Source organism: Hylobates moloch, unplaced genomic scaffold (assembly GCF_009828535.3).
Source record: "Hylobates moloch isolate HMO894 unplaced genomic scaffold, HMol_V3 SCAFFOLD_6, whole genome shotgun sequence".
Taxonomy (NCBI): Eukaryota; Metazoa; Chordata; class Mammalia; order Primates; family Hylobatidae; genus Hylobates; species Hylobates moloch.
In genome coordinates this window covers 156982261-157051090 of record NW_026652281.1, presented here as the reverse complement: position 1 = coordinate 157051090, position 68830 = coordinate 156982261, and the positions used below count along the sequence as shown (strand labels likewise).

At 57.6% G+C, this 68830-nt stretch overlaps 2 protein-coding genes across 3 annotated transcripts; both read left to right on the top strand.

Annotated features, from left to right (window-relative positions):
• Positions 1 to 8166: 8166 nt before the first annotated feature.
• On the top strand, positions 8167 to 53437 carry FLT4 (fms related receptor tyrosine kinase 4). Of its 2 annotated transcripts, none has more exons than XM_032158903.2 (30): positions 8167 to 8287; positions 25028 to 25124; positions 26289 to 26533; positions 26751 to 26863; positions 26984 to 27146; positions 27254 to 27393; positions 27695 to 27863; positions 28146 to 28263; positions 30892 to 31046; positions 31127 to 31289; positions 33099 to 33225; positions 34333 to 34441; positions 35241 to 35603; positions 35868 to 36014; positions 36113 to 36244; positions 36419 to 36525; positions 36783 to 36918; positions 37339 to 37443; positions 37743 to 37856; positions 38032 to 38120; positions 38204 to 38354; positions 38778 to 38872; positions 39281 to 39403; positions 40710 to 40821; positions 41912 to 42011; positions 42406 to 42511; positions 43489 to 43637; positions 44938 to 45058; positions 45911 to 45996; positions 51524 to 53437. In XM_032158903.2, the coding sequence occupies exons 1-30, from the start codon at positions 8230 to 8232 to the stop codon at positions 51720 to 51722; spliced, it is 4092 nt and encodes a 1363-aa protein (XP_032014794.1). In that variant the 5' UTR covers positions 8167 to 8229; the 3' UTR covers positions 51723 to 53437. The 2 variants fall into 2 exon arrangements, with proteins under 2 accessions (XP_032014794.1, XP_058296222.1); XM_058440239.1 differs by lacking the exon at positions 51524 to 53437 and adding an exon at positions 46790 to 47147.
• Positions 53438 to 64060: 10623 nt separating this feature from the next.
• SCGB3A1 (secretoglobin family 3A member 1) lies at positions 64061 to 65477 on the top strand. Its single transcript, XM_032158954.2, has 3 exons — positions 64061 to 64152; positions 64740 to 64978; positions 65328 to 65477. Exons 1-3 carry the CDS (start codon positions 64098 to 64100, stop codon positions 65349 to 65351), a joined length of 318 nt encoding a protein of 105 aa, XP_032014845.2. The 5' UTR covers positions 64061 to 64097; the 3' UTR covers positions 65352 to 65477.
• The last annotated feature ends 3353 nt before the right edge of the window (positions 65478 to 68830 follow it).

The window sequence follows — 68830 nt, the reverse complement described above, 5'->3', positions numbered from 1 at the left end:
ACGGTGAAACCCCGTCTCTACTAAAAAAAATACAAAAAAATTAGCCGGGCGTGGTGGCGGGCGCCTGTAGTCCCAGCTACTCGGAGAGGCTGAGGCAGGAGAATGGCGTGAACCCCGGAGGCGGAGCTTGCAGTGAGCCGAGATCGCGCCACTGCACTCCAGCCTGGGCGACAGAGCAAGACTCCATCTCAAAAAAAAAAAGATGTTTTATGTAAGCCTCAGGGTAATCACAAAGCAAAAGCCTGTAATAGATACACAAAAGATAAAAAGAAAAGAACCAAACCAGAGTAGAAAGCCGTCAAACCACAGAGGAGGAAAACAGAAGCTCTACAAAACAACTAGAAAACAATTTAACAAAACGGCAGGAGTAAGTACAGGCCTATCAATAACAACCTAAAATATAAATGGATTAAATTATCTCAAAGATGTAGAGGGGCTGAATAAATAAAAAGGCAAGACTCAATTCTATGCTGCCTCAGCTCAGCTGTAAGGACACACGTAGACCAAAAGTGAAGGGGTAGAAAAAGATATTCTATGCAAATGGGAACTAAAACAGAAGAAGAGTAGCTATACTTAGATAAAATAGACTTGAAGTCAGAAAATGTAAAAAGATACAAACAAGGTCATTATATTATGACAAAGGAGTCCATTCAGAAAAAGGATATCACAATTATACACATAAATGTACCCAATACCAGAGCACTCAAATGTAGAAAGCAAATACTAATAGATCTAAAGGGAGAAACAGACTGCAATCCGATGATAATAAATAGGGGACTTCAACACCCCACTTCCAGCAGTGGGCAGATGATCCCAAGAGCAAATCAATAAAGAACACTGGAGTTAAACCTATACTCTAGACCAAATGGACATAACTGATACTTACAGAACGTTTCATCCAACAGCCGCAGAATACTTTTTTTTTTTTTTTGAGACGGAATCTCGCTCTGTCACCCAGGCTGGAGTGCAGTGGCCTCCCAGGTTCAAGCAATTCTCTTGCCTCAGCCTCCCGAGTAGCTGGGATTACAGGCACACGCCATCACACCCAGCTAATTTTTTGTATCTTTAGTAGAAACGGGGTTTCATCATGTTGGCCAGGCTGGTCTCGAACTCCTGACCTCATGATCCTCCCGCCTCCGCCTCCCAAAGTGCTGGGATTACAGACATGAGCCACCACCTCTGGCCAGAATACATATTCTTTTTTTTTTTGAGACAGAGTCTCGCTTTGTCACCCAGACTGGAGTGCAGTGGTGCGATCTCGGCTCAGTGCAAGCTCTGCCTCCCGGGTTCAAGCAATTCTCCTGCCTCAGCCTCCTGAGTATCTGGGACTACAGGCGCCCGCCACCACAACCTATTTTTTTTTTTTTTTTTTGTATTTTTAGTAGAGACGGGGTTTCACCGAATACACGTTCTTCTTATCAGCACATAGAATATTCTCCAGGATACACCATATCTTAGGCCACAAAACAGGTGTCAACAAATTCTAGCAAATTGAAATCAGATCAAGTATCTTTGCTGACCACACTGGAATAAAACTAGAAAATCAATAAGAAGATAATTTTGGAAACTCTACAAATATGTGGAAATTAAATATGTTCCTGAATGGTCAAAGGAGAAATTAAGAGGGTAATTTAAAATTTTACTGAAACACACCAAAACCTAAGGGTTGCAGCAAAAGCAGTACTAAGAGGGAAGTTTGTAACAATAAGCTCCTACGTCAAAAAAATAGAAAAATTTCAAATAAACAACCTAACAGTACACCTCAAAAAAAACAAGAACAAACCAGACCCAAAATTAGTAAAAAGGAAAGACATAATAAAGATCAGTGCAGAAATAAACAAAATAGAGACAATTTTTTAAAAGTTCAACGAAACAAAAAGTTTCCTTTTGACAGGATAAATGAAACTGACACACCATTAGCTAGACTAATTTAAGAAATACAGACGAGGCCGGGCACAGTGGCTCATGCCTGTAATCCCAGCAATTTGGGAGGCCAACGTGGGCGAATCACCTGAGGTCGGGAGTTCGAGACCAGCCTGACCAACATGGAGAAACCCCATCTTTACGAAAAATACAAAATTAGCCGGGTGTGGTGGTGCATGCCTGTAATCCCAGCTACTCTTGAGGCTGAGGCAGGAGAATCACTTGAACTCGGGAGGCAGAAGTTGCTGTGAGCCAAGATTGGACCACTGCACTTCAGCCTGGGCAACAAGAGCGAAACTCCGTCTCAAAAAAAAAAAAAAAAAAAAAATGTACATTCTTTCAGTCCCTCCACGTTCTTTTGCCTGCTTTGTTCTAGCTGCGCTGGCAGTTGATTAGATGGTGCTCACACAGACTGAGGGTGGGTCTGCCTTTCCCAGCCCACTGACTCAAATGTTCATCTCCTTTGGTGACACCCTCACAGACACACCCAGGAACAATACTTTGCATCCTTCAATCCAACCAAGTTGACCCTCAGTGTTAACCATCACATATATTAAAAATAAAAATGAAGAGAGATTCCATGTTTATGGATTAAAAGAAAGTTGGTTTGCCCCAAATTGGTCATAGGTTAATTGTAACTCTCATCAAAATCCCAGCATATCATGTATGTGTGGAAGCTGATTAAAAATAAGTCTAAAATTTAAATGAAAATTCAACTTGTGAAAAATTGCAAAGTCACTTTTGAGGAACAGGTTGGAAGAACTTACGCTTCCAGATATGTAGATTTTTATACAACTAAGGTAATGAAGATAAGGTGCTATTGAAACCGGCTCGATTGTCCCACAGATAGTTTTTTTGGATAAACGTAGAAATGGATGTTTCTGGTCTTAAAGCTTGAACCTTAAGTTTGTTTTAGCTGAGTTCCTTCCTCAGGAAACAACCTTCAGTCCTCTAAAAAAATAAAAAAATAAAAAATAAAGTATCAAAGAACTGAAAATCGCCAGATCTCCACATCCAGACAATGAGATGCTGGACCCCTTCATTCATCATGATTGCTTCCTTGCTCCTCCTTAGTTTCTGTTTTGTTACACATTGTTTCATTTCTTCCTTGCTATATAAAGCCCTCCTTTTAGTTGCTCAGGGAGATGGATTTGTCAGCCACAGCACCTGATTAAAACGTTCCTCCTTGGCAATATTTGTCTCCTCTGTCATTGGCTTTCTGTGTGGTGGGCGGCCGGACCAAGACTGAACCTGTGATGTTTTGGTGACAGTATCAGTACAAAAATAGACAAAGCCGAGAAAATGAGCCATTCCGTGTAGATGGTTAATGTATGACTGAGGGGGAGCTAGAGAAAAGTGTAGAAAGAATGAATGACCTCATCATGGTCATGAGATAGCAAGATACTTTTTTTTTTTTTTTTGAGATGGAGTCTCGCTCTGTCGCCCAGGCTGGAGTGCAGTGGCGTGATTTCGGCTCACTGCAAGCTCCGCCTCCCGGGTTCAGGCCATTCTCCTGCCTCAGCCTCCTGAGTAGCTGGGACTACAGGCGCCCGCCACCACACCTGGCTAATTTTTTTGTATTTTTGGTAGAGACGGGGTTTCACCGTGTTAGCCAGGATGGTCTCGATCTCCTGACCTCGTGATCCACCCGCCTCGGCCTCCCAGAGTGCTGGGATTACAGGTGTGAGCCACCGCACCCGGCCAGTAGCAAGATATCTTTATGGGGTGAAAGACAGAAACTCAACACACACGCCTACTTCACGCTACACAGAAAAGGCAATTACAGGGCCCGTAGGTCTAAATATGAAAGAGAAAATAAAACATTAACATTTATAAGTGATAAAAAATAGTAAATATCTTCATGACATCAAGATAAAGTTTTCTTTAAAATAACACAAGGCCGGGCGCGGTGGCTCATGCCTGTAATCCCAGCACTTGGGGAGGCTGAGGTGGACAGATCACCTGAGGTCAGGAGTTCGAGACCAGCCTGGCCAACATGACGAAACCCCATCTCTACTAAAAATACAAAATTTAGCCAGGCATGGTGGCACACGCCTGTAGTCCCAGCTACTCAGGAGGCTGAGGCAGGAGAATCACTTGAGCCCAGGAGGCGGAGGTTGCAGTGAACCGAGATCTTGCCACTGCACTCCAGCCTGGGCAACAGAGCAAGGCTCCATCACAAACAAAAAAAAAAATAAAATAACACAAATAACACCAACCATAAGGAAACTAATTCATAAGGGTGCTGTGTTAAAATTAAAATCTTCTATCTTAATCCTGCCTCCCAAAAAGAGACCAGTAAGGAAGTGAATGAGAGAGGAGATTTGTAGCACAACACACTCAAGTACCTTTTCCACAGATGGCCTTGGCGGTACCCGCCATCCCACGTGCCCTTCTGCACGTGAGCTTGCCTCTCTCTAACAATTGTGGGGAACACGTCCCCTGGGCAGGCTGTGACTTCTTCGAGACTATCTAGTTTCCACCTAGTTCTCTTGGATAGTCACTCTGGGGAAGCCACCTGCTACACAAGAACTTCAAGTGGTGTGGGATGGTCATGCTGGAAAGACACTGAATGGACGCACTGGTTGGCAGCCCCAGCTGAGCTTCCGGACAACAGCCAGCACCAACCACCAGGCATCCAACCCAGCTAAGTAAGCCCCTGTCAAATTCCTGACTCTCAAAAGCATGAGCAAAACGAAATAGCTGCTGCTTTGCCCCACAACATCTTGGAGTACTTCATTATACAGCAATAATAAAGGAACTGACAAAAGACTCATATCCAGAATATATAAAGAACTCCTACAAATCAATAAGAAAAAGACAGATGGGGAGTAGTAAAGAGCAAAAGGCTTGAAATCTAAATGGCCAATTATAAAAATGTGCCCAACCGCAATGGTAATTAAAGAAAAGCTAATAGATCAGGCATGGTGGCTCACCTCTGTTAATCCCAGCACTTCAGGTGACTGAGGCGGGTGGATTACCTGAGGTCAGGAGTTTGAGACCAGCCTGGCTAACATGGTGAAATCCCACCTCTACTAAAAATACAAAAATTAGCTGGGCGTGGTGGCATATGCCTGTAATCCCAGCTTCTCCAGGGGCTGAGGCAAGAGAATTGCTTGAACCTGGGAGGCGGAAGTTGCAGCCAGCCAGGACCGCACCATTGCACTCCAACCTGGGAACAGAGCAAGGCTCTGTCTCAAAAAAAAAAAAAAAAAAACAAAAAAGCTAATGAAACCACAATGAGATGCCAGTGCAAACCAACTAGAATGGCCACATTTTAAAAACCAAAACTGACAACACTGTGGGTAAAGGTGTGGTGCAATGGTAACTGCTTACACTGCTACGAACATGCAAAATGGTACAAATAACTTGAAAAAATACTTGGCACTGGCTACCAAAGTTGAAGACAGCATGTGTACACCAGCAAACATATACAAGAGTGTTGTGGCAAAAGCTGGAAACTGGTAACCACTCAAACTTCCATTAACAGTAGCTGGACAAATTGTGGTGTATCATACTGTAGAAAACTATGAAGTTACGAAAATGAGCCAAGTATAGATTATCATAGCAATATAGATTAATCTCATTAACGGTGTTGAGCAAAAGAATATAAATGGTATGAAGGCACTGAGAAAAAAAAAAAAAAAAAGCAAAATGTGAGCTAAACAGTAGGGACACATAAACACACAGAGGAGTAATAGACACTGGAGACTCCAAAAGCACGGAGGGAGGGAAAGGGGCAAGGGCTGAAAAATCACCTTTTGGGTAGAGTGTCCACTATACAGGTGACGGGTACACTAAAAGCCCAGACTTCACCTGTACACAATATATGAATTAAGAAATCTGCACTTGGCCGGGCGCGGTGGCTCACGCTTGTAATCCTAGCACTTTGAGAGGCCGAGGCGGGCGGATCATGAGGTCAGGAGATCGAGACCACCGTGAAACCCCGTCTCTACTAAAAATACAAAAAATTAGCCGGGCGTGGTGGCGGGCGCCTGTAGCCCCAGCTACTCGGAGAGGCTGAGGCAGGAGAATGGCGTGAACCCGGGAGGCGGAGCTTGCAGTGAGCCGAGATTGCGCCACTGCACTCCAGCCTGGGCGACAGAGCGAGACTCCATCTCTAAAAAAAAAAAAAAGAAAAGAAATCTGCACTTATGTCCTCTAAGTATACTTTAACATTTTAAAAGCATATTCTGGCTGGATGCGGCGGCTCATCCCTGTCATCCCAGCATTCTGGGAGGCTGAGGCAGGTGGATCACTTGAGCCCAGGAGTTCAAGAACAGCTTGGACAAAAACGTGGCGAAAATCCATCTATGCAAAAAATTCACTGGGTGTGGTGGCGCACACCTGTGGTCCCAGCTACTTGGGAGGCTGAGGTGGGAGGATCATTTGAGTCTGGGAGGGTGTCGAGGCTGCAGTGAGCAGAGATCATGTGACTGCACTCCAGCCTGGGTGACAAAGTGAGACCCTGTCTAAAAAAACAACAAAAAAAAACAAGTATATTCTAGGCCGGGCACAGTGGCTCATGCCTATAATCCCAGCACTTTGGGAGGCTGAGGTGGGCAGATCACAAGATCAGGAGTTTGAGACCAGCCTGGCCAACATGGTTAAACCCTCATCTCTACTAAAAATACAAAAATTAGCTGGGCGTGGTGCCAGGCGCCTGGAATCCCAGGTACTCAGGAGGCTGAGGTGGGAGAATCGCTTGACCCCGGGAGGCAGAGGGTGCAGTGCAGTGAGATCGTCCCACTGCACTCCAGCCTGGACAACAAGAGAGAGACTTTGTTTGAGGCAAAAAAAAAAAAGTATATCCTGAAAAAAAAAAGCAAAACATATATTTTGATGATAAAATGATAAAGAAAAGCAGGGAAATGATAATGCCAGGATAGTGGACATCTTCCGGGGTTATGAGGGATTTGTGATGGGAAGTGAGGGGATGTGGGGATGTCATTCTACGTCCCTTGGCCTGGGGAATGGAAACACAGGTGTTTGTTGCTTTAAAATTCAGGTTTATAATATGCTGATATATTATGTACTTTCCATAAGTGTGTTACATCTCATAATAAATCTCTCAAAGCTAAAAAAAATCAATATATGATTGATAAATTCTTAACCTCATGTATCACTTGGTTACCTAGTTTCCCCAATCTTATTTGTTAAATTGTCTACACTATCCGCACTGATTTGTGATTCCGGCTTAATAATATAGCCAATTCTTACCTGGATTTGAGAGAGCTGGTAGTGGTTACTGAAAATCTACTCTTGCTTTTTGGCGAGGATGAACGGGCTTTGGGGGCCGGGGGTGGGGGGATGGAAAATGTGAATGAAACGAAAAGCCGGGAGGGAGGCTGAGACAGTCATGGTCATGGGCTTTATTATTAAACAGGAAAATTCTAGAGACAAACTGAAAAGAGAACGGAAGTCTGTAAGAGGATTGCCAAGTCAGAAAGCAAAAGCAAAGTGTCGCTTTATTAAAAATGTGGGGGCGGGTCCTGATTGAGCTGAGAACAAGACATTTGGGGGAGTTCTAAAGCTAGGAGGCCAGGCCTGCAGGGAGGGGGTCGGTTATCCCGGGTGTCCCGCTCCCGGGTGCAGCTTCCATCGACACTGTGCAGGTAGTTAAACACTGCTGAACGGGTTTTGTTTTTGCTTTTGTTTTTTTTTTTTTTTTGGCTCCCAGACTGGAGTGCAGTGGCGCGATCTCAGCCCACTGCAACCTCCTTCTCCCGGGTTCAAGCGATTCTCCTGCCTCAGCCCTCCCAGAAGCTGGGATTACGAGCGCGCACAACCAAGCTCGGCTTATTATATTTATTTATTTGCTTATTTTTGAGACTGGGTCTCCCTATGTTGCCCCGGCTGGTGCCAATGTTTTCAAAGATGTAACATACTGCTATTTTTACAAGTATTGCTTTTTTGCTTACTCTGGATTTTATTGATGGAAAGGACGGACAGAAAAGGGCGCGTGCCGCATTTTGTTCCCCTTTGCCCACCAGGCTCCATTACCTCCGGAGCGCACACCGAGGCCGTCTGCGTTACCCGCGTCCCCGCGCCCGGAGCCGCCCAGGAGGGGGCCCAGACCCCGTGGTGCAGAGCGCGCACTGCTCGGGTGGACCGGACGCCCCGCGGCGGGCTGGGCGGGACGGGGGGGAGGGGGGCGCGGGGAGCGGCCTGAATCCCTGGCCCGCCTCCGGCCCCCGCCCCGCCCCGCCCCGCCCCGCCCCAGGCCAGCCGGCGCCCGCTCCCGCGCGGACACTTTCAGCCCCGAGCAGCGGCCGCTCAGGTCCGACCCACGCGCAGCGGCCGGAGATGCAGCGGGGCGCCGCGCTGTGCCTGCGACTGTGGCTGTGCCTGGGACTCCTGGACGGTGAGCGCGGGGCTGGCCGGGGCGGGGGTACCGCGCACCTGGGGCGGGCGCTGAGACCGCTCCGACGGGTACGGGCGGGGGACACGGTGGCCCTGGTGCGCGGACGCCGGAGGGAGCACGGCGCTTGGGGCCCGGGACCTCGGGATGAGGAAAGGGCGGGCGGGGACTGCAGCCGGGTCAGGGCCAGGGCCGCCGGGCCGCGCCTCGGCGCAGGGATAGCCCTCCCGGCCCCTGAATCGGCCTCTCCGTCGGTGGCTCGGCGTCCTCGGAGCCGGGCCCTGTCGGGCTGCGCGCCGAGCCCGGATCCTTCGTGGCCTTACTCGCTTCCCCGCGGGGTCCCCGCGCCGCGCCGCTGGGTCCCGACCCACGCGCACCGGAGATCCCGGCCATCCCGGCCGGGCCCCAGACTCGGGTGCGCACTTCCCGGCGTCTCCGCTCGCGGTCGGTCCCCCAGAGGGCGCTCGAGACGGGCGTCCACCTCCCCGTGGCCGGCGACTGCGGGGGCAGGGGCTGGGGGCTGCCGCGCGCCCCAGGCGGACGGGTGCAGGTGCACGCGGGAACTTAAGGCCAATCTTGAGGAGGCGAATTGCGGGCTATCGGCGCCGCAGAAGGGGCGGAAGGCCAGGGGTCCCCGGATTTGAGGGGACAGGGGCCTTGAAGGCCAGCTGAGGAGCAGAGGTCCCCACGGGAGAGTCCCCTGCACAGGAGAGGCAGGGTTCGGCTTGTGTTGGGAATTTGGCCCTGGCGAGGAGAGACGCAGACCTGAAGCGGAGGCGGAGGGGTTGGAAAGAGGGACTGGGGGGGATGCGGGAAGGGCAGAGGGAGTGGATGGAGATGTCAGGGAGGAAGCTGAGAAGATGAGCTGAGAGTCCGCAGGGCGCTGGTGTCCCTGGAAATCAAAGGGTGGAAGGGCGGAGTCAGGGGTTCCAGTGTCTGAAGGGGAGTGCCGGGAGCCCTGAAGTCAGCGATGGGGACCTCAACATTTCTGCACGCCATAGAAATTAAATACTGGCTTGTAATTCTCACAGCGAGTGTCAGACCCATTTTACACATGGAGAAGCTTAGGCCAAGGACATGTGTCCCCAAGGTTCCCAGGAGGCCCACAGTAAGCCTGACAAAGCCTGCCTTCTGCTCACCACCTGTATGTCCACTGGCTGAAGGACAGAGGACAGGAGAGGGGGCAGGTCTGGCTCAACCAGGGCAGGAGGGAGGAGAGCATCTATCTGAGCCTCTGAGTCGGGCAGGTCAGATCAGGGCGCTGCCCTTGGCCCTCCGGGACCCAGCCCAGGACCAGGCTCTCACAGGTGCTCAGCATGTATTTGTTGAGCGGCTGGTAGACCTTGGTTGGACTGCAGGGCTGTAGAATGGGAGACGCTTAACCTGGAGGAGACATGGGACAAGGTGCCTGGGCGCAGTGTCTGAGGCTGAGCTGAGTAGCTGGAGAGGAAGCAGAGAGACCCAGGAGGGGAACCCTGGAGGAGGAGCCCAGAGGGCAGGGGGGCTTCCCGGGATCCAGGGAACATTTTGCAGGTATAAGGAGAACCAGTAGAGGCCAGTGTCCTGGTGCTCCCAGGTGGAGCACAGAGGGACGTGGGGTGAAGGATGAGGAAGCCATTCCCTGCAGTAAGGGGTGACTCTTAGTGACCCAGTTATGATGAGGAGAGAGGGCATTAGCTGGGTGCCCCATGGAGAGGGGTGTCCTGGGCTGGACCTGGGTTTGGCTGGTGGGGAGATGGCAATGGAGACAGAAGTCATCCCTCCCTGAGCCCTGCACCTTGCTCTACCCCCTGCTAGGCTAAAGACCCCGGGAGCCCCCAGCTTGATGGGGGATGCCATGGCGGGAGCACAAGCCCTCAGCTGCAGTCGGGTGTCAGGGCAGCTGGTCCAGTGGGAGCAGGCCAGAAGCCTGAGTATCCTGAAGCTGACCCCAAAGCGTGCTGTTGGTCATAGAACCAGACTCTTGTCCTGCCTCTGCTGTAAATTCCTTTCTGTGTGATCTGGGCCCCCTCCTTTCCCCTCCCTGCACCTCAGTTTCCCCAAGCATAGCCATGGCACAAGCCGGCAAGCCCTGAGATTGTGTGGGTTGTGTGTGCTTGGGCTGGACTCCAAGACACAGTTTCCTGCTGCAGTTCCACAGTCTTGCCCCGGTGGAGAGGGTAGTTCACAGATGTCTCTTGGGGCTTAGTCTAGAGAGAGGCCATTGGCACCTCTGCACTGTGGCTACCAGGGACATGCAGGAACAGAGTCTGCAGGGCATCTGGAGTGGCCTGGTCTCAAGACGTTTGCTTTTGCTGTGAGCTGGGTCACAAAGGCCCAGGTGTGGACAGATGTGTGGCCCAGGGATGCAAGTCACTGCAGGCAGGATGTGGGGATCAGGCCCACTTTACTTGGGCCTGGGGACCTTCTGCTCCAGCTCAAGGCTCTGGGGACTCGAATGCAGGTGTCGTTCCCTCATCCACCAGGCCTATGGCACAGAGCCAGTGTGGCCGAAGGAGTCCTGAGCCCTCCCGGAGCATGGGGCCCACATGGCTGGGCCCAGACAGGGTGTGAGGTGTGATGCGTGGTCTGTCTGGCGAATTCTCCACCGTGACCCCCGGCAGTGGCACCCTGACCCAGGGAAGGAGCCTGCAGTTCTATGCAAGACCCCAGCATAGTGCCTGTTCGGGCTGGCCCAGGGAGGACTTGGAGCTGGCCCCATCCCACAGGGGTTTCCTGTGCCTTGCAGGGACACAGACATGCCATCAGACATCTATCGCCCAGGGATGAAAGTGTTCAGGGGCCCTGGTGAGGCCCAGCTGGTGGCTGTAGCTGCACAGGAAGGCAGTGTCACTTCCAGCTAAGGGCTTCCTGGTGGGGTCTGCGGAACTCCAGGACAGGGAATTCCAAGCAGGGCAAAGAACCCCGTGAAGCCGCAGAGACAGGCAAGTCCAGATGGTGAATGTGGCCAAGTGTGTGGTCCGGTGAGGCTAGAGTCTGGGAGGAGTGGATGGGAGGTAGGGGAAATGAGGCTGGAGACGGGGCAGCACCAGCAGCAAGGAGGCTGGTGTCCAGGGGAGACAGGAACTGCAAGTGGATAACCCAGGGGGTAAACTGGGGTGGAGGCAGGTAGCAGCTGGGGATGGTGGGGACGGAGGAAGTCCCAGGTCTCTGGCTTCAAGGATAGTTTATCAAAGGGAGACCCTGGGAGAGGAGCAGGGCCTCGGGGTGGAGGCAGGCAATGGGATTTCCTGGGAGACCTCAGCTGATGCAACCAGCCAAATGAGGAGGGAGGAAACTTGGCAGCACGAGTGTGATGGGGCAGAGGGGAATGGGGGAACCCGGGGAAGTGAAATGAAGTCAGCTGCAAGGGGGGGTTCTTCTCTGTGTCTGGCTTACTGCCCTCCCGCTGCCGTATTTTACCCCACAGGGCAGTTTTCTCTCCACCAAGGCCTAGCCTGTGCCCCATGTCCCTCTGAGATGCCATCGGAGTTGGGGGTGGGCAGGGAGAGGGGTCTGGAGAGCCTCTCACACCCCCTAGACTCTGAGCAAGGTTCAGTCAGTGTGTCCAGCTGGAGCCAGGGATTCCTGAGTTTCGGTCCTTTTCAGACACTGGCTTCCTCTGGAATCTGGGTTTTCCGGTCACACTGAGGAGACAGGTCTGGGAGCAGGAAGATGCGGGCATTCATTCCTGGAGGAGGAGCAGGGTGCCAGCCCCGGCCAGGCTGGACGGGGCTAACAGCAGGCACACCCCCGGCCCCGTCTGAGGCCCGCACCACCCTAGCCCGCGGCCAGGCCTGGGCAGATCCAGGTGGTGAGGAGGGGAGGCCTGCCACGTGGCCGGCGAGGTCAGCAGGGGTTCATGGGAAAGGACTCGTCGGCCACAGGAGAGGACATCCTGCCTGCATTTCCCTCTTCCTGCGGCAGGAGCCGGTGGCCCCGATTTAGCAGCACTGGGGGGCCACCGCCGCGCCAGCTGGGTTGTCTGATAACGGCACTCGTCCTGCCGGCCAGCAAGCAGAGCCTTGACCCCACGGAAGCCAGGGAAACTGCCTGGCATAGCTGGCTGCCCCACGGCGGTCCTGTGCTGGGAGCTTAGCATCTGCTCAGGCCCCCTCCTGGTCTCCACCCCCACGGGGTACTCAGGCAGCCCACGCTCCCCGCAGGTCCAGCCCTTCTCAACCTCATCACCACTCCCTGCTTCCCACATCTTCCAGAAATTTGTCTCCATTCTGTCCCAAAGGGACTGCTGTAAAATACAAATCTGAGCCTTCAGGGCCCCCCCCGCCGACTCACCCACAAGATAAGCACCAGCTTCTTGGGCTTGTGGCACTGGCCCTTCCCGCTGGAGTCCCAGGCCGTCCCTAGCCCCGCGTCCACCCAGCCTACACCCACTGCACACAGCAGCCCCAGCACCATGGCCTTTCGCCCCCTCTGGACATGCCCTTTGCCAGACTGCTGGGAACTCCAGGCAGAGGGTGCTGCTCCAAGTGGAAGGGGCCTTCCAGGGCAGGTGAGGGCTTCGTTCCCGCTCACAGTGTGCCTCTGGGAGCACAAAATTCAGACTTTCAGGTGGGTTTAGGGGAAGCCCTTATCATCACCCAACTCTACACACTGGCCTCAAAGCTACTCTAAATTCTACCAAATGGAGACTGATTTGTTTTCAGCAGCAAGCGTGCACTGGCACATGCGTGCACACGCACACAGATGTGGAATGTCCGGCAGTGAGCCACACCTCTGTGTGAAATGGTTTCTCAGATTGCTTCACAGCAGGGCATGTACAGGTTTTAACCTTGTCACGCAGACCTTATTATGCTTATTTTGGAGATAGGAAATTAAGGCCACAAGGGTGAAACGGCTCTCTAGATAATAGATGGCTCATTTCAGGGAGGTAATAGGTGTCTGATGTCTGGTTCCAAATAGCTGGGTGCCAAGCGGGAAAGAAGAGGCAGGCACGCAGGCCGCTGTCCACCTTCCCCAGGGAGTGCCCGAGAGGGCTGGCCAGGTCGACTCTTCAATTTCCAACCACCTCATGTCCATTTTTACTTTGCTGTCCCAGAGACCTTTACAAAGCAGCATGTTGCAGACAGGTCCTCAGGTCCACCACGTGCCCGGCGTGCCCCTCCGTGCACAGCCTCTCCACCCTCCTGGTACCCTGTGCCCTCTTCCCCCTCATGCCTACACCTGCCCACACATTCTATAGTGTCTTTTTGTCCCTCGGATCCTCAGAACCAGCCACGGGTAAATTGCTGGCCAAGTCCAATGCTGGGAATGCAGCTACGAAAAGTCCAGTGCCGGGAATGCCGCTGCGAAAAGACAAACAGAAGCCCTTGTCTTGAACTAAAGAACCGTTAAGGGCCTGGCACGGTGGCTCACGCCTGTAATCCCAGCACTTCCGGAGGCCAAGGCGGGTGGATCACAAGGTTAAGAGTTTGAGAGCCTGGCCAACATGGTGAAACCCCATCTCCACTAAAAATACAAAAATTAGCTGGGTGTGGTGGCCGGCGCCTGTAATCCCAACTACTCGGGAGGCTGAGGCAGGAGAACTGTTTGAAACTGGGAGGCGGAGGTTGCAGTGAGCCGAGATCGTGCCACTGCACTACAGCCTGGGCAACAGGGCGAGACTCCGCCTCAAAAAAAAAAAGAACTGTTAAACGTGATAATGAGCCAGCCGCTCCACAGAGCTATGGAAAAGTGCAGGAGTCCTGCGGGGGAGCCTCAGTGTGAGATGCTGGGGAAGTGGCACAGGAGCTCAGACGTCAGAGGTGGGGACGGTTGCAGATCTACGGCACATGGAGGTCTGGAGCCGCACCGGGTGGGTGGCAAGGAGGCCAAGGAGGCGCCGGATTCTGCCCATAAGCAGCAAAGAGGCAGGGGATGGTTTTAGGCAGGAGAGGGACTTGTGTTCTAGAAAGATCGTCTGACCCCTGAGCAAGGACTGGGCCAGTGGGGAGACACTGAGATTGCGATCCGGGGGAGAGCCACTGAGGCTGGCCAGCAGTGGGGCGGGGAGGAGGGAAAGTGGAGGGACAGCAGCCCTGGAAAGCCCGGGAGGGCCTCTGCGGCCAGAAAGCATCCACGCCAAGCTGCGGTCAGGGTGGTGAGGAGAGGTGAGGGCAGGGGCCTGGCACTCAGCCACCCCACCCACGGTGCCCTCCTCCTGGGCCAGCTCCTACTCAGTCTGCAAAGCCCATTTCAGCTCAGAATGGAGGCAACTTGGTGACCACTTGGCTGTGGGGGATGAGCGGGGTCAGGAATGTCTGGTGGGTGAGCATCACTTGGACAGTGGGAAGGAGAGCAGTGTTTCCAGCGCTAATGGAAGGGATGATTACATTTTGTAAAATGCAGAAATGCAAATTATACAGACATCTGTAGAATAAATAGTAGCTTCCCAAAATCCTGTCTTCCCAAGACAATCTCTTAACGGTCATGTGTTTTGGAATGCGTTAACCTCTGTGTGCTAGCTTTCTGTCTGTACAGTGGCAATATGGAAGCAATCGCAGGGGTGTGAAGGTGTGTGGAATGCACACGTGCGTAGGGCTGTGCTGCACATGGACAGTGCTCAGTGCATCTTGCTGCTGTTGTAGCAGGAGGTCTTGGGAAAGGAGAATTTGGAGAATTTGCCATCGGTGTATGGATGCTGTTTATCATTACTGCGTGGGTGTCTCCTTCTCCACATTCTCACCAGCGCTGTGAATTCTCATTCTTTGTGGTACTTGCTCCTCTGGCGGATGCACAGTTGTGAGCTCCGTGCCTCAGTCATCCTCCCCAGTGCTGGATGTGGGCTGGGCTCGAGGGCTGGGGTCCTCTAGGACTGGAGCCCAGGAGAGCTGTCAGGGAGGGTGGGAGCACAGAGTGGGGTTGAAGCCCCCCGGTGTGCCACCATCGAGAGAGAGAGTCCATCCAGCGAGCAGGACAGGGCCCGAGGCCGGCTTCCACGGCCTCATCACCTTCACCGTGCTCCATCTGCTTCATCTACTTGAGGGCCCAGGGTCACCGGCACTCTGGCCTGTGTGCCCTCCTCCTGGGCCAGCAAGCTCCTCATCAGTCTACAATGCCCCTTTCAGCTCACATTAATCCCTTCCCACCAGCGAGGGTTGCCCCCCATGCTCTGACGACAACACAGGGGTCACGGTGATACAGCAGCTGTAGCAAATCAAGCATTCAGGAGGAAGTGAGAGCAGAGGGATCCGCGTGCCTGAGCCAGAGACAGCTTATTCTTTTTTTTTTTTTTTCACACAGAGTCTCATTCTGTCGCCCAAGCTGGAGTGCAGTGGCGCGATCTCGGCTCACTGCAACCTCTGCTTCTTGGGTTCAAGTGATTCTCCTACCTCAGCCTCTCGAGTAGCTGGGACTGCAGGCTCACGCCACCACGCTGGGCTAATTTTTGTATTTTTAGTAGAGATGGGGTTTCACCATGTTGGCCAGGACGGTCTCAATCTCTTGACCTCGTGACCCACCCACCTTGGCCTCCCAAAGTGCTGGGATTACAGGCGTGAGCCACTGCGCCCAGCCGACAGTTTATTCTTAACCATGTTGTTTGTGGTCTAGTTCCCAGTCATCCTAGGGCCAGTCCACATCTCACCAGTGGGAAGACTGGGACTTGGAGAGAGGAAGTGATTTGCCCAAGACCATACAGCAGAGAGCGGCAGTGCAGGGTGCCCAGCCGGGCGTGTGGGCTCAGCTCTCTCAGGCCTGCAGGATGTGCAGTGAGGACCAACAGCCCCTTAAGCTCTGGAGGCACAGGGGCTGCTGGCCAGGTTAGCAGGGGCCACCAGACAGGACGCTCCTGCTGCCTCCCCCGAGGTCCCTGCAGAGGCCTGGCCCCAGGAGTGAAGAGAGAGGGTGCAGGTGACCCCCTCTGCCGAACCCCAGCTCAGCCAGCAGCTCCGTTGCTCCCCGCCAGCTCCCTCCAGTCTGCAGCCTGGCTCCTGGCTGCCTTTGTCCTCCTGGGCTCAGCTGCCCAGAGAGTGTGTGTCCAGCTGGCAGGCCTGCCACACAGTTCCCGTCTTCCCAGGCACCCCAGGGAGAGGGAGAAGTGGGGCCGGGCCCAGGGTGGCCACAGCAGAGCCATGCTCTCTGCCAACGTGGAGGGCCCCAAGCTGATGGATAATCCCAGTGCCATCCCTGTGCCGGCTGTGCTGGGCCTGGGGACAGAGCGGTGGGCTGATGACACCCCAGCCCAGGAGCCGCTTGGTGACACAGACCCTCCACGTGCTGTGGGTCAGGGCCAGAGTGGGGATGACATGGTCAGCTGGGGGCAGCAGTTTGCTGGGCACAGAGGGTGAGGGAGGACAGAGGACACAGCCCAGCCAGGCAGGGAGGAGCCTGGCACTCAGGGTGGTGGTTGAGAGAGATGGCAAGGCGAGGGCGGGGCAGGGCTGCAAGGGTGTGGCTAGTTCTACCCTCACTCTCTCATGCACCAGGACCTCACCTCACCTCTGCACCAGGACCTGGGCCCAGCCATGCCCTGTGGACTCAGCCATCATTCGGAGGGCAGCTCCCAGAAACCAGCTAAGGCCAGCCCTCACCCACGCTGCCTTGTAGAGAGGGCCGGGACCCTGTCCCACCAGGGTGTGGCACAGCCGGCCCATCTCAGTCCCATCCTGGTGGGCCCGGAGAGGATTTGATGAGAAAACGTGGGTTCTGTACAGAGCAAGGGACGCAGGACACGCAGGTGTGGAGCCGAGGGAGGGGCCGACTCCCACCCACATCATGGGAGGAAAGCAAGCCTGGCTCTCCCAGCAGCTCTCACTGGGCTGGGCTGGGTTTTCCCTCCGTTTTCAGGAAAGAAGCTTCTGAAAAAAACGGCATCGTTAGCTTAAAGGGCTTTGCCCTCAGCCAACTAGGGCATGAAGCCAGATGGAGGCCAGGCCCTGAGGAGGGGTGAGGTGGAGGCCACTGGGGCGCAGGGCCCAGGCAGCCGTGTCCTCCTCCGTGGGCCCTCCTGCCTGCGGGGGGTCTCTGAGGCTTCAGGCTAGGGGCTAGGAGGAAGGCTGGGCTGGGGTCTGGCCTGAGCCTCTGTCCCCTGCCTTTGGAGGGGAGCCTGGTCCTGGGGCAAGGACCATCCTGGACTCAGCCGGACTGGGCTCCCACATGGCCACCTGCTGCTGTGAGGCCTGGCGCCTCAGTTTCCTCACTCGCTGACCTGGCTGGTGGGCCCTCCCTCCCAGGCTGCTGTGAGGATCAAATGAGGCAGTCGCAGCTGGCTGGCTGCCTGCCACCTCGCTCACTGCCAGCGCCTAATCCATGGGACGTTCCCCCACCCTGCCTGGCCCTCACGGAGGGGTGCCAGCACTGCCCAGGGGAGGTGCAGGACCCTCCTGTGCTGCTCCCACGCCCGCCACGCCTGTGGCTGACGCCAAGGCCCCATAGCCCAAGGCCAGAGGGTGTCCTGGGGCTGCTGACAGTACAGAGAAGAGGAGGTATGCACTCTGGCCTTGCTGACCTCCACCCGGTGCCTGCCCCAACCACGCTGCTGCAGGCTTGGGGGCCAGGGCTTTGCGGGGCCTCGGGGAAGGAAGAAGCCAGTTCCCGGGCCAGGAACAGGAAGGCAGGGGGAGCGCAGCAGAGGCCAGGATGACAGTGCTTCCTGCTGCGGGAAGGGAAGGACAGCAGAGACAGACAACAGCCAGGCAGGAAGGATGCGCCTTCTTCAGGGCTGCAGGTGGGGGCTGGGCCGTCACAGAGCCTCTGGACGTGGCAGCCTGCAGGCCTGAATCTGCCCAGGGCAGCCCATCCTGTAAAATGGGAAGCATCTTTTCCAGTGGAACAACAGGGTCTGACAAGAGTCTCTTGAGGTGTCAGAGGTCTGTTGAGCCATCCATCCATCTGCTTTCCATCCATCCAACCACCTAACCATCCACCCATCCACCTTCACCCATGTGCCCACCTTTCCACCATCCAGTCATCCTTCCATCCAGCCATTCATTCATCCTTCCATCTGCCCATCCGTCCATCCTTCTATCATCTACCCATCCATCCATCCTTCCATCTGTTGATCCATCTTTCTATCCACTCATCCATCCATGCATCCATCCATCCACCCATCCACTCATCTCATCTACCTGTCCATCCATCCATTCATTTGTCTGTCCATCCATCCACCCATCCATCCTTCTACTCACCCATCCATCCACCCACCCATCCACTCCTCCATCCACCCATCCACTCCTCCACCCACCCATCCATCCATCCATCCATCCACCCACCCACCCATCCACTCATCTACCTGTCCATCCATCCATTCATCTGTCTGTTCATCCATCCACCCATCCATCCTCCTACTCACCCGTCCATCCACCCACCCATCCACTCCTCCATCCACCCATCCACTCCTCCACCCACCCACCCATCCATCCATCCATCCATCACCCTTCCACCTATCCACCCTTCCACCTATCCACCTATCTACCCATCTATCCATCTACCCTTCCACCCATCTACCCACCTACCCACCCATCTGTACTTCTTCCATCCCTCCATTTTTTTCATTCAACAAGTGTTCACTGAGACTTTACTCTGTGCCAGGTGCTGTAGGAAGCATAGCGTGGGGTAAAAAAGAGCTGTCTTGGTCCTTATCCCATTGAAACTTACTGCCTATTGGAGGACATGGACAGATATAACTTAAACAAACAAACACATAAATAAATAATTCCAAGTTGGGACAGGAAAGATGCCGTAAGCAGCCAGGAGGCTAGGATGGAGCCATTTTGTAGGGGTGAGGAGGCCGTGTCTAAGCTGAGTCCTGAGCCTGAGAAGTCAGCCTGGGGGCACAGAACAATCTGGAGGCAATGGTGGCTGGAGGACGTGAACGTGAAGGGAATGAACCACGAGGGTGTGGAGAGAGGGACAGGGACCAGGAGTTTGGATTTTCTAGGGAGTGCGGGGGAATGTAGTGCACCGGTGAGATTGAAGCACAAGTGTGATCAGGCCTGTGCTTTTTAAAGTGTCACTCACTGCAGGGAGCGGGCCCCAGAGGCAGGCCTGGAGGACGACAAGAGCGGGCCCCGGAAGCCACTTTGGGGTGCGTGCAGCTGTGCTGGCCCCAGTGAGAGAGCAGGGGCAGGCCCTAAGGTGCATCCAGCCTGACAGGCTTCAGTGGTCTGGTCAGCGGATGGGCTGGGAGAGGATCTGGGGAGAGGGAGCAATCAAGGGAGGAGCCTTTGGTGGGGCTGGAGGGGGTGCACGTCTGCAGTTTAGCATTGGAAACGTAGACTGCGGGTTGTCTGTGGGGTTTCCCAAGTCCAGTGGGCAGCTGGATGCTTAAAACTGAAGTTGCAAACAGTAGTCCTGGCTGGAGCTAGAGACCTGGGAGGTGTCTGGGCTCCAGAGAGACGGTGGTGGCCAGCACTGTGTGTTGGGCAGAGGGGAGGTGGGGAGAGATAGGTCACAGATGCTGCACAGGGGAGAGCATGTGCGGCTCCCTGTCCTATGTGCCCACTAGGTCTGCAGCCTGGAGGTCGTGAGAGGCCCCGCCCATTGGCTCCATGAAGTGAAGGAGCTGCACCCCATTGGTGGATGAGGGGAAACCAGCAGAGGGGACAGTGAACAGCTGTGGCCATGAAGGGGGATAGAAAAAGGGCTGTGGCTGGAAGAGAGTGTGGAACCAAGGAATTATTCTGTTTTGTTGTTAAGGTGGGAGATGGGCCAGGCATGGTGGCCCACACCTGTAATCCCAGCACTTTGGGAGGCTGAGGCAGGTGGATCACCTGAGGTCAGGAGTTCGAGACTAGCCTGACCAACATGGAGAAGCCCCGTCTACTAAAAATACAAAATTAGCCAGGCATGATGGCGCATGCCTGTAATCCTAGCTACTCGGGAGGTTGAGGCAGGAGAATCGCTTGAACCCGGGAGGTGGAGGTTGCAGTGAGCCAAGATCACGCCATTGCACTCCAGCCTGGGCAACAAGAGCGAAACTCCATCTGAAAACAAACAAACAAACAAACAAAAAAACGATGGGAGATGATTGCGTAGAGAAAGACTGGTGATCAGAAGAGAAATCTGTGGTGGGGGGACCCTGGGCATGATGGAGGGCCTGGTTTGGAGGCAGGAGGCATGTCAGACGATTTCTGGGGCCCTGGCTGGCAGTGTGGGTTTTGGGATGTGGGAAGATGGGGTGTTTCGTTTTTCTTTCTTTTTTTCTTTTTTTTTAAGACGGAGTCTCGCTCTGTCCCAGGCTGGAGTGCAGTGGCGCAATCTCAGCTCACTGCAACCTCTGCCTTCCGGGTTCAAGCGATTCTCCTGCCTCAGCCTCCTGAGTAGCTGGGACTACAGGCGCCTGCCACCATGCCCAGCTAACTTTTGTATTTTTAGTAGAGATGGGGTTCACCATGTTGGCCAGGATGGTCTGCCCGCCTCAGCCTCCCAAAGTGCTGGGACTGCAGGCATGATCCACTGTGCCCAGGCATGATCCACTGTGCCCAGCCAGTGGGGTGCTTCTGTCTCATGATTTTGCCTTGTCGATGCTGAGAGTGAGGGAGGAGGAGCACCCTGAACCGTGTGCACCCAGGAAAATGAGAGGGAGGAGCTCGTGTGGGGGGCCTTGTGCTGCCAGTGTTGTGCTGTTCGGGATACATGCTGTCTCAGGGTTGGGATGCAGGACAGGAGGTGAAGGAGCACGCAGAGAGGCGGCTGCGGACCCCAGGCACCAGGACCGGGCAGCACTGGGAGGGCACCGAGGAGTGGAGAGGAAGCAGTGAGGGCTTTGATGAGGCTGAAGGATGTGGCTGCTGTGGAGTGAGAACAGGGGAAGCAGGGAGAGAGACGTAGAAGACAGGTGTTCTGGGATGGCGCAGTCTCTGGTGATGACCAGGTCCAGGATGCGCCCACAGAACTGAGTGATTCAGGAGGAGAAGAGGGGAGGACCGTGCAGGGGGGATCTCAGAGGGCAGGGTGCTGGTGAGTCAGCCCTGTGGATGGTGAAGTCATGGAGAAGGGCAGGAGCTGGGGTGCGGGGGGATGGTGAGCCAGGAGCTACGGTCAGCAGAGAATGAGGGGAAGTGACGGGGGGTGCAGCTGATGACAGCTTTAATGGGGAAGAGGGTGGTGCCGCCAAAGAGCGGGACCCTCAGAGGGACTGCTGTAGGGAGGGCAGATGGCTGCGAGGAGTTCAGGCATGTGGGGTGGAGAGCAGTAACCGCCTGGGGCAGTGGCGTGGCCAGAAAGCCAGGCTTCACATAAGGCAGGAAGGGACATTCGGAGTGGACAGTGAGGTCTACGGCAAAGTTTGCAGATCATACAGGACACAGTGGAAGGTTGGTAAAGGCAGAGGGGTCACTGGAATAAGTTATGGTATGTCATGAAAAAGCTGACATGTCATGAAAAAGCTTGCGTGGATGGGCAAAAGGGTTGGCAAGTGCGATGGATGGTCCTCAGCAGTGATGCAGGTGCTTCCTTTGGTGGTGCGGTGCCTCCAGGAGGAAGCTCCTACAGACTCCTCTCCCCATCCACCCTTCACCCATCCACTTACCTTTCACCCATCCACTCACTCTTCCACCCATCCACCCACTCTTCCACCCATCCATCCATTCATGCTTCCACCCACCCATCCATCTGTCCATCAGTTTACCCACCCATCCACCCAACTTCCATCCATCCATCCATCCGTCCGTCCATTCGTCCACCCACCCACTCACCCATCCATCCATCCATCCATCCATCCATCCATCCATCCATCCGTCCACCCACCCACCCTCCCATCCACCCATACTTCCATCCATCCATGCATCCATCCATCCATCCATCCATCCACCCACCCATCTGTCTGTCCACCCATCCGTCCATTTATTCATCTGGTGATTCATCATTCATATCATTCATCCATCCCGTTTCCATCCATCATCTATCCAACCATTCTTTTTTTTTTTTTTTTTTTTGAGACAGAGTTTCTCTCTGTTGCCCAGGCTGGAGTGCAGGGGCGAGATCTCCGCTCACTGCCAGCTCCGTCTCCTGGGTTCACGCCATTCTCCTGCCTCAGCCTCCCGAGTAGCTGGGACTACAGGCGCCCGCCACCACGCCCGGCTAATTTTTTGTATTTTTAGTAGAGATAGGGTTTCACTGTGTTAGCCAGGATGGTCTCAATCTCCTGACCTCGTGACCCACCCGCCTCGGCCTCCCAAAGTGCTGGGATTACAGGCATGAGCCACCACGCCCAGCCCATCCAACCTTTCTTATATCCACCCCTTGAATCTCCTTTGCACATCTCTGTCTTGGGCTTAGGAAGATGAATAAAATTGAGCCTCTGTTCAGATGTGATCATAAAACCACAGTTCAGTCTGATTGTGTTCTAGCAGGAGCTCAAGGAGGAGGAGGCTGATGCTGCCTGAGTGATGAGGATCTGAACTAGACCCTAAAGAGGGAGGCCCTCGGGAGGGAAAGAAGGAAGGAGGGATGTCCCAGGAAAAAGGACAAGTGTTCAAGACAGGAAAACAACAGGTGCTTTGGGAGGATGGGAGGAGGAGGTCCACGCCTCCTAGGAGAGGAAGCTGGGAGAGGCAGCGGCTGGAGGGCAGAGGCCCAGCCTACCTGGCTTTATCTTGGGAACAGAGGGGAGCCATCCGAGGACGCTGGGCTGACAGCTGCCACACGGTGGAGCTGGAAGGTGTGTGGTGGATGTGCACTCCTGAGAAGGGGGGCCACCAGCTCAACACTCCAGACCTCAGTGGGGGTGGGGGGTGTTCTCTCTCCTGCAGTCATGGGGCTGGGCAGGTGGACACTGGTCTCGAGCCTGGTCTCCTGACCTTCTAGGTCCACTGGGAGGGTAGAGTCTATTCATCCGGACAGGTCTAGCCGCACGCTCATCATCCCTCCTCTGTAGCTCTGAGGACAGACCACCACCCACTCCGGTGCCCACATACATGCCCAGCTGTCTTCCTGGCATGGACTTTCCACTACCTGGAAAAAAGTCACCCTCCTTCAAAACCCAGCTCAGAGGGATTCCTTCTCAGCCCCTCACCACCCAAGGGGAGCCTCCTCTCTGCAGGGATCCCCCAGCCCCTGGCCCAGACTCCTCTCATGGCAGCCCCAGGGGTGCAAGCTACGGGCTGCCAGTGCCTAGGCCCTGCTGCTGTGCCTGTGAAGGCTTGGCACCCCCAAGGGGAAGGGGCTGCAGAGCCCACAACCCCCTTCCACCTCGGGGCCCCAGGGGAGGGCTGGCAAAGCAAAGACTGGGTGGTAGTCCCAGCAGCAAACAGGCGAGGCGCTACCTTCTGAGGGTGGCTGGAGGGCCTCAGTGTCCCACTCTGTACAGTGGGTCTGGACGTGTGGTTTAAGGCCCTTCCTGCTCTGGACCCATAGTAAAGTGGTACCTGGAAGGGTTTGGCCAGGAGAGAGGGATAGAAGAAGGGAGAGGCCAGAGGTCATTGACCGGTGACTGTTGCCCGTGTGAGGCCGAAATGAGATCTAGGTGTGCAGCAGGCGCCGTCCTGGTGCCGCATCCTAGGGTGGCTTGGCGTCAAGGATTCCCTGCTCCACTGCGTCCCCGTTAGCTTCAGGGCGGGACCCCGGGGCCTCAGGGAGCTGTCCTCGGGAGGGCAGGAGAGCTAGACTACTGCTGCCTCAAACCCCAAGGGACCTGTCGGACTGGAGGGGCCTGGGGGCAGAAGAGTGGGCTGTGCCCTCAGGAGGACAGGGACCTGGGGGAGGGACAGGACGCAGCCCTGGGCCTCTGGCCATGCAGCCCTCCCTTCCTGTTGTCTCAGGATGGCCCCGGCAGGATGCATCTGCCAGAGTTCCAGACCCAGACCTCCCCTGGGGCCTGCTCCCACCCACACCAGGATCCCACCACATACACACTCACGTGTGTATACAGGCCAGCATGTCAGAGATACACAAACATGCATGCATGCTTGCACATACACAGGAAGCCACACACACCACTCAGACATAGGCACACACAGACTCACCCAGGCCTACAGTTACAGATGCCATGCAGGCACGTGTGTGCGCGCACACACACACACACACACACACACACGCCACCCCACGGGGAGGAGGGTGTGGGGGCAGCAGGGCTGAGTCCTGCAGGACAGAAGGCCCAGCCCGGCCAGCCTACAGTCTCTGGCTGAGGGTGGGTTTCAGCCAGATGAGGCAGGTTTATTTGTGTGTCTGAGAAAAGCCCTGTGAGAAGACCTGGGGGTGTCTAGGGAGGCCTGGGCAGGGAGAGCGCAGAGGAGGCTGGGGCAGCCGGCAGGGTCTGTGAGGGTGCCAGAAGCTGAGGGGCCAAAGGACACCTGTGAGGTGACACCACGTGGCCTGGGAGGGGGTGAGGCCCCTGGCAGAGAGCAGGCAGGAGGTTCCGAGGCCTGCGTGGTGCGGGGAGGACCTGGGATGTGCAGGCAGTGGGTGTAGGTCTGCAGTTCAGGAGGGAGGGCACCGGGGAGCAGCACTGCAGGGGCTGTGATGTGGAGGTGACACCCTCCAGCGCCCCTCGCCCGCTCCTTCATGCCAGCCGCTCAGCGCACCGGGGTCAGAGGTTGGGGTTCAGTCCAGGGGCGGTGTGTAGCTGAGGATGGCAGCTGTGGGGCAAGGCAGGGTGAGCCTGTGGGGGAGGTTCGTGGCTATCTTGGGGCCTGAGAGCTGGTGCTGCTCACGGCGCACACGGTGAGGCCAGGTGAGGCCAGGCCACGCGGTGCTGGCTGAGAACCTGAGCTGCTCCGGCCCTGCAGGGGGTCTGCTCTTGCGATGCAGAATGCCCAGCCGTGCCCCATCAACGTCGTGCCAAGTCACAGCCCAGCACCATGCTGACCCTGTCTCCCACCCCAGGCCTGGCGAGTGGCTACTCCATGACCCCCCCGACCTTGAACATCACGGAGGAGTCACACGTCATCGACACCGGTGACAGCCTGTCCATCTCCTGCAGGTACTGGGTCCCTCTCCCACTGGCAGGCCAGAGAGGCTGCACAAGCCCAAGGCAGGAGGTGGCGGCTGAGGGCCCAGATGGCAGCCCCCTCCCAGGGCAGAGTGGCCTTGGGGCTGTGTGGTCTCCCAGGCTGTGGGTGACTTCAGTCCTCCCCAGCCTCAACCACACACCCCCATCAGCATTTATTTATTTTTATTTTTTTGAGATGGAATCTCGCTCTGTCACCCAGGCAGGAGTGCAGTGGCGCGATCTCGGCTCACTGCAAGCTTCGCCTCCCACATTCATGCTATTCTCCTGCCTCAGCCTCCGGAGTAGCTGGGCGCCCGCCACCACACCCGGCTAGTTTTTTGTATTTTTAGTAGAGACAGGGTTTCGCCGTGTTAACCAGGATGGTCTTGATCTCCTGACCTCATGATCCACCCGCCTCGGCCTCCCAAAGTGCTGGGATTACAGGCGTGAGCCACCACGCCTGGCATTCTTTTTTTTTTTGAGACGGAGTCTTGCTCTGTCACCTAGGCTGGAGTGCAGTGGCGCGATCTCAGCTCACTGCAAGCTCTGCCTCCTGGGTTCACGCCACTCTCCTGCCTCAGCCTCCCAAGTAGCTGGGATTACGGGCACCCACCACCACACCTGGCTAATTTTTTTTTGTATTTTTAGTAGAGACGGGGTTTCATCGTGTTAGCCAGGATGGTCTCGATCTCCTGACTTCATGATCCACCTGCCTCGGCCTCCCAAAGTGCTGGGATTACAGGCATGAGCCACCGCGCCCGGCCCCCCCATCAGCATTTCATATGGGGCCTCATCACCCTGCACCCCACTCCTGACACCTCACGCTGACCCCAGGCCACCTCCCAGGTCATCTGCACCCACTCCCAGCCACCCTGGGAGCCACCCACTGGGGCCCCAGAGATGGTACCTCCCCACCTTCCCAGCTGTGATCCAAGGCCTGTGCTTGTCTGCAGGCCAGCCCTGGGAGCCCGGTAGAGGCCCGGGGGTCGGGGAGTGCCCTGCCCTGGGCATGGTCTGTAGTGTGTGTCCAAACCCTGGGCAGTTCCATGCTCTGGGTAAGACAAACCTGGTGAGGCTCAGCCTGAGGGAGGCTCCTCAGGGACAGTCCCCACGGGCTGCCCTGGGGCCCACCTGACCACTCCTGTCCTCTGCTAGGGGACAGCACCCCCTTGAGTGGGCCTGGCCAGGAGCTCAGGAGGCACCAGCCACTGGGGACAAGGACAGCGAGGACACGGGGGTGGTGCGAGACTGCGAGGGCACAGACGCCAGGCCCTACTGCAAGGTGTTGCTGCTGCGCGAGGTGCACGCCAACGACACAGGCAGCTACGTCTGCTACTACAAGTACATCAAGGCCCGCATCGAGGGCACCACCGCTGCCAGCTCCTACGTGTTCGTGAGAGGTGAGACTTGGAGGCAGGCCAGGCTGGGGCAGGGTCCCGGGCAGCTGGGGCCCACACCACCCCCAGCCTGTGGACCCTGGGCTGGCAGGAGGAGAGAACGGGGCCCTACCTGCTCCAGCGGGTGGCTGGTTCAGGACCAGCACCGCCCAGCCCCACGGAGCCCTCCCCCAGCCTGGCCGCCACATCCCGTCCCCAACGCCTTGCTCCCTCTCCACAGACTTTGAGCAGCCATTCATCAACAAGCCTGACACGCTCTTGGTCAACAGGAAGGACGCCATGTGGGTGCCCTGTCTGGTGTCCATCCCCGGCCTCAATGTCACGCTGCGCTCGGTACGGCCTCACCCCAACCCCAGCATCCGACCCTCCCATCCCATCCCTGGGAAAGGCGGACGCCCGTCTGGCCAGGAGCAAGGGGGCAGCTGGGCAATGATGGTGGCCTTGTCCCTCCAGCAAAGCTCGGTGCTGTGGCCAGACGGGCAGGAGGTGGTGTGGGACGACCGGCGGGGCATGCGGGTGTCCACGCCGCTGCTGCGCGACGCCCTGTACCTGCAGTGCGAGACCACCTGGGGGGACCAGGACTTCCTTTCCAACCCCTTCCTGGTGCACATCACAGGTAACAGGGCTGTGCCCCGTTCACAGTAACGGGACTGTCACTGCCTCGCTGGCCTCAGTGAGTGTCATCCTGTGAGGGCGTGGGAGTCACTGTGTGTGTGTCAACAGGCAACGAGCTCTATGACATCCAGCTGTTGCCCAGGAAGTCGCTGGAGCTGCTGGTAGGGGAGAAGCTGGTCCTGAACTGCACCGTGTGGGCTGAGTTCAACTCGGGTGTCACCTTTGACTGGGACTACCCGGGAAAGCAGGTGAGGTCAGCAGCCCTGCCACGCTGTCCTGTCCCCAGGAGTCCCTGTGACTGTTCAGCACACACTGGGCCTCCGTGTGGAGGATGTGTGGACCCAGGCCTGCCCCAGGGGCCCCGGTCTGATTGGCAAGTGTTCCACCCAAAGAAAACTCAGGGCCTGGGTCCAAGGCTTCTGGAGCCGCCGCTGGCCGGGCTGGGCGGTGTGTGCCTTTGGTGGGGTGCTCGGCTGGGTGCTGTGCCTTTGGTGGGGTAGCTGTGCAGGAGCCCACCTGCTGACGTGGGGCTTCCCTGGGTGCGGGCAGGCAGAGCGGGGTAAGTGGGTGCCTGAGCGCCGCTCCCAGCAGACCCACACGGAGCTCTCCAGCATCCTGACCATCCATAACATCAGCCAGCACGACCTGGGCCCGTATGTGTGTGAGGCCAACAACGGCGTCCAGCGATTTCGGGAGAGCACCGAGGTCATTGTGCACGGTATGGCCTGGGGTGGGTCAGATGCCATCAAGCCTGGGACACAAGGGTCTTTGTGCCATGTGGGCCTGGGCCCAGAGCTCACGGTGCACCTGAGCACTCAGGAGTCCAGCCAGAGGGAAGGGAGGGCCATGAGCGGAGGAGCTGCCCAGCTCCAGCTCCTGCACCGGGCGGCATGGCCAGCCCCAGTCTGCGGGTGTCCGGCTGCAGGGGCCATGGGGGGAGTCCCTGCCCAGTCCACGACGGGTCAGTCCTGGATTTACAGTGACTTCTCCTGTCTGGCAGAAAAGCCCTTCATCAGCGTCGAGTGGCTCAAGGGACCCATCCTGGAGGCCACGGCAGGAGACGAGCTGGTGAAGCTGCCCGTGAAGCTGGCAGCGTACCCCCCGCCCGAGTTCCAATGGTAACAGCCCTGGCTCCCCCCGACCCCGCCGCTACCCTTCCGAGCCCAGGGGCAAAACAGACCTCCCCGTCAGGACCCACACGCTGAGACCAGGCACGGCGGGGGCCTCTCTCAGGAGACGCCCCAAGGGGCCCGCCCATAATGCGATATTTCAGATGGAAGGTCTGTCTGTTCCTGCCACATGGTGCAAGGTTTCAGTACCAGCCTTCTGTTACATGTCGGTGTGGTATGCACAGCGAGGGGCTTTTCCTAACTGCCTCCTGACCGCTGGACCCCTCTCTGCCCTGCAGAATCTCCAGGGCCTGCCCTGCAGCAATGGCCTAGCATTCCCTATGCCTCCTTTTGCGAGGCTGCCTCTCCCAGGACCCTCCTGTCCAGATATTTGGAGATGCCACAGGGAATTGACAGATTGCCTGGCTGGGCCCGTGCTGCACGGCAGTAAGCGAGAGAGCTTCCAGGAGGCCGACAGGCTGCTGGAGTCCCCGCAGACCCCGGATCTGCAAGCTGAATGAGGCTACCCTGCAGCGTGCCGAGGCCCAGGGAAGGGATTCCTCAGGGGTGGCTCTGCCTCTGCTGGCTACTCCCTGCAGGCTCTGGGGGGGCATGGCACCCCTCGCAAACACATCCTCAGGCCGTCTGAGTCATCCACATGGCTCACCCATGGTCAGTCACACTTTGAGTCCCCATTGCACAGATGAGGAAGCAGAGGCCAGGAAAGGGTCTTCCTAACTGATGGCCAAGTCCCCAGGAGGGGTCTCTGCTCTGAGCTAGCCCAGGGGCCTCCTCCTCTTCAGCCTGAGCACCTCCCTCCTGGCAGGGCAACTTTTCCTGGAGCTGGGCAAGCAGAGGCCCAGGGTTTCCTCAGCCAGGGCTCCCTGCACTGGCTGGGGGCTCGTCTCTCCTGGGATGGAAGGTCCAGGGTATCCTGGCCCTGAGCCCAGTGTGACCCACTGAGGACAGACTTTGGTGTCCATCCAAGGCACCTGGTCAGTGCCAAGGCCCTTGGGGCAGAGTCCTGAAGGCACTGGCAGATCCTGGAACCTCACTCACAGCTCCTGGAGACCCCTGGGCCCTGTCCCCTGCCCTCCAAGGCCACCATTACTGAGCCTGCTCTGGGCAGGTGGCAGCTCTGTTGCGTCCAGGGTCCACCCAGTCCTCAGGCAGCTGCCTCTGAGAACAGCTTTCCACTGGCTCACTCCTGCCACATCTGGCCATCTTCCTATGGCAGCCACCCACCCTTCCTACGGTGCCCGCCCTTCCTATGGCACCATCACATGATGATGGCGAGCACTGACTGGGTGGATGGTCCAGCAAACATGCAGATGGGCTGGTCTGAAGCAGATGGCTTCTGAAGCACCTGTAGTGTGTCCAGCACGCTGCTGGCACTGGCTGGGTTAAACCTCATGACAGCTGCCAGGTGCATGTCACCTCCTCCACTGAGGCAATGAAGGGGTCTCAGATCCGGCAGGTGGCTGACTCAGGACCAGAGCCATGCAGACAGCACCACCTCAGGTCCGCCCCTGCCCTGCCCTGCCTCGCCTCACTCTGTGACCCCAGGCCAGGGAGCAACCCTCCGGGTCCCTGCTGTGGTGTCCCAGGTGAGAATGGGCTCCTGCATCCCCTTCTCTGTTGGTCTCTACCCGACGGCTGTGCCTCTCCCTGGCCACACTGCAGTGTCTCTCTGGCCTAACACCCAGCACCAGGGGCAGGCACCTGTCTGAAGGAGGAGCATCTCCATACAGAGTCCAGGCCACAGAGACAGGTGCCTGCAGGGGCCCCAGCACACCCTCTGGGGCTGAGGCATCTGCTTCCTCACGTGTGTGGCAGACATGCAGGGAGCTGGTCACAACTCTGCAGGAGGCAGCCCTGCCCTCGTGGGGCTCCCAGCCCGGGGGCAAGATGGGCAGTCAACAGACACAGCAAGGCAGGGGCAGGCCACAGCATAGGACAGTCAGGAAGGCTGCACACCCCCACCCAAATGAAGGAGGCAGGGAGCCCTGCAGGTTCCTGGCTACAGAAATGAGTGTCCCAGCGAGGCGGGCAGTGAGAGCCAGGCCTTGGGGCGGGGTGTGGGCAGCAAGAAGCCCACATGTCTGGAGGGGCCATGCACATGTCAAGGAGCTAGACTGTGCTCGCAGGGACTGCATCTCCACTGCTCCAGATGTCTGTAAGAAAGAGGACAGGGTCTCCAGGCCATGCCCAGCTGGGCGGAGGAGCCAGGTGTACGGGACCCTCTTGGGCTGGGCTGGGCAAGCCTGGCGGAAGAAGGCTGTCTGCAGCCACAGGCGGGGAGAGAGAAGGCGGCTGCCCCAGCAGTGACATGGTCATCTCGCTACTTGTGGAGAGATCACAGAGGCTTTGGGGCAAGGCAGGAGGTGCCACTGCGGACCTCAGTGACCGATGCCCCTTAACCGGCCTCCTGACACGGTCGTCACACCTGGCAGATACGGCCTGGAGACCATCTGCAGGGACTTAGACCGTCCCCTCACAGACCAGTGTCCCCCGCCCTACCCTGCACTGCTGCCAGCCCCTCCCTCCTCCGAACAGTGTATTTGGGGTGGGGGTGCCAGCATGAGGTTGGGGCTGAGGTGGGATCTGTATGGGCCCTGACCTCCCTTCCCTGGCCAGGTACAAGGACGGAAAGGCGCTGTCCGGGCGCCACAGTCCACATGCGCTGGTGCTCAAGGAGGTGACGGAGGCCAGCACGGGCATCTACACCCTCGCCTTGTGGAACTCCGCTGCTGGCCTGAGGCGCAACATCAGCCTAGAGCTGGTGGTGAATGGTAGGCCAGGGACGGGAGAGCGCACGGGTGGGCAGCGTGGCATTGGAGGCCAGCTGACCGGCCATCTGCTGTGCCCACAGTGCCCCCCCAGATACATGAGAAGGAGGCCTCCTCCCCCAGCATCTATTCGCGTCACAGCCGCCAGGCCCTCACCTGCACGGCCTACGGGGTGCCCCTGCCTCTCAGCATCCAGTGGCACTGGCGGCCCTGGACACCCTGCAAGATGTTTGCCCAGCGTAGTCTGTGAGTACAGCTCCAGCCTCAGGTCCCCTGCACAGCCACGGCCCCCAGCCTCAGCCACGAGGAACCCCTTTACAGCACTCCTCACCGCCCAGGCCTTCCCTGTACCCTTCCCAGGGCCCTGCTCTGAACTTGAACCTTACCTTCAGCTATAGCCAATCCCTGGCTTCACCTCGCCTGAGTGAGGCTCAGAGCCTCCCTTGCACCCATCCTCCACCAGCTGGCCAAGCTGGACACAGGATGGGTCCGGCCCCCGCCCACCTCCCTCAAGAGCGAAGACCTCTGGACACGTAATTGCATCATCTGGAGGGAGAAAGAAGCACGTGCCTCTGAGCACCCAGCAGGACACCTCCAGCGGGGCGGGGACCTGGGAGGGTGTTACCTGAGCCCCTGGGATGGTTGCACTGAGCCCCACGGCACACCATGTGTGCTCATGGGCCTCAGCTCATCTGTGCAGCACTCACATCACCCCCTTATAGACAGGGAAACGGTCAGAGAAGGGAGGCGGCTTTCCCAGGGGCACAGCTGTAAGCAACAGGACCCACTCACCTGCTGAGCCATGCTCCCCTCCACTGAGCGGGATGCCAGCAGGACAGATGGGCTTTGCAGGACATTTAGACAAGCGGGGTGAGAGGAGGATGCCCAGGTGGGCACGGCTTGAAGGCACTAGAGAGCCAGCGAAGGGTGTTGAGAAGTGGAGACATGGCTCAGGTTTGCCTTTTAGCAAGAGATCCTAGTGTCAAACTGGGGCGGGATGGGAGCTGGGAACCTAGATGGGAGATGAGGGCAGACCACTGTGGCTCATGTGGTCAGTGGGGGAGGCTCAGTAGGGGTGGCCTGAGCCGGCCCCAAATGTCCAAGGTTCATAGGTATTCTAGATCATGTGGCCTGCAGCTCACTGCCAGCACCTCCAAATGTCCTTCCTTCTGGGTGTGCCACCTCTATGCTCTGTGCCAAGTGATGGAGCCCTTCGGGGGGCCACCGCTCGGCTCCTCCACAGGGGCAGATATGAGCCTCCCTTGGGGCCCTGAGATCACCCCCCCAATCCTGGCAGAAGGCCAAGGTTGCTGGGGATGCACACCCAGCCCAGAGGGAGGCCACAGCTCCTAAAGCAGGAGAGAGGAAGGGGGTGGGCAGAGATGCCTCCTGGGGCAGAATGGGACTGTGCTGCCCCTGCAGCCATGTGGGCAGATCCCAGGTGGCCTCTGCAGGAAGGGGCACAGAGAAGCGGGACAGAGTGCACATGTGCCTGAGGGACAGTGGGCACATGAAGGTGGTGTTGGCAGCCTGTGTAGGACAGGTTGCCGGGTCCTGAGCCTGAAGGGTGGGAGACAGAGCTCCAGAAACAGGCCGGGCTGGGTGGCTCATGCCTGTAATCCCAGCACTTCAGGATGCCAAGGCAGGCAAATCACCTGAGGTCAGGAGTTCGAGACCAGCTGACCAACATGGAGAAACCCCGACTCTACTGAAAATACAAAAAAACTAGCCGGGCGTGGTAGCACATGCCTATAATCCCAGCTACGTGGGAGGCTGAGGCAGGAGAATCGCTGGAACCCAGGAGGTGGAGGTTTCAGTGAGCCGAGATCGTGCCATTGCAGTCCAGCCTGGGCAACAAGAGTGAAACTCTGTCTCAAAAAAAAAGAAAGAAACAAAGTCCCCTTCCCATCTCCCTCACCCAGGCCTGAGGGCCAGCCTCGCCCACCACCCCATATGAGAAGGTGACTGGGTATGACAAGGGCTTGACCCCGTCCCCCACGTGGGCCCTTCCTGCCTGTATCCCTGACCTGCCCTTGCCTCTTCTGGTCCTGGCAGCCGGCGGCGGCCGCAGCGAGACCTCATGCCACAGTGCCGCGACTGGAGGGCGGTGACCACGCAGGACGCCGTGAACCCCATCGAGAGCCTGGACACCTGGACCGAGTTTGTGGAGGGAAAGAATAAGGTACAGGCCAGCCATGCTGCTGAGTGCCCAGGGAGAAGGAGAAGGAAGGAGAGAGAGGTCACTACTGCCATGTGCTTTCCACCTGGCTTCCAGAGTGCTGGGCAGAGCAGCCGAGAGCCGGTGACCTTCCTGCAGTCTGTAGGCCTCGGCCACCCTGTCTGCAGAAAGGTCAGAGGGCCAACCTCCGGCTTTGTGATGGAGGGCGGACCTCTGGCGGCTTCCCAGACAAGGAAGCTGAGATGCAAGGCCACCTGGCCAGGCCATGAGCCCCTGAGGCCCACAGGCCCCAGGGCCAGGAGGGGACAGGGCTGGCGGCTGACCAGGTCTGCACAGAGGGCTGCTGAGCCTCTGGCGCAGCCTGGGGGCAACGCCGAGAAGGGGGTACTGAACAAAGGCACCTACTTCCTCCAGTCACTTCCTGTTTTCCTACACACCTCCAGAGCCTCTTCCTGTTCCAGTCCTGGACAGGAAGTGCCCGGCTGGGGGTGGGGTGGGGGTGGGGGTCTTTGGATGGTAGGCAGGGCCTGTGGCCCTCTCTCCTCCCCTGTGTCTCAGACTTCCTACTCCCTGAGGCCTCGGTCCTTCTGGGAGCCATCCCCACCCCTCTCAATAACCCTGGACCTAAGGATTGCTGCTGAGGACAGTCCTGGGCTGACGAGGCCATCTCACGAGGATCTCAGCAAGCAGCGACTGGATTGGGCCCGACCCCATCCAGAAGTGACTGGCCTTTGCTGTGACCCAGCCTGAATTCTCACCCTGGCTTGGACTGACCCTGGTGCCCCCTCAGCATAGCCACAGACTGGGGCCCAGTCACGGCCAGAGGTCTCTCTGGTCCTGCCGAAGGCTGCTCTCTGACGTCACCGCAGCCTAGGCCAGCAGTCCATACACTGTCCCTTGACTTTTCTGGGCAGCTGCCTCTCTCTGCTGCCCAGGGGCCTTCTCTTCCCTGCCTCACCATCCCCGGTCCTGTGAATTTTGGTCTTCCCCAGCCCAAAGCCTAGTTTCCCCCATGACTGTGGTGGGCACGGCGACCTCCTTGCAGAAAGGGAGGGCCCAGGTTGGGAGAACTTGGGCAGGAAACGGATCCTTGTGCCTGTGCTCTCCCAGACTGTGAGCAAGCTGGTGATCCAGAATGCCAACGTGTCTGCCATGTACAAGTGTGTGGTCTCCAACAAGGTGGGCCAGGATGAGCGGCTCATCTACTTCTATGTGACCAGTGAGTGACCAGACCAGGGCGGGCAGGCCTGGGTACAGGGTCACAAGGGGCAGGTTTGGGCTCATTGAGTTTCTGGGGTCCGTGGAACACCCAGGAGAGAGATCCAAGGCCTACCAGTTGTAGACAGGAAAAATAGATTTGAGGGTCACCAGCATAGGGCCTGGGTGCTGGCGCACTGGGATGGAATGGCATCCTCTGTCCCCAACCCTGGGGCTCCTCCCTCAAGGATGCTCTTGGCTCACTGCAGCTCCTCCTAGCTATACCCACTCCCACCCTCCCCTTCCCAAGCCCTGAGACCTTGTGACTCATGAATTTTGCTCTGGGGAGAAAGTCTGTGGTTTACTCAGATTTTCAAACGTGCTAGTGACCTTAGGAGAGCTGAGCCCAGGAGCAGACGTCACTGGGTCCCAGAATGTAGATCAGGGCACCAGCAGAGAGATGGAGCCCAAAAGAACACCTGGGGGCTGGGGAGGCCACAGGAGCCTGACCAGAAGTGACCAGAGAGACAAGAGGAAGTGGGCGCACGGCACTGGGAAAAGCCAGGGAAGACATTGTTTCAGGCTGAGCGTGGGGTGGGATGTGGCAAGCTTCGAGAGAGAATGAGGACTCAAGTCCCACTGAGTGGTGTCAAGGAACTGATGACCTGGGCTTTGGGTGGGGCGGGGGGTGGGGGGCAAGCAGTCCAGCTGGGGCTCCTCGGGGAGAGAGGGAGGGAGGCAGGAGGAGACCCCGGGGCGGCAGGTGGATGGGTGAGCAAACTCCCAGGGCAGTGCCACAGGGCTTCTTCCTCCCTCCACAGCCATCCCCGACGGCTTCAGCATCGAATCCAAGCCATCCGAGGAGCTACTCGAGGGCCAGCCTGTGCGCCTGAGCTGCCAAGCCGACAGCTACAAGTACGAGCATCTGCGCTGGTACCGCCTCAACCTGTCCACGCTGCACGATGCGCACGGGAACCCGCTGCTGCTCGACTGCAAGAACGTGCATCTGTTCGCCACCCCTCTGGCCGCCAGCCTGGAGGAGGTGGCGCCTGGGGCCCGCCACGCCACGCTCAGCCTGAGTATCCCCCGCGTCGCGCCCGAGCACGAGGGCCACTATGTGTGCGAAGTGCAAGACCGGCGCAGCCATGACAAGCACTGCCACAAGAAGTACCTGTCGGTGCAGGGTGAGGCTGGCCGCGGGGAGGGCGGGGACGCGCTCTCTTCTGGCAGTAGCTGCCTCTGCCTTTGCCCCGGCGTGGCTCGCCCCTGGGAGGTCTGTTGACAGCCCTGGCCTGCAGGAGCGCCCCCTCCTGACTATCCGCCTCCCGCCCGGCGCACAACCCCTAAGTCCAGCTTCCAGGGATCCTTTTCTACCTCTGCTCCCAGCCCAAAGAGGGTCCTCCTGCTAAGTGCAGCTCCACTTAGCTCTCTCTCGACCCCTGCCCCAGCCCTGGAAGCCCCTCGGCTCAGGCAGAACTTGACCGACCTCCTGGTGAACGTGAGCGACTCGCTGGAGATGCAGTGCTTGGTGGCCGGAGCGCACGCGCCCAGCATCGTGTGGTACAAAGACGAGAGGCTGCTGGAGGAAAAGTCTGGTAGGGAGAGTGGCCCGGGCAAAGGGCAGGTCCGGAGGCCCGCGAAGCCAACGATCCCAAACCCAGGTGGACCCGCACCTCCACCCCACCCCCTGCAGGAGTCGACTTGGCGGACTCCAACCAGAAGCTGAGCATCCAGCGCGTGCGCGAGGAGGATGCGGGACGCTATCTGTGCAGCGTGTGCAACGCCAAGGGCTGTGTCAACTCCTCTGCCAGCGTGGCCGTGGAAGGTCTGGCGTCAGCCTGCACCCCTCAACTCCCTTCCCGCCCCCAATTAACGCTTGTGGCCACCACGGGCAAGCCGTGCCCACCAGAAGGGGCGCTGCCAGCAGGTGCACGCTCTTACACACACACACACACACACACACACACACACACACGCCGGCCCCTTTCTTCCCACGCAGGCTCCGAGGATAAGGGCAGCATGGAGATCGTCATCCTTGTCGGTACTGGCGTCATCGCTGTCTTCTTCTGGGTCCTCCTCCTCCTCATCTTCTGTAACATGAGGAGGGTGAGTATCCCTCCCCGCTCCTGACGGAGTCTCTCTCAGGCCTTGCCCACCCTGGCCACCCTTAAGATAAAGAAGAAGGTGCCCGCCCTAGTTCACCTGGCAGCCTTGTCTCCTGGGAAGCCTCCCAGCCCTTCACGCTGGGCTCCAACCCCGCAGAGGTTGTCTATCTTTTTTTCTGTCCTCTCCTTGACTGAGAGCCCCGCAGGAAGTGGCCAAACCAGTGAGCTGTCCCACTCCTCCCTGTCCTGTCCCCGCAGCCGGCTCACGCAGACATCAAGACGGGCTACCTGTCCATCATCGTGGACCCCGAGGAGGTGCCCCTGGAGGAGCAGTGCGAATACCTGTCCTACGACGCCAGCCAGTGGGAATTCCCCCGAGAGCGGCTGCACCTGGGTGAGGCCAGCCCAACCCACACCTCCTGCCCGACCCACCTGCTGCAGGCTGGAGTGCCTGAATCCCTCCATTCTCAAAACTTGTACCAGGAAGGTCCGCCTGGCCTGACCTGTCCCTCTGGGCGTGGGTACCTAGAACCTTAGCCAGGGTTCCCAGTTCCCAGGCTCCCTGAGGTCACCTGCTGCCACCCTGAGCAGGGTGTATCTGTCACACCTACCCGGGAGGATGCGCGGCTTCCTGTCCACCTCTCCCTCTCTTCCCGCGATGGCTCCCAGGCTCTTCCTGTTTGGCAGAGAGGCGCCCCACGTTCCTCCTGCTGCCGGGCCTGTCCTGGACCTCCGGACGGGGCTCCCCTGCTGCCCACCTGTCTCCACCCTCACCCCATCCAGCTCACCTGCAACTGGCTCCCTGCCCCGACAGGGAGAGTGCTCGGCTACGGCGCCTTTGGGAAGGTGGTGGAAGCCTCCGCTTTCGGCATCAACAAGGGCAGCAGCTGTGACACCGTGGCCGTGAAAATGCTGAAAGGTGTGGGGTCAGCGGGCGGAAGGGGCAGCCTAGCTGGTGAGGAGCAGCAGCTCTGGGCGGGCCGGTGGGACGGCAACTCAGGAGGGGAAACTGAGGCTGGAAGCCAGTCTCATCCAAGATTCTACAGGGAGGCTGCGGGAGTCAGAGCAAAGGTACCACCTGAACCCCTGCCTCAGTGGGGCCAGCAGGGTGCCCCTCCCCCTCCCAAAAGCGCTGGCTGTGCCTTAGCTAAGCAGCCAGTGGCGGGGAAGGGGGACGTACCGGGATTGGGGCCGGTGTGAGGCCTCTGTCCCCTCCAGAGGGCGCCACAGCCAGCGAGCACCGCGCGCTGATGTCGGAGCTCAAGATCCTAATTCACATCGGTAACCACCTCAACGTGGTCAACCTCCTGGGGGCGTGCACCAAGCCGAAGGGTACGGAGCGGGGCGGCCCTCTGGGACGGCGAGACCCTGGGCGCAGGGCGCTGCGGGCGGGAGGGGCTGCAGGGCCCGGGCTGGGAGGCCCCCGGGGGCGCGGGTGCAAATGCGGAGCGCGCCCGCAGCGCGTCCTGGGTTCCGAACGCACGGCCGCTGCCCGGTCCCGCCGCAGGCCCCCTCATGGTGATCGTGGAGTACTGCAAGTACGGCAACCTCTCCAACTTCCTGCGCGCCAAGCGGGAGACCTTCAGCCCCTATGCAGTGAGTGCGCGGGCGGCGGGGGAATGGAGGCGCCTCTGCGGTGGACGACTGGGCGCCCTCGAACCAGCTTCGTGCATCCGCAGGAGAAGTCTCCCGAGCAGCGCGGACGCTTCCGCGCCATGGTGGAGCTCGCCAGGCTGGATCGGAAGAGGCCAGGAAGCAGCGACAGGGTCCTCTTCGCACGGTTCTCGAAGAACGAGGGCGGGGCGAGGCGGGCTTCTCCAGACCAAGAAGGTTAGAGCCTGGCTTCTTCCCCTTTCCTAGTGCCTGACGGGCCCGGTTATATCCCATGATCATAAGGGTAACCCAGCCTGGGGCCCTCAGCGGGGACTTTCATGGGAGAGTGTGGAATGGGCTCTGCCTTAGGAAGGGAAGACACCTCGGGGACAATTTTCACACAGATGTTTTACGATTGACTGGGTCATACAGGCTGAATAGGAAATTGCCCTGCAGACAAGGCAGGCAGTCGAGGGCCAAGCAGCAGGTGCCCAGCCCCCACAGAGCAACAGCATTTACTGCTCTGGGAGTAGGACGTGGGTGTCCCAGAGGCTGAGGGGCAGGAGGGGGGCTGACGTGCTTGTTAGCTGTTCCCTGGGGCTGGGTAGATGGAGGCCGCGGAGGAGGCGCCTCCTGAACCCACCTCGCTCCGCCATGCAGCTGAGGACCTGTGGCTGAGCCCGCTGACCATGGAAGCCCTTGTCTGCTACAGCTTCCAGGTGGCCAGAGGGATGGAGTTCCTGGCTTCCCGAAAGGTGAGCTTCCCCTGAAGGCCCTTCGGACGGGAAAAGGGTGCCTCCCCACCAGTCGCCAAACAGTGCCTGGTTCTGGCTGAACCCTGCAATGACTCTGTGGGCCATTAGTGTCTCTCCCACTTTGCAGAGGAGGAAACTGCCCAAAGCATGGAGTTGACCTCGCAAGGTCTCTCGGCTGGTCAGCAGCAGAGTCTGACTCCACAACTTTCCCTGCTGCCCCCACAATTCCACAAGCTCTCTCCATGATGAGTCCTGGAGATGGATAGAAATCCTTCCCCAGAAGAGCACAGTTCATTCAGGCAGGGCATCCCCATGGTCCCCACTGCTTGGGCACCCTGGAGTTTCGGGTGTGGGTATTACCCCAGGGGCCTGCACTGACAGCCCCCCTTCCGCCTCCCTGCACCCCAGTGCATCCACAGAGACCTGGCTGCTCGGAACATTCTGCTGTCAGAAAGCGACGTGGTGAAGATCTGTGACTTCGGCCTTGCTCGGGACATCTACAAAGACCCTGACTACGTGCGCAAGGGCAGTGTGAGTGCAGGTCCCTGAGGAGAGGGAATGTGGGGCGGGACAGGTGAAGGGGTGGGACCACAGACTGCCCGTCCAGGAGAGGGAGGGCTGGCACAGGGTGAGGTGAGCTCCTTGGTTGGCCGGCCACGTGCCCAGCTGCTGGTGGACTCCCTGCCCCCAGGGGACCCTAGCGACCACCCCCCAACTTAGGCATCTTGGGGCAAGGAAGTGGAGATGAGAGTTGACCAGCGGGGCCCAGTGCTCTGAAAGGAAGTGGATTTCGGAAGTGGAGACGGGAGTTGATGGGCGGGGCCCCAGTGCTCCCAAAGGAAGTGGAGGCGGGAGTTGACTGGCAGGGCCCAGTGCTCCGATTGGAGCTTGTTCCGATTGGAGCTTGTCTTTGCCCAGTGCCTTGGTCCATCTGGTGGGCCCTGACTCCCAGGGCCTGCCCTGTGGGGCCTGAGTGTGCACAGCATTGTGTGGCGTCTGTCCTGGAGATGGACCAGCTTGGTGCAGTATGTGGAACTCAGGAGGCGGAGTGTGTCTCGTGAGTGGAGCTCAGGCAGGGCAGCAGGTGCCTGGATGAGCCTCCAAGGCTGGTCAGGGCTCTGCCCTTGGGGGAGGAAGAGTGTCAGAGGGAGGGGGAGGAGCAGGATGGGCCCAGGGCCTGGGCTTGGTGAGCCATCCAGCCCAGCATGGCGCTGGTTGGAGGGAAGTGTCAGGTCGTCTGCAGTTACAAAAACCTCCCTGATGCCGTAAGCTGGGAAGAGAGGGGAGTAGGGGTGCTGAGGTGGAGGTAGAGGCCTGTCCAGAAGGGCCCTGGCCCTCAGGGCTCGCAGGTAGAGACCATGAGAGGGAGAGAGACAGCCAGTGGTGGAGATACCTCAAGGAGCCCAGGAGGAGGGCGTCAGGAGTGATGGCCCGGCTTCTAGGGTGGGGACAGTGAGTGGATAGAGCGTGCTTGTCAGGGGAGATGGTGAGTGTGCAGGGGTGCGTTTCATCAGGAGGCTGGGCTGGAGGTCTAGGGCTGGAGGAAGGCATGCAGTCTCCCCTGATACCCCTCGCCAGAGAGCTCGATGGGAGAGAGGGGCCCAGACAGACCCAGGAGAACAGCAGCAGGGAGCTACCTTCAACCCAGGCAGAGGCCCTGTTAGGGGGTGTCAGAGCGCCTGGCCTCAGCCCTCTCCCCATCCACTGCGGGACACGCCTCCCTCGGTCTCCCCATCCACCGCGGGACACGCTTCCCTGGGTCTCCCCATCCACCGCGGGACACGCTTCCCTGGGTCTCCCCATCCACCGCGGGACACGCTTCCCTCTGTCTCCCCAGGCCCGGCTGCCCCTGAAGTGGATGGCCCCTGAAAGCATCTTCGACAAGGTGTACACCACGCAGAGTGACGTGTGGTCCTTTGGGGTGCTTCTCTGGGAGATCTTCTCTCTGGGTGAGTGCAGGATGGGGTGCCAGTGAGGAGAGGAGGCGAGGTCACCGGCGGCAGGTTACACGACCGGCCCTGCTGGAGTAAGGGACTGGGCACCTGGAGGTGTGTGCCAGGTCGTTCTGAAGAAGGTGGTTTGTGGACCACCAAGGGCCCCCGACCTCTCCCCAGCCTGGCCCAGCCTCCGAGAGGACTTTGCCTCCAACGTGGGCCACCCTCTGTGGGGTGCACGTTGAAGCCTGGGCCAGGACTGAGCCTCTTCACATGGCAGCCCCAGAGGGAGCTCAGTGCCCTGTGAGCGGACGTGCCTACTACAAGAGCTCCGTGTGGGAACTCAGGCCCCACTGCGAGCATGATGAAGTCTCCAGGCCAGGGTAGGGCAGTGAACTTGAAAAAGTTAAAATGTCACCAAGTAGCAACTGATACACGCTCCTGTGGAAACTAAAGGAGCAGGAAGAGTGTAGGAGGCGTGGGAGCTTGGGTAAGCCAGAGGGGCCCAAGGAGGGAGTTCAGCAGTCCAGGGCAGGGAACAGCAGGGGTTGGGGGGAGCAGCAGGAGAAGCAGCGAGAGGCAAGAGAGGCTTTGTTGAAACTGCCTGCAGGCGGCTCCCCCGCCGCTGATGATCCAGTAACCATGATGTCTACCGTGTCGCCAGTGCGTGGATGCTCTTGGCACCCCTAGCAAGCAGGCGGCACAGTCCTCTTTTAACCAAATGAACTAGAGCTGGGGAGGGCAGAGCCCAGGTCCCAGGTAGAGCACAGTTGGGTGAGCCTGTCTCCACCCCACCACGGATGGGGGAAGGGACAGGACGGAGTGACTTGGGGAGGAAGGAACAGGACGGGGTGACTTGGGGGGAAGGGACAGGATGGGGTGACTTGGGGGAAGGGACAGAATGGGGTGACTTGGGGAAGGGACAGGCTGGGGTGACTTGGGAAGGGACAGGCTAGGGTGACTTGGGAAGGGACAGGACGGGGTGACTTGGGGAAGGGACAGGACGGGGTGACTTGGGGGGGAAGGGACAGGACGGGGTGACTTGGGGGACTGGGCTGAGCCGCGGGAGGCTTGCTCCCCACCCACCTCCCCTTCCTGTTGTCAGGGGCCTCCCCATACCCTGGGGTGCAGATCAATGAGGAGTTCTGCCAGCGGCTGAGAGACGGCACGAGGATGAGGGCCCCGGAGCTGGCCACTCCCGCCATGTGAGCCTCCCCATGGCCCTGCAGGTGTTGGGGGCAGCAAGCGTCAGGGGCGTGGGGGTTGTGTCCATGAGAAGGTGGCATCAGGGAAGCCAGGGCCAGTAGGACAGCCCTGGGCACCACCCTCAAGACACACGGGTAGTCTGTGGCATCGCTGCGATGGGCACCAGGAGGGAAGGCCGGGCACTGTCGGAACAGACAGAGCCGAGTGTTCAAGGAAGGCATCACCGGGAGGGGACGCTGGGCTGACACTTGAAGGAGGAACGAGGGTAGCTGGACAAGAGTGGGAGACGTGTCAGGAGGAGGGCACAGTGGGTGAGAGGGCCGAGGAAGGCTGGGGAACTGAAGGTGCTGGGGTGGGGGTGCACGCAGTCCAGCAGCCCACGTGATCCTGCAGACGCCGTATCATGCTGAACTGCTGGTCCGGAGACCCCAAGGCGAGACCTGCATTCTCGGAGCTGGTGGAGATCCTGGGGGACCTGCTCCAGGGCGGGGACCTGCAAGTGAGCCCCTTCCCCACCCTGTTCTACTATGGCCTTTGGCCCCAGCTGCCCCTCTAAGCCCCTCTAGGCTCTGCCCACCTCTCAGCTGCTAGGCTAGGGTGGTGCAGTCCTGGGCCCCTACCCACACCTCGTCCCCACACCCTTGCACCTTTCTGTTGAGCACACACCCGCTGCACACCTACGCTGCCTGCTCCAGGTGGTGCGTGGATAGTCAGAGCCTGTCCCTGCCCAAGGGGAATCCTAGGCTGGTCCCCCCTGGCCTGCGAGGCAGCCCCATCTCCCTGGCATCATCATGATGCATTCCTTCACCTGGAGCCGGTTCTGTCCCCCACTCCACTGAGCACACGGACCCTTGACCTGTGTGTCCTGACATCTCTCCCTCCCCACGTGGTGCTCCTCCAGGGTGGGGGATGGAGCCGGCTCGTGACCCAGATTAAGGTGGGGCCCGGAGCAAGGACCAGGGAGAGGCCTGTTGCCCAGGCCTTGGGGACGGGGATGGGCGCCGTGGGTCTAGTTCCATCCAAAGAAGAAGGTAGGAAGTGCTGGCCCCAGTTCCTGAGGCTGCCGGCTCAGCCAAGGACTGGAGGAGGGATGATCTCGCTGAGGCCCGGCCTGCCCCACCTGCCTCATCCATACCTGGAAGGGCTGTTGGGAGAACTTAGCCAGGCTGGCACAGCCAGCATTCTGCTACCTTGACCCCTTACCTGTCTTGATGGCTGAGATGTGCTGGCTTCTGTCATGAGCTTGTTTCCTCCTTGGAGCACTCACATGCCCGCATGGTCTGTTAGGGCCCTATTTCAGGGGTCAGGAGCCCAAGCAGTCCCGAGGGCAGAGCGAGGCCTGAGGGCAGGGCGAGGGGTGAGGGCTGAGGGCGGGGGCGAGGCCTGAGAGCCGAGGGCAGGGGCCGAGGGCGGGGCGGGGGGCCGAGGGCAGTGGCTGGTGGTTTCTGGCCTGGCTGCCTCTCCTGTCCCCGCCAGGAGGAAGAGGGGGTCTGCATGGCCCCGCGCGGCTCTCAGAGCTCAGAAGAGGGCAGCTTCTCGCAGGTGTCCACCATGGCCCTACACGTCGCCCAGGCCGACGCTGAGGACAGCCCGCCCAGCCTGCAGCGCCACAGCCTGGCCGCCAGGTCAGCTTCCTGCAGTTCCGGGAATGGGGTGGGAGAAAGCCATGCACGCAAGGTGCATTTTATCCCTCTGCGTCATCGGGGGAAAGCAAATCGTGCGACGTCAGAGACCAGTGTGCACGAACTCAGAGCACAGAGTGGCTTTAAATGACCCACGGCAGGGTCCTTCCAAGACCATGTGACCTGGCTGCATGCTTGTGTTTGAGTCCTGTCCACCCACCAGTGTCCCCTCACCCCAACATCAAGGGCACTTTTTATTTATTTTTTTTTTGAGGTGGAGTCTCGCTCTGTCGCCCAGGCTGGAGTGCAGGGGCTCCATCTAGGCTCACTGCAAGCTCCGCCTCCCGGGTTCATGCCATTCTCCTGACTCAGCCTCCCGAGTAGATGGGACTACAGGCGCCACCACCATGCCCGGCTAATCTTTTGTATTTTTAGTAGAATCAGGATTTCACCGTGTTAGGCAGGCTGGTCTCGATCTCCTGACCTCGTGATCCACCCGCCTCGGCCTCCCAGCAAAGTGCTGGGATTACAGGCGTGAGCCACCGCGCCCGGCAAGGGTACTTTTCTCATGGAGAGGTGGAGTGGACTGTGTTTGGGCCAAGATTCCTCCCAGGAATCTCTGATTATCTAAATCACTGATTAGTCTGGGAGTGAGTCCCCAAGAGTCCCTGGGAGCAGGGAAGGTCTCCGACTGTGAGGCGTGGTCAGGAGGAGAACGTAACCTCATTCCCAGAACTCTGCCCAGGCTCTCTTATCCCTGGCATTTCACACTCAGGATGGCTGTGCCGCCCACATTCACAGCAGTGTTGCTGAGATGCAGGCTCTGCGTCCTGTGCCTCTGCCCTAGCATATGGCAGGGCTAGGCCTAGGGGACAACAACAGTTAGCTGGATTCTGCCAGGCTCCTTCCACAAACCCCTCGATACGTGCCTTAGCGCACCCACGTACGGGCAGGGCAGTCGGCGGCCCGCAGCCCCAGGGCTGCCTGGCTGGCCCAGGGTAGCCCATCCCCAGGAGGAGCTCCATGCCACACGGGGCTGGACGCCCCCTCACTTCCCATCACAGAGCTCAGCAGTGGACTCGGGAGGAAACACAGTCCAGGGTGCTGCTGGGGCTGTGGGGTAGACATCTGAGGCCAGGCCCACGGAGGAGCCCCTGCCAGCCATCAGGCCCAGGCGTGTCCACACTCCTGCCCCAGCCTGGGGGTGCTCTCCAGGAGAAGAGGAGGCACAGGGACAGCGGAGAGAACTTCGAGGAGGGTTGCTGCGGCGCATTCCTCAGCACCTTCTGATTTCTCCCCACAGGTATTACAACTGGGTATCCTTTCCCGGGTGCCTGGCCAGAGGGGCTCAGACCCGTGGTTCCTCCAGGATGAAGACATTTGAAGAATTCCCCATGACCCCAACGACCTACAAAGCCTCTGTGGTACTTCACATGAAGGGTGGGGGCTGCGCTTTCGGGTCAGGGCTGGGGCCGCCTCAGGGGAGGCAGTGTCAGGAATTCGTAAGGCAAATGGCAGAACCCAAAGACTGTCCTTTGAAAGTGCAAGTCCAGGGAGAGCCTTGGGCACATTTGGGCCCTCGTGTGATGCCACGACTCACAGCTGCTTTCTGTGCTATGCCCTCGTCACCCCCATACAAGGCCTCCCCTCCTCAGCAGCGCAGAAACCCCAGTGGAAGGACAGCTCCTCCTCGGTGGCAGGTTCGGGGTCCTGGGCCTGGTCAGTGAGCGCTGGGCAGAGGGACCCCAATGGGAGCCCGAGGCCAGACCACAGGGACCTGGGTTCCTGCCTCCAGGGCCACTTGGAGATGTTGGGGGACTCTGAAAAGATCGCAGTTCCCCTCCCGTGTAATTCAAAATAAAAACCACACCAAGCCACAGTCGAAGGGTAACAAAGCCCCCCAAACCGGGAGGCAGCCTCACGTGGATCATTTTCTTGAACTGTGAGCAGCCAGGTTGGGAGGCCTCTCCCTGGTTCTCCCACGGCTCCCGCTCTTTCACACACTGCACATATGCTTGGCCACCATGGAGGTCCCCCAGTGTGAGGTGTCCACGGGCCACACACAGCCCCCCGACCTCAGTGTCTCCCTCCGTGGCAGGGGCATGTGACCCTCACCCTGGGATGGAATGGACGCCTTGTTTCCGGCTCAGCTTCCCAGGGACAGGTGTTAGGTCAGCCGAGCTGCAGGGTCATGCCGCACCGTCCTGGCTGGGTGTGGCTGCCCTGCAGGAGGGCCTCAGGCGGGACCCACAGCCTGGCTTGTCCCCTCCACACAGGACAACCAGACAGACAGTGGGATGGTGCTGGCCTCGGAGGAGTTTGAGCAGATAGAGAGCAGGCATAGACAAGAAAGCGGCTTCAGGTAAGGGCTTCATGAGGCTCCTGCACTGCCGGTATCGACATTGCCCTCCCCTGGAGGAGGGAGGCTGGGGCCTGGGTGTGCCCAGCCCTCTTCCTGGAACCTTTCATGACTCCCTATGACCTTTTCGCGTGTTCAAGGTGAGCTGCCCTGAGACTCCCCTCCTGACCTAGCACCACAGGAGCCCCTCCCTGTCACATGCTGACCACGCGGGCGCTGGTCCCGACACTTCCCTGACAGAGCTCAGATGCTGTGTCTTTCTGACACCACATGTAACCCACCATGCCCAGGGCACACACACTCTCCTCCAGGTTGGGGAGGCCGCCCCAGCCCCAAAACCCCTGAACTTCAGCCAGTGGCTCCAGAAGCCAGGTAGATACTGTAATCTGAACTGGCTGGTGTAGGGTCCCGCCCTGCAGGGCTTAGCGGTGTTCTCCCCGTGTGTGGAGACGAGAGATCATAAGAAATAAAGACACAAGACAGAGATAAAGAGAAAACAGCTGGGCCCAGGGGACCACTACCATCAAAACGTGGAGACCGGTAGTGGCCCCGAATGCCTGGCTGCGCTGATATTTATTGCATACAAGACAAGGAGCCAGGGTAAGGGGGGTGAGGCGTCCAAGTGATTGAGAAGGTGAAGCAAGTCATGTGATCATAGGACAGGGGGCCCTTCCCTCTTAGGTAGCTGAGGCAGAGAGAGAGAAGGCAGCAAACGTCAGCGGTTTTTCCTCTGCACTTAGAAGAAAGATCAAAGACTTTAAGACTTTCACTATTTCTTCTACCACTATCTACTAAGAACTTCAAGGAGGAACCAGGAGTACGGGAGGAACGCGAAAGTGGACAAGGAACATGAACACTGAAGCACAGCACCACAGGGAAGGGTTTAGGCCTCTGGATGACTGCGCGCAGGCCTGGATAATATCCAGCCTTCCACAAGAAGCTGGTGGAGCAGAGTGTTCCCTCACTCCTCCAAGGAAAGGGAGACACCCTTTCGTGGTCTGCTAAGTAACGGGTGCCTTCGCAGATACTGGCATTACTGCTTGACCAAGGAGCCCTCAAGCGGCCCTTAGGCGGGCATGACAAGAGGGCTCACCTCGGGCCTTCTAGGTCACTTCTCACAATATCCCTTGAGCACCTGACCCTATGCCCCCCGGTTATTCCTTGGTAATATGAGTAATACATCAAAGAGTAATATTAAAAGCTAATTAATCATGTTTATACTAATGATTGATAACGTCCATGATCATCTCTATATCTAATTTGTATTATGACTATTATTCTATTTATTATATATATATATATATTTTTTTTTTTTCTTTTTTGAGACAGTCTCACTGTCTCCCAGGCTGGAGTGCAATGGCGCAATCTCTGCTCACTGCAAGCTCCGCCTCCCAGGTTCACGCCATTCTCCTGCTTCAGCCTTCCGAGTAGCTAGGACTATAGGCGCCCGCTACCACGCCCGGCTAATTTTTTTGTATTTTTTTTTTTAGTAGAGACAGGGTTTCACCATGTTAGCCAGGATGGTCTCGATCTCTTGACCTCGTGATCCGCCTGCCCTTGGCCTCCCAAAGTGCTGGGATTACAGGCGTGAGCCACCGCGCCTGGCCACTATTTTCTTTATTAGACTGAAACAGTTCGTGCCTTCAGTCTCTTGCCTCACCACCTGGGTGATCCTTCGCCCACAGGCTGGGACGTATTTTGACAACAGAGAAATACCCACATGTGCCTGTGCAGATAGAAAATGAACTCCATTTGCCCAGCATGGTAGCCAGGGGACAAACAGTTTTGGCCAATTTGAACATTGAAACTTTTAAGGGTATAGATTTAAACAAAGACTTTAGTGTCTGCTTAAAAGATTCACTTTATTTTTTATTTTTTTATTTTTATTTTTATTTTTTGAGACAGAGTCTCACTCTGTCACCCAGGCTAGAGTGCAGTGGTGCGATCTCAGCTCACCGCAACCTCCGCCTCCCAGGTTCACGTGATTCTCCTGCCTCAGCCTCTTGAGTAGCTGGGATTACACGCGTGTGCCAACACGCCCAGCTAATTTTTTTTTTTTCTTAGTAGAGACCGGGTTTCGCCACGTTGGCCAGGCTGGTCTTGAACTCCTGGCCTCAAGTGATCTGCCCTCCTCAGCCTCCCAGAGTGCTGGGATTACAAGTATGAGCCACCACGCCCAGCCCATCAGGTGACTCCTGTTAGTACCTGGTTTTGGAAAATTAATGGTGGTCACATTTACGGAAATAGCTTTGGGCTAATTTTTCTTCACCAAACGGCATTTCGACATTCAAAAAACAAGGTAATTAAGTAAAAGGTATAGCAGAGGATGATGGCCACGTAAATTCAAACCTCTGCACACCTTCGAGAAACAGCACAGCCCCTCGAGATCAAAGAAGGCCGCTCAGCCCGGCCTGCGGCTCAGCTAGGAGACAGACTCCGTGCAAACGTGAGCTGGGGACTCAACACCATGACCCGCACGGCTGAGCCTGCACCACGGTGGGAGCGTCAGATAGGGCCGTCCCGTGAGAGGAGAGTGTGACGAGGTCCTTGGGGGTGTGGCAACACAGACCCTGGGGTGACGGAGGAGACGGGGCTGCGAGGAGAGCTCCCTTGTCAAGCCCGAGGCACTGGGCAGCCGTCTTGCTTCTGAAAGGGCAGCGAGCCAGAAGGGAGTGCAGCCCCTTGGATGCTTGGTGGTAGAGGAAGAAGAAAGCTCCAGAAGATATGGGTCCTAAGGAAGCAAGATCGTATCCAGAAGTCGGAAGAAGACGCATGATGGAGTTGTTCATTTGAGAAACTGCACCACCCTATATCGGCAGCAGAGGGCACTGTTCTTTGTCCTCTGTTCATGATGAGCAAAGAAGAGGTGCCGTAGGTCTCTGGCAGGTGCATCCACTTGGCAAACAGAATGCTGTCCGAACAGGTGCAAGGAGAGAATGTGCCTCGGGGGGCGTGTGGGGAGAAGAAGGAGGAATCTATCTGCCTAGTCCTTCGCCATCTCCTGTTAACCACTGGTCGGCACTTGCCCCATAGGGGGTCACCTCCTCACTCCTGGGTTGCATCATCCAGCCCCTTCAGTACCCACTCAGGAGGCCAGAGCCCGTGCCTATAGATGGGGCTTTTCCCCTGCATCTGTGGGTGGAAGGAGATCAGGAAACTGAGCTTGTGGTCACTCGGCGTGGCTGCATGGAGCCAGTGGAGGGCCTAGCTCTTTTGGGTAAAAGACTAGCTGGCCCCTGGTGGCAGGATGATAACGGGACGCGTATGGAGCCTTCAGAAGGAAGAATGCACTCAAAGGAACTTGAGATGATGCCAAAGATATAAGTTTGAGTTGGCACGTTTAAGTGAAGAACTGTAGGATGCCACCAAAATCCCTAGTCCCACCCATAGGAGAAGTGGCTGTTTGTGGTGTAGGAAATCCTAACATGAATAATCCATCCATACAGTTATAGGAACAAGACGGAACATTAGAGTTAAAACTTCCCAGTAGACAATTGTTTAAAAGAAACGGGAAACTGAACAAAATGCTCCAACATGAATTAAACGTATAAGGAAACAAGCAGTGGCTTGTTTTCGTTGAATCTGAAATTCAAAATTCAAAATTTCAGAATAGAAATGGATGGACAGTGTGATGATACAAATGAGAGCGGACTAAATTCAGGAAAGAAATCAAAATAAAAGATAGATTCGGCCAGGCAGTAGCTCTCACCTGTAATCACAGCACCTTGGGAGGCTGAGGCAGGAGGATCACTTGAGGCCCGGAGTTCAAGACCAACCCGGGCAACAGAATGAGATACTGTCTGTACAGATAATGATTTAAAATCAGCTGGCTGTGCTGGTCCATGCCTGTGGTAGCAGCTGCTCAGCAGGCTGAGGTGGGAGAATTGCTTGAGCCCAGAAGGTCAAGGCTGCAGTGAGCCATGATCATGCCACTGCACTCCAGGCTGGGCAACACAGCAAGACCCCATTTTGGGGGAAAAAAAACCTGATAAATCCTTTCTAAAACGAGGGAACTACAGGGACAATATGTATGAGCAGACTGATAGTGGCAGACACAGAAGATGGACGTGAAAAGAGGGAAACAAAACTGAAATAAAAGAGGCAAAAGGATCAGAAAGTGACAGGAGTAGAGAAGAGCCAATAATATATATAAAATTGGGAGTCCCAGAGGAAGAAAACGCAAACAGTAAGAGAACTAATCTTTTAAACTTAAATCAAGAGTTTTCAGTAGCACCATGCAAAGCACCAAACAAGAAATCAACATCTTCAAAAAATGCAAAGTGAGCACTTGAGGATGGTGCATGTAGGGCAGGCAGAGAGGAGGGCAGGGGCAGAAGCCACCTCCTAGGCCAAGGCGAGAAGCCTGGATTTGCTTCGTGGAGTGACGGGAAGCCGTTGGAGGGTGTGTCAGGAGGAGAATGACATAGTGTAACTTGAAGGACCTCTCTGAAGGGTGGACCACCGGGAGGCCAGGGTGGAAGCAGAACCGTCCGCAGGAGGATGTCACAGAGCTGGCAGGGACGCAGCTGGCTCTGCAGGAGGGGCCAGGAATGGAGATGCTCGGATGTGTCCTGGAGTTAGAATGGACAGGACTTCTGGATGGATTGGATGTGAAGAGTGAGGGGAAGGAGGAAGCAAGGAGAACCCCAGGGTGCTTGGCTTGAGCGGCTGAGGGGACGTTGGTCCTGTTTCACTGAGATGGGCAAGACAGAGAGAACTGGGTTAGGGGATGAAGTTGGGCATTCTTCACAGTCTCGGGTCCAGGCTAGGGACAAAGCTCCAGTGAGTGCTGAATCCGATCAATCCGCTTTGCTGTTTGAGTCTAGTCTGTGTATGTTTTCTGAAGTCTGAACACATCCCGTGCTCCGCTGTGTCCTTGGTGGTTCCCATCAGACCCTGACAGGGCTCCAGTCCCTCCTTTTGTTAGTTTGTTTTTGAGACAGGGTCTCACTTTGTCACCCAGGCTGGAGTGCAGCAGCACAATCTTGGCTCACAGAAACCTCCACCTCCTGGGCTCAAGCAATTTTTTTTTTTTTTTTGAGACGGAGTCTCACTCTGTCGCCCAGGCTGGATCTCAGCTCACTGCAAGCTCCGCCTCCTGGGTTCACGCCATTCTCCTGCCTCAGCCTCCCAAGTAGCTGGGACTACAGGCGCCCGCCACCACGCCCGGCTAATTTTTTGTATTTTTAGTAGAGACAGGGTTTCACCGTGTTAGTCAGGATGGTCTCGATCTCCTGACCTCGTGATCCGCCCGCCTCGGCCTCCCAGAGTGCTGGGATTACAGGCGTGAGACCCCGCGCCTGGCCTGAAGCAATTATTTCGCTTAGCTGGGACCACAGGCACCACCACACCTGGCTCATTTTTGTACTTTTTGTAGAGACGGGGTTTCCCCACGTTGCCCGGCTGGTCTCTAATTCCCGGCCTGAAGCCATCCGCCTGCCCAGGCCTCCCAAGCACTGGGATTACCAGTGTGCACCACCCACCACCCGGCCTTCTTCTCTTACTGACACCACCTTCCCTGTCTTGGCAGCTGTAAAGGACCTGGCCAGAATGTGGATGTGACCAGGGCGCACCCTGACTCCCAAGGGAGGCGGCGGCGGCCTGACCGGGGGGCCCGAGGAGGCCAGGTGTTTTACAACAGCGAGTATGGGGAGCTGTCGGAGCCAAGCGAGGAGGACCATTGCTCCCCGGCTGCCCGCGTGACTTTCTTCACAGACAACAGCTACTAAGCAGCATCGGACAAGACCCCCAGCACTTGGGGGTTCAGGCCCGGCAGGGCGGGCAGAGGGCTGGAGGCCCAGGTTGGGAACTCATCTGGTTTAATTCTGGTGGCACAGGAGTGTCCTCTTCCCTCTCTGCAGGCTTCCCAGCTAGGAAGAGCAGGACTGCAGGCCCAAGGCTCCCGGAGTTCTGTCACCATGACTGGCCAGGGCCACGCGCCAGCTGCCCCGGCCCCTCCCCCTGAGATTCAGATGTCATTAGTTCAGCATCCACAGGTGCTGGTCCTGGGGCCAGCACTTGCACGGGAATGTCTCTTTGATGACCTCCTTTCATCACACTGGGTGGTGGCCTGGTCCCTGTTTTCCCATGAGGAATCTGTGGGTCTGGGAGTCACACAGTGATGGAGGTCAAGGCATAGCAGAGCGGAGGTCTCCCAAACCCCGTGTCCTCCACGGGCACACAGCTGCTCTTCCCACGAGGGCTGGCTGGCCTCACCCCCGCCCTGCACAGGTGAAGGGAGGGGGCTGTGTTTCCATCTCAAAGAAAGGAGGGATTTGCAGGGTCCTCTTCCGGGCCTGAGCAAACAGCTAAGTAGCCCCTGGGGTGGCCACCAGTACGACACACCAGCAACACAGGCAGCCCGCACACCCGCGCCTGGTGTTGAGAGCCATTCTGCAGGTCTTTTTCAACAGAACTTCACAGACTGTTAGAGCTGCTGAGAAGAATTTGCTTTCCGAACTCAGCCTGGAAGGTGCTCAGGGACAGCTGTACTGAGTCTAGATACTCTGAGCCCGCCCCAGGTCAAGGCCGGCAGAGCAGTCAGTGGCTCTGGAGAAGGCCCCTGCTCTCCCACCTGGCCCAGACTCCAAGGAGCCTGGGTCTGGAGCTGCCGGTCTGGTTCTTCCTTGAGAACCTGGACCTGCCACCTGCGGCCCCTCCCAAGCCACGAACCAGCTCATGAGAGACGAGCACTGTGGGATCCGCTAGGGAAGGCTCGGGGCCGGCACAAAGGACCACCCAGCATTGCCCTGTGTCACCCAGCATTCAGTGGACGTCCTGGGGCCCTGCCTTCAGCCTTTTCCTGGCCTGTGCCTGACAACAGCACCCTGGCTGCTCAGAATGCCGCCCTCAGAGGAGCAGCTGAGAGATCTCCTGAAGGCTGGAGGCATCCTGCTCAGGACCCCATCCCAGCTCACAGTGCCCAAGACCCGCGTCCCCACGTTAGAACCAGAGACTGACCATCACCCTGACTCCCCAAACCCACCCACAAGACGCTTGCAGGACAGGCGCCACGCAGCGAGCAGGGGCTTGCTCGGCCGACCCTCCCCTCCCCACCTCCCCCAGTGTGTGTTCCTCCAGGATACGCTGAGTGCATGTATAAGGTCATCGTCGTCGTCCCTGTGGACCTCCCCCTTCCTCTGCACGTCGTCCAAGGTGGGACTGCCGTGTCAGGCTTTCCTAGGAGGATCCGGAGGTGGTTCTCTGCAGAGGACCAGCCTGGCCCCTGGTGCGCACCTCTCCTCTCTTCTCCTCACTGCCCACCCACGCATGTACCGGGAAAAAAACCTACTATGCCCTTCTAGACCATGTTCTCAGAAAAGATTGAAAATATTTAACAAGAGATAATAATAAATCTGATGCCAGTCTTTGTGTGTGTTGCAGGCCGGAGTGTTGCTTGTATTGTTTTTGCTTCTGTAATAAATCTAAATGGGAATACAGAAAAGCCCCCACATTTGGTTTGGACTTTTTTCTTTTCTTTTTTGAGACAGTTTTGCTCTTTCCCCCAGGCTGGAGTTCAGTGGCATCATCTCGGCTCACTGCAACCTCCTTCTTCCAGTTTCAAGCAATTCTTCTGCCTCAGCCTCCTGAGTAGTTGGGATTACAGGCACCTGCCACCATGCCCAGCTAATTTTTGTATTTTTAGTAGAGATGGGGTTTCACCATGTTGGCCAGGCTGGGCTCGAACTCCTGGCCTCAGCCTCCCAAAAGTGCTGGGATTACAGGCGTGAGCCACCGTGCCCGGCCACTTTTTTTGTTTTGGTTGGTTAGTTCATAGAAATGAGGTCTCACTGTGTTGCCCAGGCTGGGTTTGGACATTTTAACTTTCCATTATAATTGACGGAATTTAGCCACTGACCTTGACATGTGTGTCAACCCAGGTGTCCACCAACAGGGTGTCCCCCCATGCCCAGGGGTGAGCAGCTCTCCAAGCCCAAAGTATGCCCGTGTGTTGGGAACTGAAACACCTCCGTGCTCCCGTCCCGTACCACTTCCTAGCAGGGCTGCACTCACACTTCTGGGCTCCTCTGGTCCTTCCCGGGTTGGACCTTCAGGGCTGGGCTCAAGCGTCCCTCCGGGTCCCAGCTGCCCTCTCACACCCCAGAGCACCACTCACTCCAGGCTGTGTGGATGGAAACAGCCAGCGAGCGGGGAGGGAGGAGTCACACCAGGCTACAGTGTGCGCCCACTGCAAGGGCCCCTTGGTCCCTCCTGCCTCCCAAGAACCTTCTCACCTCCTCCTCTCAGGCTCCAACCCTTCTCTGGGTGCCACTGCCCACCTATGCCTCCCCACCTCCACCCCAGCCCTTCACTCTATTCATTTCTGCCAAGAGCCCTTCGTCACCTGCTTGGGGGAGGTTTGGGGCCCAGGACATGCCCGAATGTCCTTTGATGCTGTTGATTCTACTCTGACGTCCCCACTGCCCCTTGGTGTGGGGCGCTGTTCAGGCCCAGGTGTTTGCATCCAGCAGGCAGAGCTCCTGGGTGGCTGCTCAAAGCGTGGTCCTAGGCCCTGGAGTTGGAACTCACAAACCGCAGCCCCTGCTGTGAGGAGTGAAGAAGAGCGAGGAGGAAGTCCAGAAGGACAGGCGAGGGAGGGAAGTGGGAGGTGGGACAGGAGGCCACAGGGGTCCTAGGGCCTGGGAGTCCGGAGTTGGGCCTGTTTCTTATTTTAAGGCTAGAGGGGCATTCTGAGAAGGGCTGACGTCTTTGACTGACATGTCTGCTCTGAGAAGGAGGGATCTTGAAGGAGCTTGGCAGGGTCTGCAGGGGGCAGCCCCAGGGGTGCGAGGATGGCTCTGGAAGACCCTCTGGAACAGGAGCTCCATTATTAGCTGGGCCTCTGGTGCCTGAATCCAGTGCAGAATCCTACAGACATCCACATCGGATATTTGGGAAAAAATCCTTTCCTCAGGGGTCTTCAACAGCAGCCCTGGGACCCGCATCCTCCACACCTCACCTGAGGTCCTGGGCGTCCTTGGCTGAGGAAGGGTTGAGCTAAAGTGCCAGGCAGGCTGGGAGGACGTTATGGGGATGGAGAGCCCGACTCCGGCCGAGGGTCTTTGTGGCTTTCTCACTTCTGGGAAGGCACCGAGTCCAGATGGGAGGAAGAGCCCAGAAGAGAAGGCAGAACACACGAGCAGCAGCCAGGTCTGCAGGGCGCTGGGGTGCTGGCAGGCCAGGAGATCAGAGGGACCCCCGGGAGGGCCCACACGGCCCCCGCCCTAGATTCTCCTTATGCTTGTGAGGAGGGAACCCAAAAAGCAGCTTCCAGCAGCAACGCAGGTTCCCCTCCCTCTCGTTTCCCCTGACCCCATCCCCACCCCATTACCACTCCCAGGCCACTCCACCCCAGTAGGCCCAAATCGACTTTTATTTATTTTGAGACAAAGTTTCACTCTGTCACCCAGGCTGGAGTGCAGTGGTGCAATCATAGCTCACTGCAGCCTCAACCTCCTGCGCTCACGTGATCCTCTCGCCTCGGCCTCCTGAGTAGCTGGGACTAGGGGGGCTCACTATGCCTAGCTTCCAGGTAGACTCTTGAAGCTGTGTGCTTAGCCCAGATAATCAGCCACAGTGTCCAAGGTGCTAGCCAGTCCCCAGGTCACTGGAACCATCTCTACTCCAATCTCTGCATGTGGATTCAGGGAGGGGACCACAGCATCACTGAGGGGGGGCTGCCTTTGTGCCTTTGTGCCTTTGGCAACCACCAAAGGCCTGGGTCTCCTCTGCCACTGGGCAGAGGGCCTGGGGCAGGCTGGGCTCTGGGGGCTCCTCAGGGTTGGGAGCGGAGGATGGGGTATGAGATGTGGCACCCTGCAGCTGGCGAGCCTGAGCCCAGCACCTCCCCTCGGAGCCCCTGCAGCTGGCGAGCCTGAGCCCAGCACCTCCCCTCGGAGCCCCTGCAGCTGGCGAGCCTGAGCCCAGCACCTCCCCTCGGAGCCTCAGTTTCTCACTCATGACTGCCACCTTGCAGAGCTTTGGTGATAAAAGTCATAAGGCCCCAGTGGTGCTGGGGGTGACCACACCCAGGCAGAAGCCCCCTTCCGACCAAGTGATGTGAACAGGGGCCTATGAGCCCCCCTTGACTCACCTACCCACCCACCCATGCACCAGCTAACACATGCTCCCACCCGTCCCCCATATGCCCGATGGACTGAAGGCTTGTGTCCTCCTGAAATGTACATGTTGAAACCCTATTCCCAGTGTGATGGTGTTAGGAGGTGAGGCCCTCGGGAGGTGAGTAGGTCATGAGGGTGGGGCCCCTGGGAATGGGATTAGTGTCCCTACAAGAGGAGGCCAGAGAGCCCCCCAGCCCTCTTTCCACCACGTGAGAAGTCAGCTGTCAGGAAACCAGGAAGCGGCCCTCACCAGACCCTGGATCTGCCTGTGCCTTGATCTTGGCCTTCCCAGCTTCCAGGACTGTCAGAAAGAAATGTGAGCCCAGCCTCAAAGCAGTGTGCATAGGGGAAATGCACCCCTCCTGAGGGCAAACTGGGGGGTGTCTGAGGTCAACAAGCGCCCCCACACTCCGCCCATCCTTGTTCTGCTCTGGAGGAGTAACCGGCTGCAGCCACCACTGCGGGGAGAGGGGACCGTTTCCCCTTCCTGGGCCCAGTGGAGGACACCACCTTCCCCTCGGGGCGCATCCGAAGAGGGAAGCAGAAACTCATAAACTTTCCACCGGAGCCACGGGTGGCCAAAGCCGCCATAAACCTGATGGTGGGCAGGGAGGCTAGAGGATGTGGGGGCTGAACTGGGGCTTGAGGGGGAGCCCAGAGCGGCCATGGAGAGAGAGGATTAAGGGATTCGGAACACGTCTGGGGCAGCACCCTTGGCAGCCTGGGCTGCCCCTCTGTGGCACACAGGGGTGGAGTCAGCCAGGCAGCTCCCAGGGTCCCTCCTGTCCCTGGCTGCTCTGAGGCACTGCCAGGAGCTCCATCACAGCTGGTTTGTGGGCAGCAGGGCCACACAGGACTGTCCAGCCCTGGAAGGAGGCAGCTCCCCTGAGAAGGACACGGCCTCCCTAGGGACAGCCAGGTGCCTGGAAGTCATCAGCCAATCTCCACGGAGAGGCAGCAGTAACGGAAGGGAATGCTCAGAAGGGGCTTTGCTTTGGGACGGCAGCAACTGCATCTCCGCCATGGTGGGATCTTGGCCTGGAGTCTGGGCTGGGGCCTCCCCTGGGTCTGACCCCCCAGCTCTCACCCCTGCCTGGCTGCTCCCAACCCTGGCATGTGGAGGCAGCATAGGACAGTGTGCCTTCCAGGTCAATGGGGGGGCCTTGCCACCCCCTGGGGATACTGGGCGTGTGAAGAGCACGGCCTGGGCACCGTGCAGACCCATCTCAGACTGCCAGGGGACTGCGGGCAGGTCACTGATGTTCTCTGAGCTGTGCTTCTTCTAAATCGTGATGGTGATCATGCCCTTCTCACCCCAATACCATTCCACTCAGGAAACCACTTCAGTCCCTGGACACGGTGGGGCTCTGGGGACTGGAGTGCTTTCCTCAATGGAATGGTATTGGGGTGGGGAGGAGAGGGAGTGCTGCTGGGCACACAGAGGTGTGGAACCCTGCCCAGGCTCACCCCATGAATCCCTGCCAGCACCCCTTTCTCAGCCTCCTTCCTCACTGGACAGACTGAAGCAGGGAAGTGGGACCTAATGAGACATCACGTTTCCTCTGCTGCTGCTGCTGTGGCCAGCACGGTCCTTGGAGCAGTGGGGTGAACCCTCACGGGAGGGCCCTGGGGATGGCACCAGCGCTTGTGTGCCTGGGCCCAAATTGGTATCGGAGGTTTGGCATTGCTGGCTGCCAGCCTGTCGCTCCAAGGAGGACAACTCTCTAAAAAATTGGAGCTAAGAGGCCGGGAGCGGTGGCTCACGCCTGTAATCTCAGCACTGTGAGAGGCCGGGCGCGGTGGCTCACGCCTGTAATCCCAGCACTGTGGGAGGCCGAAGCAGGCAGATCACGAGGTCAGGAGATCGAGACCACCCTGGCTAACATGATGCAACCCCGGCTCTACTGAAAATACAAAAATTAGCCGGGCATGGTGGCACAGGCCTATAGTCCCAGCTACTCAGGAGGCTGAGGCAGGAGAATTGCTTGAACTTGGGGGGCAGAGGTTGCAGTGAGCCAAGATTGCACCACTGCGCTCCAGCCTGGGCAACAGAGTGAGACTCCATCTCAAAAAAAAAAAAAAAAAGGAGCTGAGAGATGGCAGGGAAGAATGAGGTATGAGGTCCTGGTGACATCCTTTGAGCCTGGATCAACCCTTCCCTGAAGGCGGAGCCATTCCTGGAATTTCAGTCTTTGCTTAAGCCACGTGGGTCAGCTTTTCTGTCACTTTCACCAATGCCCTGAATCCACAAGGCAAGAACCACATCAACAGCACCTGCTCCCCCTCCCCACAGCAGGGCCCTGTGTGTGGGAGGGCCCCCGACAGGGAAGGGGCAAAAGGAAGTGGTTGAGCCAGATCAATATTGACCCAGGGGACGGTGCCACAGGGGTGACCCAGGGGACAGTGCCACAGGGGGTGACCCAGGGGACGGTGCCACAGGGGGTGACCCAGGGGACGGTGCCACAGGCGGCGCTCAGGATATGCTCACGACACTGCCCAGTGCCCGAAGGCCCATGGGGCCGAGCTGTAAGGAAGGAGGACGGGGGCTGAGGAGCAGGTGCTGAGCGCCCCAGGGCCCATGGGGCCGAGCCATGAGGAAGGTGCACGGGGGCTGAGGAGGCGGAGCTGGCAGGGATTCATGGGGCGACGCTGGGCAGGGCTGCACACCTCTGTGAGGTGGGTGAGCCAGGCGCCTGGGTGAGCCCAGCAGCACTCCCTGGTCTGTCCTCGCCTGCCGAGCCTTGCCACACCCCAGCCTGCTCCCCACCAAACCACTTCCTGCTGGCGCAGGAGAAAGCCCAGAGTCCCTGCTGGGACAGGCCGGGTGCCCGTCCTTGTGGGCCGCTCAGGGCAGTGTGGAGGGGGTTCTGCTGCCGGCCACTGTGTGGCCCTAACCAGGGACACTTCCCCAGGTGGGGACTTGGGGGTTGTGCTGGCCGGGGCTGGGGGCCGAGACCAGGCTATGGCCAGGAGCCCCCACAAGTCCCTTGAAAAAGGGTCCCAGGACCACTGAGAAACGCAAGGTGCCGGCTGATGCCACCAGGGCTGCCCATCGGTCCCCACCTTCGGGTAAGAAAGTTTGCTCAGAAGGAATGAGGAAGGGACCTCGGGGCCGGGGTCCAGCGCCTGCGGGCTTTGGCTCTAGACAGAGAAAGAAGAGCGTTTCCACTGGAACAGCACCACAGACCCCTCCCAAAGCCCAGAATCATTCTAGCACGGAGGGCTAACCTAACCAGGGCCCAGCCATCAGGACACCACGTGACAGCCAGCTATCCCAGGAGAGCAGAGGTGGGCAGAGAGGGACCCCAGAAAACTCCGGCGATGAATGGTCCCCAAGATGCCTGCTCTGGCGGGGAGCTGCACTCACCTGCCCAGGTGACCACATCAGAGAGGCGTGGGTATCCCGAGTTCGACCCAGTTTGCTTAATAATTTATGTACTCAAGGCATTACGAAGAGACGGCACCAGAGAAAGAGGGATATCAAAGAGAGGGGGCACCACAGAGAGTGGGGGCCTCAGAGAGAGAGGGAGGACATCAGAGAGGGGGGCATCAGAGTGTGCATCTGCCGCCTGAACAGCCCTCCACAGGTGTCTGCGGAAGCACCGCCAAAGTGTGGGCCGGGCGGAGGCACCGTAAGCCTCTAGGCGCCCCGGCAGGAGCACCCAGGGGCTGAGTACCCTGTTCCAAGGCCCTGAGGTCCTTCAATTGGCCCCAAATTCAATATCTGGCCCCTTCCCCAGAGCCGCAAAGTGCTTGTTTACCTTCCAGCTCTTCCTGCATTCCGTGGGAGTGGGCAAGGTGTGCGTGTTTGTTTTGGCCCAAAAGATGCCCTGCAAACACTGCCCGGAACAGGCTGACCGTGTCGTCTGCAGACAGTGCCAAGCGCTTTCTCAGTGTCTCAGCAGACCTGCGCCAGCAGGGGCCGCAAGCAGGAGTGGCAGGGAAGGTCCAGGCCGATGTGAGGGCGCTGCCCACCTGTCCCTGTCCCATGCCGGGCGGACTCTGACACTCACCCTGGAAGCCTCACCTGGCCTGGCCTTCAAGGGGCAGCACTTCCACGCCCCAGCTCCTGGAACCTTAGAATGTTAGGCCCAGCAGGGACAGTCTCGGCAGCCTGACAGGGGCGTCACTGTGAGATGAGGGGACTGTCCTAGGTTATCTAGGTGAGCCCTAAATGCAACAAGACACACTCATAAGATGGCAGCAGAGGTTTCACACTCACTCACACACTCACACACGCACATTCACACACACTTGCACATAATTCAAACACACACACGCATATCCACACAGTCCCACACTCACTCTCCCTCCCACACAGACTCACACTCATTCACACACACACTTGTACACATATTCACAAACACACCCACAAACTCACACCCACACTCACTCCCCTTCACACGCTCATTCTCATTCACTGTCCATCTTACACACGCACACTTGCATGCATATTCACTCTCACCCGCCCTCCCCACACACCCACACCCACACACACCCACACACCCACACACACACCCAAACACACACAAACCCTCACACACACCTACACACCCTCACACACACCCACTCTCACACACACCCACACACACACCCCCACACCATCTCACACACACACACACACCCCACACACACAGAAGAGGAGGAGGCCATGTGACCAGGGAGGCAGAGACTGGAGTGACGCAGTCACCAGCCGAGGGGCCCTGGCAGCCCCCATAAGCAGGGAGAGGCCAGGAGGGGATAAGCTCCCGGAAAGGCCCAGCCTCTGGAGGAAGAGCGGCCCCGCCGACGCCTCGCCTTCACCCCCTGACACTGCACTTCTGGGCACCAGAACTGTGAGCGGAGTAAATGTGCTGTTTTCACCCACCAGGTGTGTGGCGACTTGTCACAGCAGCTTCAGGAAACGAATACAGAGGCAGCCGCTGACCCAGCTGTGCAGGTCTAGGCGCGGGCCAGACCCTCGGCCTGCCTGACCCCCCACTACTGCAGAGGCTTTGACAGGCGTGGCCCCCAGAGCCAGTGTGGGGTGAGGGGCTGGGCCAGCCTGAGGTGAGTCCTGGCTTGACTTGACCATGGCAGTTCGGGAGAGGAGAGCACATCCTTTGGCCCTGTCAGTGGTGAAACGGGGACACTGTGACACACATCTCCGGGGAGCCGGGGGATGTATTTTTGGAATCCGAAATCTTGGGGCACATAGGAATGAAGGCCTGTCACCACCCTGCAGGCTCGTGGGAAATGAGAACAGACCCGCCCAAGGCACCAGGAGCCGGAAGGTGGAGGGAGGTTATTTTGAAGACAAAGGATCCCTGGAGGCGAGTGCAAGGGGCCACTGGAGTGGCCAGGACCCCAAGCGCTGCTGGGGACCCACAGATGCGGCCTCCCCCTCCTCCTGGCCTCGGCAGCATCGGTCTTTCCCGCGGTCAGCGTTCTCTGGTCCCCAGGCAGCATGGGGAAAGGTGGTCCCAAAGTCAGCTCCCCAGATGCGCCCACTGTGATTGCTTGGGCCAAGGCCGCCAGATCCTGCTCAGAAGAACAAGCATCATGAGGATGTGGATCCTTGTGCATTGTTGCTGGGAAGGCGGCGTGGTGCCGCTGCTCTGGGAGAGATGGCAGATCCTCACAAATGACACATGCCAGTTCCACAGGCTCCAGCCATTCTACCTCTGAGCAGCCACCCAAAACAGCCAACAGCAGGGTCTCAAAGAGGCATTTGCACAGCCGTGTTCACGGCCGCATTACTCACAGCAGTGAAAACACGCAAGCATCCACGTGTCCACCCACAGGTGAAGTGAATGGGTGAAGAAAATGTGGCATAGCCATGCAGTGGAGCAGTATCCTGCCCTAAAAAGGAAGGAAACTCTGAAAGTCATGAATGAACCTGGAGGATATCATGCCAAGTGAAATACGCCAGACACAAAAGACAAGCACGGCCCGATTCCACTCATAGGAGGTGCCGGGAGTGGCCAAATTCAGAGACAGAAAGTGGAATGGTGGTGCCAGGGGCTGGGGGAGGGGAGTGGGGAGTTGTTTAATGGGCTCAGAGTTTCAGTTTTAGAAGAGGAAAAGAGTTCTGGAAATGGATTATGGTGATGTTTGCACAACATTAGAATATACTTAATGCTAACGGAGTGCGCCCTTAAGATGGTGAAGATGGGCTGTGCGGGGTGGCTCACACCTGCCATCGCAGTACCTTGGGAGCCTGAGGTGGGAGGATTGCTTCAGGCCAGGATTTTGAGACCAACTTGGTCAACGTAGCGAGCCCCCATCTCTACAAAAAATAAAAATAAATCAAGCCAGGTGTGGTGGCTCACACCTGTAATCCCAGCACTTTGGGAGGCTTGAGGCAAGAGTATCTCTTGAGGCTAGGAGTTCAAGACCAGTCTGGGCAACACAGTGAGACTCTGTCTCTACAAAAAATAAACAAAATTAGCTGGACATAGTGGCGCACACCTATAGCCCCAGCTGCTTGGGAGGCTGAGGTGGGAGAATTGCTTGAGCCTGGGAGGTCGAGGCTGCAGTGAACCAAGATCACGCTACTACACTCCAGCCTGGGCGACAGAGTGAGACTCTATCTCAAAAAACAAACAAACAAAAAACAAAATCAAAATCCGCTGAGTGTGGTGGCTTACACCTCTAGTCCCAGCTACTTGGGAGTCTGAGGTGGGAGGATTGCTTGAGCTCAGGAGTTCGAGACCAGCCTGGGCAACATGGCAAGACAGTGTCTTTACCACCACCAAAAAAGTAATTAACTTCAAAATGTTTTTAAAAAAGAAAACGTATTTCCCATTAAAATTACTTCCATGGTGACCAACAAAACACAACACAACCAAACTCCAGATTTATAATGCAAAAATCCCCCCAAAAAAATAGTCAAGGAAAATCGTAAGTGAACAGAAACAATGTGAATGCGTGCGCCTGGCCACGACAGTTAGCAAGGCACAACTGTCTGTCTGCAGGTGCGGAGGAGGCCGCAGTAGCTCGGGGTGGCTGAGGGCTAAGACATGCTGTCAGCCATGGCGAAGCAATTCCAGGACACTGCCTGAAGAGTCCGGTCCTCCCACCCAGGAGCCTGTTTCCCACGCATGCCAGCTACACTTTACAAAAGAAAGGAGAGACTTTGCACCAACAATGCTGAGATCAGCCATGAACCAAAAAGTGAGTCACTCAATGCTCGATGCCTGGGGTCAAAAAATAGAGGAAAAAAGAAGGACTAAAAGCAAATTAATTAATGTATCATTTGCAAATGTTTTCAAAATGTGTTTTGCTCTCCATCTGTCATATTTCTTCAGGTGACAGACAAGTGAAGACATTTAGAGAAACTCTGGAACGGCCCATCCACTGGCGTCGAGGCTAGTTTCGAAGACAGAAAAACGCCCCACTTCTTTCTGTTTGCACTAAGCTGCCCGTGGCCCGGCCAGGCAGGTGGCCAGGAGTGAGGCCTGATCGTCTCTGGCGCCTCCACCTCAGCTTCCTCACAGGCGCAGAAGGCGCCCACGAGAACCCCCATTGCCTGACATTACCACGGTCTGGGATCAGAGGCAGGGACCACGGACCTGCTGCCGCCTCCGAGCCAGGACCTGCGCCGCCCCCGCCCCTGCTCTGGCGCGAGGGAGCCTCCCCCTCACCTGGGCCCAGCCCTGCAGTGAGGCCCATGGGGTCAGACCGCAAAGCGAAGGTGCGGGCCGGGGTGGGCCTGGCGGAGACAAAGGCCAGGTCTGCCTGCTCTCAGAAGGCCCAGCTCTGGGCCCCAGTCCCTGCCAAGAGGAAGTGCTCGAGGCCCGGGCAGGGAAGGGGGCACGGGATTCCCAGGGCCCGCCGGCCGCAGCAGGAAGTTGGCCAGGGCTCGGCCACGAGCGGAGCAGGTAGGGCTTTCTCAGGAGCATGGGCGAGGCCGGCCCTGGAGGGGCGAGGACGGGGTATATGAAGCCTCGTGGCCGTGCCCGGGCAGCCGCAGGTCCCCAGCGCGCCCCGAGCCCCTGCGCCATGAAGCTCGCCGCCGCCTTCCTGGGGCTCTGCGTGGCCCTGTCCTGCAGCTCCGGTGAGCGCCCTGGGCTCCTGGCCCGCACGGTGGGGCCTGAGGCCTCGGTGCCCGCTGCGCCCCCGTCCCTGCCTGCGCCGATCCTGGATCCCAGGGTCCTTCCAGCCTCGCCCAGCGCCCAGAGGGCTCCGCCACCCCGCTGCCCGTCCCGGGGACCCACGCCTGCAGCCTTCGGCCTCCCTCCTCTCAGGGCTCTCTCCAGCCTCGGGCCAGGACAGGGGCCGCCCCTGGTCTGGGGACAGCCGTCTGTCCCCTGTCTAGCGACCGTCCCCTCATCCTGCAAGGCGCAGCGCGAGTGTCCCCTCCTTTGGGGGCCTGTCCTGGAGCCTGCGCAGAGTTCACTGGTCCTTCCGCCACCCTCAGGCCACTCCGGTGACCCTGCAGCGTCTCCTGGCGGGGCTGCCTCCCCAGACCCGCCTGTGTCCCGGGGGCTCGCACCCGGCAGGCCTCGGCGCAGGAGGGAGAGGGCGGTCGGGGAGCCGGGCAGGGCGCGACGGTTCCCAGGCGCCTCCCGCGGGGGCGCGTCCTGGGCCTGCCTTCTGGGGACCCCTGCGCGCAGGCGGTGACCCCTCCCCGTTCGCTTGCAGCTGTTGCTTTCTTAGCGGGCTCGGCCGAGCATGTGGCCCAGCCTGTCGCTGCGCTGGAGTCCGCAGCGGAGGCCGCGGCCGGGACCCTGGCCAACCCCTTGGGCACCCTCAACCCGCTGAAGCTCCTGCTGAGCAGCCTGGGCGTCCCCGTGGACCACCTCATGGAGGGCGCCCAGAAGTGTGTGGCTGAGCTGGGTCCCGAGACCATGGCGGCCGTGAAGGCTCTGAAGGCCCTGCTGGTAACGTGGGCACCCCGGGTACCCTTCCCGCGCGGGCGTCCCTTCCTGGCCAGCCTCAAAATTGCACCAGAGGTGTCCGGGCCCTACAGCAGGGCTGTTTCCTGTCCTGCCCCTCCAAGCCCTGTCCCTGGGAGAAGCCTGGGTCTCCCGGTGGGAACTGGGGGTGGGGGGCGCATCCGAGCTGCAGGGCCAGGGAAGGCGGAGGTGGCCCCGCGAGGGTGCGCGTCCCCCGGAGACCCCAGCGGAACCGCCCCGCTCCCACTCCCCACAGAGCCGGCCGCTGCCGCGCCCTCGCCTGAGTTCTTGGTGGAGGGCTGGGGGCCACTCAAGCTCGGCTTCTGCTTTCCAGGAGGCCCTGGCAATGTTTGGCTGAGCCGAGACTGGAGCAGCTACACCTGAGGACAAGACGCTGCCCACCCGCGAGGGCTGAAAACCCCGCCGCGAGGCGGACCGTCCATCCCCTTCCCCCGGCCCCTCTCAATAAACGTGGTTAAGAGCAGCTGGAGCCTGGTATTTTCTCACCCAAATGCTGATCCCTGTGGGGGACCGAGGGTGCCAAGTCCCAGATTTTGTGAGGGGAGGGGTGCTGTGTGAGAGAGGGAGAGAGAGGGTGCGAGAGTCTGCAGGTGGCATAGAGCCAGCAGCGAAAGGTGACAGAGATGGGGCCAGTATCAGAGGTAAACTGGATTTGGAAACAAAACTGGCAGGTCTTTCTTCCTGTTGTGCTCTGTAACTGTTTATGAAGCATAAAAATTATCTACTCCTCGAAGACTGGCAAGAAGGCAAACGCACCAAAGCCATTTGTTGCTAAAATTTGAAAGTTTTTATTTTTTCCCTCTATATTGTAGATTTCTTGCTCGAAATGGAGGAGAAATGAGGGCTTCAGGAAATCCGCTGTTGGGCTTGTTTTCCCTGAGGTTTCTGCTGGTTTTGTTCAAATAACCTAGTGGCTTTGATTCCTTCTACTCTACCAGAGAGACCACCTTTTGTCAACTGATCCTAGTGTTGGTGGGAAGGTGCCCAGGGAACCCAGACGTCGGTGTCCATTTCAGGGGAAGCCTCCCCGTCAACTTCCTTGCTGGGATGAATAACTCTGCCTCAGGTTGCTTGAGCAGGGCTTCCCCCCATCATGAATGTCCACACAAGATTTAAAAAAATTTTTGGTTGGGCACGGTGGCACACGCCTGTAACCTTAGCACTTTGAGAAGTCAAGGCAGGTGGATCACTTGAGTCCAGGAGTTTGAAACTGCCCTGGGCAACATGAGGAAACTCTATCTCTACAAAAAATACAAAAATTGGCCAGCGCAGTGGCTCACACCTGTAATCCCAGCACTTTGGGAGGCTGAGGAGGGGGGGTCACGATGTCAAGAGATCGAGACCATCCTGGCCAACATGGTGAAACCTCGTCTCTACCAAAAATACAAAAATTAGCTGGGTGTGGTGGCACGCACCTGTTGTCCCAGCTAGTCGGGAGGCAGAGGCAGGAGAATCACTTGAACTGCGGAGGCAGAGGTTGCAGTGAGCCAAGGTCGTGTCACTGCACTCCAGGCTGGTGACAGAGCAAGACTTCGTCTAAAAAAAAAGTACCAAAGTTATCCGGGCATGGTTGCATGTGCCTGTAATCCCAGCTACTCGGAGGCTGAGGTTCACTTGAGCCAGAGAGGTCAGGCTGCAGTGAGCCGTGACTGTACCACTGCACTCCAGCCTAGTCAGCAGAGAGATACCCCATCTCAAAATACATAAATAATACAATAAAACAAAAATTTTAGCCATTTCGATGAGTTCACATTCAAACCACAACAGGGAATATGCCACCTGGATCCAGATTTCATGAAATCTTATCAACGCATTGCCCCCAAGGTCATGAAGGGTTGTGAATCTTCATGGGGTGGGGAAGGCTTTGGTCTGGACAACAGTGAAGCAAGAGTGAGAATCACAAGGTCATGGGGACACCGACCTCAACATGACCCCAGGCCCACCTCCCCGTGTTACATATCCAGGCTTTTTGCAGGTTGTCTGTTAACAATTCCTTAACTAACTGGATTAAAACATCCAGATAAATCATTATGGGAACATGGTAGGCTACAGGAGCTTGTTGGAACTGACGGTGGGTGGGCTGTGGTACTGTGTGGTACTAGACCAAGGACCCCATCCCAAGATGGCCCTGCTACCTCCACCCCTGGAATCTTTCCAGGAAAACAATGGGGGGAAAGCAAAGTGCTTAGTAAAAAAGGGAAACTGCGAACACCAGTTGAAGTTCCAAGACCAGATGAAACGTCTAGCTTCCTTCCTCCTGTAGATTCCTGGAAGAGAGACCAATATAATCCTGGAGGTGCTGGTCCCAAACATACCGTTCTTCAGTGAGCAAGTATATGCAGACCTGCCCCCAAAGACCAAGGGAGCTAAGGGGTCAAAAAGAGTCTGACAAGTCCAGTTTCTCACAAAGAAACATTTAATGGGGACTTAAAAACAGAAGCTATGTCTCGGATGGCCTTGAGGCGGTGCATCCCCACACTGTCAACTCCCAGACCCAGGGTTTGTATATCACAGGGAAAAGGTATGCATGCTTCAGCAGGGACGTATAAGACAACTGAAGTCGACCCCTCAAAGGCAAGAATACCATGCCCAAAGTGCTGGGACTACAGGCATGACCCATGGCGCCCAGCCCAAGGATGACATGTTTTAAAATGGTTACTATTTTAAAAATATTTTATATTGCCACAAAAGACCAAACACAAATCCTTTAAAGCAGCCTCTAAAAATTGAAGTTAGGAAAAGAAAGAAACTTAACTTGGTTTCTAAGGGGGGCCTAACCACCAAGAAACTATTCTAAGTAATGTAAAAATGTAGTAATTGAATTCTACACCCTGGGATGGGTCCACCCCGAGGAAAAGAGGAACTGTGAAAATAATTTTAGACTTCTCTTACTGGTGGTATTGCTATACTGAGGCCGTTCTGTTCATCTTCTGTGATAACTCAGATGCATAATTAGGTTAGTGTCATTGAAGTCAGATTTCCGGCAAAGTTAAAAGAAGATGCTGATGATGTAACAGTATGTAAGACTAAGACCTTACAGCTCAAGATCACACTTGGAAGTATAATTGTAAATGCCTGATATTTTTAGACGTGGAGTCTCACTCTGTCACCCAGGCTGGAGTGTCGTGATGCGATCACAGCTCACTGCAGCCTTGAACTCTTGGGCTCAGGCGATCCTCCCACCTCAGCCTCCCAAGTAGCTGCTACTATAGGTGTGAGCCACTGCACCCAGCTTTTTTTTTTTCGTGGCTGGCATGGTGGCTAATCCCAGCCCTTTGGGAGGTCAAGGCAGGAGGATCCCTTGAGCCCAGGAGTTCAAGATCACCCTGGGCAACAAGGTCTTTGTCTCTACAGAAAATTTTAAAAATTAGTGGGGTGTGGTGGTGCACGTCTGTGTCCCAGCTACTTGGGAGGCTTAGGTGAGAGGGATGCTTGAGCCCAGAAAGTCGAGGCTGCAGCGAGCTGTGATTGAGCCACTGCACTCTAGCCTGGGTGACAGAGTGAGACTCCTTCTCTGGGTGACAAAGCAAGCACCTGTCCTACCCTCCCCCTCAAAAAACACCTCAGCATTAACAGGAGTTTCGAAGAAGTTGATTCCAGCCTAATGGATAACCGAGGGGTTCAAGGCTTCAGGTAGCAACTGCAGATGTGGTAGAAATAACAAGAGAACTTGAATTAAAAGTGAAGCCTGACTGAAGATGTGACTGAATTGCCGCAACCCCATGATAAAACTTGAACAGGTGAGGAGTTACTTCTTATGGATGAGCAAAGAAAGTGGTTTATTGAGATGGAATCTCCTCCTGGTGAAGAGGCTGT

Bases quoted from the DNA above. Each gene is read 5' to 3' on its own strand.
- FLT4 (XM_032158903.2), top strand. From the start codon at position 8,230: ATGCAGCGGGGCGCCGCGCTGTGCCTGCGACTGTGGCTGTGCCTGGGA. The intron at 36,015-36,112 runs GTAGGGAGAGTG...CACCCCCTGCAG, and splicing joins GCTGCTGGAGGAAAAGTCTG to GAGTCGACTTGGCGGACTCC. The intron at 42,512-43,488 runs GTGAGCCCCTTC...TGTCCCCGCCAG, and splicing joins TCCAGGGCGGGGACCTGCAA to GAGGAAGAGGGGGTCTGCAT.
- SCGB3A1 (XM_032158954.2), top strand. From the start codon at position 64,098: ATGAAGCTCGCCGCCGCCTTCCTGGGGCTCTGCGTGGCCCTGTCCTGC. The intron at 64,153-64,739 runs GTGAGCGCCCTG...GTTCGCTTGCAG, and splicing joins GGCCCTGTCCTGCAGCTCCG to CTGTTGCTTTCTTAGCGGGC. The intron at 64,979-65,327 runs GTAACGTGGGCA...TCTGCTTTCCAG, and splicing joins AGGCTCTGAAGGCCCTGCTG to GAGGCCCTGGCAATGTTTGG.